The following is a 72089-nucleotide window of genomic DNA, read 5'->3' as shown; positions in this document are numbered from 1 at the left end:
AAAGGTTGAGCATCCCTGACCTAGTGGTAGCCAGAGAGAACATAAAAGCTCAATAGCACAAGATTGTCACTGCCCCCATAACTACTGCCCTGAAAGTAATGCCCGTAGCGAAAAAAGGAAAGGAAAATTAGCGCAGGGCAGGCATGACTAGGCCTTGAGTGGGAAGGAGAATAGGAAAGGGTTAATGATGTGCCAGGGGGGTGTGGAAAAGGATAGATGGGTGTGCTGGTTGGTGGAGAGAGAGCGTGGGTGGGCTCTGCCGCACCTTAGGGTGGGGTGTCCCGGGGGGGGAGGCATCATTTCGGACCTGGACGTTGGTGAGTGAGATTCCCTCCCGCCCTCCCCTGTTATAGGGAGTTTTGTGTTCCTCTCGGGGGACAGGGGGTTGTTTCGGTCTTGGGCGGTTGTTGGTCTTGGAGGCGGTTCTTATCTTGGAGGTACAGATAATGGTGTGGGACCCATCGGTGGTATGGTGTGCCCGGGGACATTCCAGTTAACCAAGGTTTAACTGGAAGGTGGTGGTGCTGCACTGCGGACGGTATGGTTGTCTCCGAGCTGGTTGGTTGCGGCTGGAGGCCTTTGTGTAATATGGTTGTCCGCAGGTGCATTTCATATCATTTTGGTGGGGTGCCTTCGAAGACCAACAACAACAACTCTGTATGTTTCTGTTATAAGGAATGGTTGGTGTTAAAAAATGTTTGTTAATAAAAGGCCATGTTGGCCATTTACTCCAAAATTGGTGTCATGGTTTTTATTTAAGTATAGTAAGGGGGGAATTTGGATGACCTATCTCTGGTGCTCTAGTCATGCCAGTGACAGCCAGTGGTAGCAGTAGAGAAGTGCAACAATTCTATACATAGGGGAGAGACGAAGTGATGAAACCCACATGTTCTATATTCTATGTCTATATACTAAACTTTAATTAAAATGTAATGACAAAAATAAATAAGAAAACCACAAATTGGCCTGAGCAGATTACTGCCCAGGAGAGTTAAATTTATTAGACACCACTGATGACAGGGTGGCTAGACATCCAAATGACCTTATATGCTCTATATAAAGAAAACATAAAACAGACCTTTTTAAGCATAATTTGTCTAAGCAGTGCAAATTAACAAAATTCAGAGTTTTTATTTTGTTGGAATTTACTGAGCTAAATTAATTTCACCAAAATCCCTCCACTCATCTTTAATCCTGAATACACATAAACTTGTTACAGCTCCATCGTGGACAGCTTGTAGAATGATTTATGTTTATTTAACTTCCAAAATAAGTTTGATCCAGGCATCTAAGGCCCCAGCGTATCCAAAAAGATTGTTCCTGTTCTTATCCTACAGACACAATTCACTACACTGCCCTTCATTTGCAACTGACCGTTCTCTGCTTGTGACCGATCTGCATGTTCTACTTACCTCCTGTACGCACTGCTCCCTTTTCCCCAGTACACACTTCCCACCTTCTATTTATTGCTCCCCTCCCTGTACACATGCCCCCCTTTAAGATTCCTAATAGCTACCCATATGGAAGAGAAATATATTTCCAATATATTTAGAAACAAAATTATATATGTGACATATATTTACAATATATTGACCTTCACTAATATATTTTAACATGTATTCTAAAAAAATGTAAATTTAAATATATTTTCTAAAGGCATATATTTAAATATATATTTTTTAAAATATATTCTTCAGATTTTTTTTAACAAATTTTAACATATATTTTTACATACAGTGGGGCAAAAAAGTATTTAGTCAGCCACCAATTGTGCAAGTTCTCCCACTTAAAAAGATGAGAGAGCCCTGTAATTGGCATCATAGGTAGACCTCAACTATGAGAGACAAAATGAGAAAACAAATCCAGACAATCACATTGGCTGATTTGGAAATAATTTATTTGCAAATTATGGTGGAAAATATCAAAAGTTCATCTCAATACTTTGTTATATATCCTTTGTTGGCAATGACAGAGGTCAAATGTTTCCTGTAAGTCTTCACAAGGTTGGCACACACTGTTGCTGGTATGTTGGCCCATTTCTCCATGCAGATCTCCTCTAGAGCAATGATGTTTTGGGGCTGTCGCTGGGCAACATGGACTTTCAACTCACTCCAAAGGTTTTCTATGAGGTTGAGATCTGGAGACTGGCTAGGCCACTCCAGGACCTTGAAATGCTTCTTACGAAGCCACTCCTTTGTTGCCCGGGCGGTATGTTTGGGATCATTGTCATGTTGGAAGACCCAGCCTCGTTTCATCTTCAATGCCATTGCTGATGGAAGGAGGTTTGCACTCAAAATCTCACGATACATGGCCCCATTCATTCTGTCCTGTACATGGATCAGTTGTCCTGATCCCTTTGCGGAGAAACAGCCCCAAAGCAAGATGTTGCCACCCCCATGCTTCACAGTAGGTATGGTGTTCTTTGGATGCAACTCAGCATTCTCTCTCCTCCAAACACGATGAGTTGTGTTTCTACCAAACAGTTCTATTTTCGTTTCATCTGACCATATGACATTCTTCCAATCATCTTCTGGATCATCCAATTGCTCTCTAGCAAACTTCAGACGGGCCCAGACATGTACTGGCTTAAGCAGGGGGACACGTCTGGCACTGCAGGATCTGAGTCCCTGGCGGCGTAGCGTGTTACTGATGGTAGCCTTTGTTACGTTCGTCCCAGCTCTCTGCAGGTCATTCACTAGGTCCCCCCATGTGGTCCTGGGATTTTTGCTCACTGTTCATGTGATCATTTTGACCCCACGGGGTGAGATCTTGCCTGGAACCCCAGATCGAGGGAGATTATCAGTGGTCTTGTATGTCTTCCATTTTCTAATTATTGCTCCCACAGTTGATTTGTTCACACCAAGCTGCTTGCCTATTGCAGATTCAGTCTTCCCAGCCCGGTGCAGGTCTACAATTTTGTTTCTGGTGTCCTTCGACAGCTCTTTGGTCTTCACCATAGTGGAGTTTGGAGTGTGACTGTTTGAGGTTGTGGACAGGTGTCTTTTATACTAATAACAAGTTCAAACAGGTGCCATTGATACAGGTAATGAGTGCAGGACAGAGGAGCCTCTTAAAGAAGAAGGTACAGGTCTGTGAGAGCCAGACATCTTGCTTGTTTGTAGGTGACCAAATACTTATTTTCCACCATAATTTGCAAATAAATTATTTCCAAATCAGCCAATGTGATTGTCTGGATTTTTTTTCTCATTTTGTCTCTCATAATTGAGGTCTACCTATGATGCTAATTACAGGCCTCTCTCATCTTTTTAAGTGGGAGAACTTGCATAATTGGTGGCTGACTAAATACTTTTTTGCCCCAATGTATATATATATATATATATATATATATATATATATATATATATATATATATATATATTATATTTTTGAAATATATTGAATATGGCCAAAATTGTAGTATTTCAAATATATGTCAATATATTTGGGAAGAATATTTTTAAAATTTATTTTTCTTCCATGTGGGTAGGACATTGCAGTGATTACTGTTCAGCCAGACAAGAGTTAAAGGATCACTTTGCACTGGGCATTCACCTGTTGCAGATTGGGGTCTCTCCTGGGCTGTGCATAGGGCTCCCTACATTCCTGTACAGCTCATGCACTGACCTGGCTGTTGCTTGCCTGCCCTCACTGTCACAAGGTTTACATTCTGCCAATGGCCACATTCCCGTCACCTTAGCACTGCCGGCTGAGAGCAGGACAGCAGCCAGGCAGGGACAATCTTCTTCAGCACCGGGGTTTTGCTTGGATTGTAATAAAGCTGAGGCACATTTGGGCACACCAGGGAGAGTATGATGTGTGGTCTGCAGCAGCAAACAGTGCGTGTGGTCAAACTATTATCAGTGGGAGGGGATTAAGGGACATGGTTAAACAAAACCCAATCCCTTTGTACCTATCCAATGCGATTTGATAGCTGTGCCACAAGTAGTAGTCACACAGACACATATAAACCTCAGTACCATCATATAAAAACAGAACGCAGACAGCAGGGGTCAGGAGTATATAATACACAAAAGGGGTCAGTAGTACAAAACAAAAGGGGTGTAGGAATCAGGGGTGTGTAATACACAGTGTAGGTGTGAGGAGAGTGCAAAATTACCTCCACAAGCAAAGCTGTCCCCACTTTACAAAAACTCCCACTCCCCTCCTCCAAATAATCCAGCACTAATCTGCATGTTCACTCCTAACAGCACAAATCTTTGCCCCCCCCCCGAAATCCCTCCTCCCAGCCCAAATTCCCCTCCTTTCTAGCACAAATCCTCCTCCACCCCACAAATCCCACACACCCCAACCCAGCACTAATCTGAACACTCAACCCAAGCACAAATCTTTGAACCCCCAAATCCCCCTACCATCTCTCAGCCTAAATTCTCTCCCTTCTAACACAAATCATCCCCCCATTCTTGCTTTTAACACAGCCCCCCCAAAATCCAATATTCAGCACAATTCCTCTCCCTCATCTACCACAATCCTCCGCCCAAATCCCCCCACCACTTTCCAGAACAAATCGTCTCCCCCACAATCCACTCCCAGCACAAATCCCCCCACCCCCCAATTCCTCCATCCTTCCTTTTCATACAACCTCTCTTTAAATATCCCTCCCAGATCAAATCCTCTTCCCCTTTTTGCACAGTTGTTCTACCAAATTCCCTCTCCCAGCATAAATCCTCTACCCTTTTAGCACGATTCCCTACTTCTTGTACAAATCCCCTACCACCTTCCAGCACAAATTGTCCCCCACAATCCACTCCCAGCACAAATCCTCCTCCCCCAATTCATCATCGCAACACAAGTTCTCTCCCCTCTTCTTGCACAAATCATCCCCTCAATCCTTCCTTTTAGCACAACCTCTCTTTAAATATCCCTCCCAGCACAAATCCTCTTCCCCTTCTTGCACAATCATTCTAGCAAATTCCCCCTCCCAGCATAAATCCTCTCCCCTTTTTAGCATAATTCCCTACTTCTTGTACAATTCCACCCACCCTCAGCATAAATCCTCTCTCCCAGCAAAAATCCTTCCCCCAAACCCCCTGTCTAGAATATAATCATCTGACCCCCAAATCGCCACACCCAGCATAAATCCTCTCATTACACCCCCCACCCAAATCACTTATGTCAGCATATAACCTACAGTCCCAGCCCAATTCTCTGTTACCACTGTCATTGTGTCCCTCTAGAGCAAACCCTTCCTCCTGGCCTTCTCCTCCTGTCATAAGAAAGATGTGGAACGTGAGGCCAACTTTTTTCATTGCTGCTGCAGCTTCTCACTTTGTGACTTAGTAAGTACAAAGTTAAAATATTGTAGTCTGATCACTGGGGTAGAGGAGACTGAGAAAATGCTTTTTCCTGCCTGAAGCAGACTAATGACATCATCTCAACCTGGGCAAAGCAACTGAGTAAAACTCAAGGACGGCTTTTCATGATAACAGGTGGAGCTTTTCTGAAATACAGTGCTAAACAAATTTAAAGGAACACTTTTTAATCAGAGTATAGCATCAAGTCAATTAAAATCCTGGGATATTGATCTGGTCAGTTAAGTAGCAGAGGGGGTTGTTAATCAGTTTCAGCTGCTTTGATGTTAATGACATTAACAACAGGTGCACTAGATGAGCAACAATGAGACTACCCCCAAAACAGGAATGGTTTTACAGGTGGAGGCCACTGACAATTTTTTCCATACTCATCTTTTCTGACTGTTTTTCGCTAGTTTTGCATTTGGCCAGGGTCAGTGTCACTACTGGTAGCATGAGGCAATACCTGGACCCTACAAAGATTGCACAGGCAGTCCAACTCCTCCAGGATGGCACATCAATAATGTGTCATTGTCAGAAGGTTAGCTGTGTCTCCCAGCACAGTCTCAAGAGCAAGGAGGAGATTTCAGGAGACAGACAGTTACTTTAAGAGAGCTGGACAGGACAGTAGAAGGTCCTTAACCCATCAACAGGGAAAGTATCTGCTTCCTTGTCCAAGGAGGAACAGGATGAGCAGTGCATTCGCCTGACAAAATGACCTCCAGCAGGCCACTGTTGTGAATTTCTTTGACCAAACAATCAGAAACAGACTTCATGAGGGTGGCCTGAGAGCCCGACGTCCCCTAGTGGCCCTGTGCTCACGGCCCGGCACCACAGAGCTCAATTGGCATTTGCCATTGAACACCAGAACTGGCAGGTCCGCCAGTGGCGCCTTATGCTTTCACAGATGAGAGCAGGTTCACCCCAAGCACATGTGAGAGACGTGAAAGGGTCTGGAGAAGCCGTAGAGAGCGTTATGCTGCCTGTAACATCGTTCGGCTTGACCGTTTTGGTGATGGGTCAGTGATGGTCTGGGGAAGCATGTCCACGGAGGGACGCAGAGACCTCTTCAGGCTAGACAATGGCACCCTGACTGCCATTAGGTATCGGGATGAAATCCTTGGACCCATTTTCAGACCCTACGCTGGTGCAGTGGGTCCTGGGTTCCTTCTGGTGCACAATAATGCCCGGCCTTATGTGGCAAAAGTATGCAGGCAGTTCCTGGAGGATGAAGGAATTGATACCATTGAATGGCCCCCACGCTCGCCTGACCTAAATCCAATAGAACACCTCTGGGATATCATGTCTGAGTCCATCCGACGACGCCAGGTTGCACCTCAGACTGTCCAGGAGCTCAGTAATGCCCTGGTCCAGATCTGGGAGGAAATACCCCAGGACACCATCCATCGTCTCATTAGCATGCCCCAAAGTTGTCAGGCATGCATACAAGCATGTGGGGGCCATACAAACTACTGAGTACCATTTAGAGTTGCTGCAATGAAATTTCAGCCAAATGGACTAGCCTGCTGCATCATTTTTTCACTTTGATTTTTGGGGTGTCTTTGAATTCAGTCCTCTGTAGGTTGATAACTTTATTTTCATCAAACGATGGGACATCTTTATGTTCCTAACACATTAGTCACTCCATATCAGTATAGATATCCAGCATGATATTTTTCCCCATTGAGATCTGATGTGTTTTCAAAATGTATGTTACTGTTGGAGTACATTTTAACATGTCAGAAATGCAGGTTTATAAAGTTAGTGACAGAACCACTTTATTATCTCATTTCTGGTGCATGAGAAACCGTAGCATTGGGGCAGAATATTCTAGAGTTTGAATTTTGGGATGAAGTACTAGTGTGGACTGAAGAAAAATAACTCATCATTTAGAAAATGAGATTGTAGAGTTATTGTCTGGCTGTGGAGCCCTGGGGCGAAGGATTGATTCAGATTCACAAATGATTCAGCCTGCGCAACGCGACAACAACCTACTGTCCGGCGACCCAATCATTATATGTATAATTAAACAGCTTCTCTCTTCACCGCATTCATTGTGGGGGAATGTGAGAGAACACTAACTATTCTCTCTGTAATTACTGAGATGGCTTGTGTCTTCCAGATGTATCTCTTCTATCAGAGGCACACTCGCCTATAATAATTTACAGCACAGGCAGCGGAGACTAATGCACAGCCAATAATTATATCACCAACACTGATAATACCACAACAAAATAGTTGCATAAAAATCTCTTTCCACATACGATTTCCTGTATAATCTATCTATCTATCTATCTATCTATCTATCTATCTATCTATCTATCTATGACAGGGGCTTTGGAAGGGGACTAGGAGCTAGCCTTCTACCTGCCGATTATGGCCCATGGAGGTGTCCGGGGATTTTGTCTGCTTCTCCCGGTCAAAGCATGGAAAAGAGCTCAGTTTAGCTTCTGATCACATGGAGAGAGCGGATCAGTCTGTGATGATGGATAATAACATGATGAATGCTGAGAGCAAGGCTTGGATTAATTCTCTTAGTAAAGACAATAAAGCTTCCCTTCTGGGGCGGATGGAAAGGTGTAATATTAATCTTATACAGGTTATTATTTAGTATTATTATTATTATACAGGATTTATATAGCGCCAACAGTTTGCTCAGCGCTTTACAATTAATGAACAGAAATATGGGGCCTTCCTGCAGATTGAGTTGGAGAACCTCCTCCACTTGGTACAGAATCATTTATCAACAATCTCCCTCAACAAATCTATGAAGATAGATGAATTCCATTTTTTCCAGACTGTTGGAATATTGTATGAGTTTTGTCTTTTCATTAACAGATTATACAAATGAAAGCAAACACCCAAAATACAGCATGTGTAATGTAGTTTGTATATTCAGGGTTGGAGGTTCCAGACTGTCTGGGGTGGGCTTCCTGACTTGACTGGATGCTTGGTTGTTGATTGGCTTCCTGTCAATTAGATCACTATTACATGTCAGTTTCTAGCTGTTGATCAGCTTACTGTTAGGCTCCATTCACACTTTGACATGACTTTGGATGTGTCACTTAGGTGCAACTTTGGCTTTGACCAAGGATGATTGTTTGTGCTCTACAAAGTCGCACACAAAGTGTATGCATATCATCCAGGAGCGAATTTCATGCAACTTTGGAGGGTTTACATTGAAGTCTATGGCCCTCAAGGCGCATGAAAATTGGACCAAAGTAGTGCAGGAACTACTTTCATGTTGCAGATATGAATGATAAACATGGGGGAAACATGGTGTACGACATGTCATGCGACTTTGGACCCAAAAGTGACATGGCAAGTCGCACAAGTGTGAATGGGCTCTAAATTAGATCATTGTTAGCTGTTGGCTATACATTTTACCGTTTGCACTGTTTAGGATAATATGGTCAAGCTCTAACCTAATCAGTGTGAGATGTTTATCCCCATGTGTAATATTTGTTTTATTCTTCACGTGGGGACTGCCCATTTTTCTGAAGTGTATAAAACCATGTATTTCTGTTGAATAAAGGGTTCCAGTTTTTGCACCTAAGCTAGTTTCACCTAGTCTTGGGCGCAATGCCCAGCTATAATACCTTGGTCCTGTGTGCCAGCGGTGAGGAAGCAGTTCTCTGATGAAATCACCCAATCGGGGTGACAGGCGGTCCATCACTCATCATCTATCTATCTATCTATCTATCTATCTATCTATCTATCTATCTATCTATCTATCTCTGATGACACTAAAGGTAGAAGTAGGAGCTAGGGTATAAGGATACAAGGTGGCCACTCTGTGGGGGAGGGGTCAGTGTGGGGTACTCAGTGCCCGGGAATGCATGATCTGGGCAACCTTTGCCTGAAAATAACTATTAAAGGACATCTGCACCTTAACGAGTCCTGTAATACCATCCTCATGTGCAGCATTTTCTTCCAGGCTGGTTCGCAGAGATGTTGCAGGACTGGCAGAGATTAGATCCTGTCTCAGCAAAAAGAGCCTTTCAGTGAGCTCTTTAATCTGTTCATCTGTCCCCTGACCTCCCCTCTCATTGTCTGACCCCTGGAGTTCCCCTCTTTATCTGCCCCCTGCCCTCCACCTCATCTGTCACCTGGGTTGCCTGCTAATTTTCTTCCCCATGGGACTCCTCTATAATCCTCTTCCCTCTGGAGTTCCCTTTTATTGTCTACCCCCCCATTATCTTCCACACAATAGGATCTCTCCTCTTAATCTTCTCTCTTGTCTCTGCCCTTATCATCTGTCCCCATAGAGTTCCCCTTAATTTTCTACCCTCTTGGGATCCCATATATTATCAACCCCCTTTTCCTACCTCCCTGAGCACCCCCTCATCATCTGTCCTCCTCAACTCCTCTCTCACCATCTATCCCACATGGGATTCTCCTCATTGCTTGCCACCTGAGATCACCCTTAGCATCTCACCCCCTGGGCTACCCCTCATTATCTGCCCCTCATGTGATCTCTCCCCTGATCTGCCCCTGGGATACTCTCTATCATCTGCCATCCTAAAATACGCACTCATCATTTGTCCTCCTGGGATCCTGCCCATATTTTGCCACCCAGGGCACTCCGTTATCATCTGCCCCCCATTTGGCATTCTTCCTCTGGACTGACGTCTGGGATCCCACTCATCCTCTGCCTTCCAGTTTCCCTCTTCATCATCTGTCCCCCTTGGCCTCATCTTCATCTGCTTCCCTAGAATCCCTCATCATTGTCTGCCCAACTGGGCTTCCCCTCATTATCTGTCCCCTTTGGCTCCCCCTTCTTCTATCCACCTGGGTCCCACCCCCATCATCTGCCTGCCTTTGTCCCAACTCATCACATGTCCCTGCTTGGCGTCCCCTTATGATCTACTTACATTGGCTTCCCCTCATCATTTGCCCCCCTGTGCTCCTCTCCTGTCATCTGCCCCCCTGAGCTCTTTGTCTACCCTCTTTGATACCCCCTCCTCACCTGCCTCCTGGGATTCCCCCTCCTCATCTGCCCCCTGAAATCCCTCCTCATTATTTTCCCCCTGGGCTCCCCATCAGTACAACCAACCCCCTCCCCCGACCCTCCTGCACCTTCAGAAGTGGTGACAGTTGTGTAGGAAGAATTCTTCTCTATCCATCTCATATTATGAGGATTTGCCATTCAGAGCCTCTTCCAACGCCTGCAGTACAGAGCTCTGGCTGCTTTACATACCCCTGCTGGCTCCAAGCGATTAGCATTCACCCCACAGCTGACGTTCATTTTCCATCGCTCTCTCTGAGCTGAGTCAATTTCTACTTTGCTGAATGAGTAAGTGCGGACATTATCTGGGGAATATAAAACACCAGAACCTGCCGGAGAAATGCATGTTTATGATGTTACGTACTACTGACCTTCTCCACTCAGTACCTAAGTGGATGTATATAGATGACCTGATCTGCACATACATCTGCCCTCTCTCCCCACTTCCTATCATCTTTTTTCCCATTTATTCGTTCTCCAGATTTTCTCTTTTTAACTCTTAAATTCAAACATATTCATATGACATGATCAGAGTACGGGTAATATAAAGAATATAGGAGGTACCTCCTGGGACATTATCAGGGGTAAGGGATAATATAATGTAGATAGGAGGTGTGTCCAGGACAATATCAGGGTAAGGCATAATATAAAGGGGATAAGAGGGGAGTTAAAGGACATTATCAGCATAAGGGATAATATGAGGGTTCTTCAAAAGCTTTCCGCACTTTTTTAAGCTCTATTTAGTGAGAAAAAGTGTGGAAACGTTTTGAAGACTGCTTGTATAAAACAGATAAGTGAGTCCAGGACAGTGCTAGTGTAAGGGATAATATTGTAGTGCACACCCTAAGGAAATGCTGGTTTGATGAGCCCTCTGAAACTTATGCAGGCCATAGATGGGTCGAAAATCGGCCGATTTTTTGGCCGAAAATAAAATCGGCCGATTTTCGGATCGTTAGTGGGCTATTTGTTCGGCCGTTTTTCGGGATTTTGGCCGTTTTTTTTTTTTGGTAAAGTTGGAAAAAAATCGGCCGATCGTCCGATTTTCGCGGCAATAATGGGCTAATCGGCCGATTTTTTACCGATAAAAAAATCTGCGCATGAGCAGTGACCTGCAAGAGGAAGACAAAAAGAAGAAAAAGAAGAAGAGGAAGAGGATGAAGAAGAGGATGAAGAAGAAGAAGAAGAAGAGGAGGATGAGGAAGGAGAAGAAGATGAGGATGAGGATGAAGAAGAGGATGATGATGAGGATGAGGAAGAAGAAGAAGAAGAAGAAGAGGATGAAGAAGAAGAAGAAGAGGATGAGGATGAATAATAAGAAGAAGAGGATGAAGAAGAAGAAGAGGATGAAGAAGAAGAGGATGAGGATGAAGAAGAAGAAGAGGATGAGTATGAAGATGAAGAAGAAGAGGATGAGGATGAAGAAGAAGAAGAAGAGGATGAGGATGAAGAAGAAGAAGAAGAAGAAGAAGAGGATGAGGATGAAGAAGAGGATGAGGATGATGAAGAAGAAGAGGATGAGGATGAAGAAGAAGAAGAGGATGAGGAAGAAGAAGAAGAAGAAGCAGAAGAAGAAGAAGAAGAAGAAGAAGAAGAAGAAGAAGAGGATGAGGATGAAGAAGAGGATGAGGATGAAGAAGAAGAAGAAGAGGATGAGGATGAAGAAGAGGATGAGGATGATGATGAAGAAGAAGAGGATGAGGATGATGAAGAAGAGGATGAGGATGAAGAAGAAGAAGAAGAGGAGGATGAGGAAGAAGAAGAGGATGAGGATGAAGAAGAAGAAGAAGAAGAAGAAGAAGAAGAAGAGGATGAGGATGAAGAAGAAGAAGAGGATGAGGATGAAGAAGAAGAAGAAGAGGATGAGGATGATGAAGAAGAAGAGGATGAGGATGAAGAAGAAGAAGAAGAAGAGGATGAGGATGAAAAAGAAGAAGAAGAAGAAGAAGTAGGATGAAAATAAGAGGAATTCCAGTCCAGCAAAAAGTGTCTCTGCAGAGAGCTCCCCTATTTCTTTGACAGTTCTCTGACAGTTCCTTGACATTTACAGCGGTTGCAACATTGTATCTATTTGTTTCCGAATAAAAACATCTGTATCCTAAATGGAAACAAATAGATAAAATGTTGCAACCACTGTAAATGTCAAGGAACTGTCAGAGAACTGTCAGAAATAGCAGAGCTCTCTGCAGGGACACTTTTTGCCGGCTGTAGACGGGATGAAAATCGGCCGATTTTTTTTACCATTGGTGGTAACGTCGGCCACTTGAACGACCGATTGTTCGTTTTTTTAAAAGAAAAATCGGCCGATTTTCGACCCATCTATGGCCTGCATAAGTCTCTTTCTTCAGATAGCATGCCCCTGCCCTTACCACTCTGGCACACCCCTTTCTATTGAAAGAACAACACCAGATTAAGTAAATGCTATTTGTATTGATAATAAATTGGTTAAAAGAAGCAGAGTAATACAAACTGTAACCAAAATAAGATAACATAAAATCCTACACAAAGCACTTTTATAGCAAAATTTTTGTGCAAGAAACAACGCCACAGTTAACTTGGCCCATGCTCTTTTTTTTACCAACCAAGTTGAACTGCAACAGAGTCACCCAGAGCAATGTAAGGTGAGCCTGAAACCGATAGTAGAAACCCCAGGAGGCTATGCTGCCTTTAGGGCCTGGGATGCGTAGTCCAAGTCTGCCTGCAGGACATTAGTATTCAGCAAGCTGGAGAATTGCTAAAGTCTATGTAAGCACTATGAGGCAGCAAGTTATAACTAAAAAAAAAAACAGAAAAAAAACCCAGTTATTTCTGCCAGCATGGTTGGGGCCCTTTTGGTGGTGCACTCATGATGATGCTAAGTGGTTTGCTGAGGCCCCCAGTTTAGATGGGAGGAAGCTTGAAGAAGAGTTCTGGTAGGAGGAACTTGAACAGGGCTTAATAGTAATGAGTGCCAGTAACAAATGCAGAGAGGTGTTAAGTGGTTCTGAGTTATTAGGGTAATTGAAATCAAGTGGTATGGCACTATTTGGTGATATGCAACATAAGCTCTGTAGTGACTAAGAGACTGGATGGCAAACCATGCTAACTAGAGTCTTGCTCTGTTCTGTGATGCAGCGTGTGAGGTGGGTTGGTGACCCTCTCACCAATCCTGAGCTTGAGCTGTGGGTACCAACGGTAGAGGGGCCCCTCAAGGATCGGTGGCTTGAGGTTCGGCGATCCTGCTTTGTATGGCTCTTGATGCAGATGATGATTGGTGAACATGCTCTGTAGGGTTTTGAATGCAGACGATGACCAGTGAACCTGCTCCGTATGGCTATGGATGCAGATGATGATCAGCAAACCCCCCCTTCACTTTATATTATCTCTAACCACTATTAATGTCCCTGGACTGACCTTATATTCTCATTAATATTGTAGCCAGGGGCTGGCACAAGAATTCCTCTCTGGCAAAAACAAGGGCAAACTTTTTTAGTTATTACTGTGGGACAACAAGTCAAAATATTGTTTGACTGGTGAAAGGGTGGACATCCAGAGAGAGTGCTGAGTCCTCAGGTTTCTACCCACCAGTGCGGCCTACTCAGGTCTGTGGATGCAGATGAGTAGGCCGCACTGGTGGGTAGAAACCTGAGGACTCAGCACTCTCTCTGGATGTCCACCCTTTCACCAGTCAAACAATATTTTGATTTGTTGTCCCACAGTAATAACTAAAAAAGTTTGCCCATGTTTTTGCCAGAGAGGTATTCTTGTGCCAGACCCTGGTTACAATATTAAGGAGAATATAAGGTCAGTCCAGGGACATTAATAGTGGTTAGAGATAATATAAAGTGAAGGGGGGGGGGTGGTAGGGGGGTCCAGGGACATTATTTGGATAATATAAAGTGGATAGGAGGTGAGTCTAGGGACATTACCCAGGGTAAAGTATAACATAAAGGGGATAGGAGGTGAACCCAGGGACATTACCAGAATAAGGGATAATATAAATTCACTCCACTTCTGACTCTTTTTTTCCTCTCTCTCTCCCTGAGCCAAGTCAATTTCTACTTTACTGAATGAGTAAGTGCAGACATCATCTAGGGAATATGAAACACCAGAACCTGCTGGAGGAATACTGCGAGTTTGTGATGTTTTGTACTACTGACTTTCTGACACTGCCTAAGTGGATGTATATAGATGGCCTGGCCTTTACAGACATCCCCTCTCTCCATCATCTCTCTACAAAGATATCATGGAAATACAGCATAAACATAGCATCTCACGTTTTCACATGAAATAAGGGATTCTACAGTACATCCATCCAAAGGAGATAGTGGTAAAATTATTAGAACACATCTTGTACAGCTTGAATGAAACAGAAAAATATCTTTCTAGGTCAGTCCACCCTTCTGTGCCTGTGAATTAGGTTCCAGTTCAGCTCATAAATAAAGAATGTGTAGCACCCCCCTAGCATAGAATGCTAGGTAAATTTAGTTTTGGGCTCCTGTAATCAAGGAAGCAGTGATTGTATGACCTCGTCTGTTCAGGGTTTCACAGGCTGGGAGTTTGATTGCTACCCCCTGCATCTGGTAGACGCTTCTAGCCAGCCTGAATATTTATCAGGTTCCACTCAATCCTTGGAGATGTGTGCCCAGAAGGGGGCTGGAATAGTGATAAATAGTCTAAAACATTGGAGAGCGGGGTTCCTTCTTCCCAGGATGGTTCCAGAGCTGAAGAGGCTGCTGTCCTCAGACAGCCCATGGGTAGTACACCTGCTCTAGAGGCCTCAGCGGTGTCAGCGGTGTTGGTCTGGATGGTCTTTGCTACAACCTGATTTCAGAACCTCACCCCAAGGGTTCTGGTCTGAAGAGGGACAGTGTCACTCACTAGACTGTGTCTGGAGGAAGTTGAAAAGTGACAGTTGTCATGGGACTTGTGAGTAAAGACCCTAAACTGATCTCTGTGACTGTGTACTGTTTTGGAGATTGCACTGGGTACCAGCAGTTGTGCATCAGCGAAGGTAGCAAGAGACTTGCCTCATGGTCTATAACTGTGAGGCCTTAGACTGATCAGAGACGTGCCTCATGGTCCCCAGCTGTTAGCATTAGACTGTCCAACACCCACAATTACTCAGGGGGACAATTGTCCTCTAATCACTAAGTGCAAAGTGTTTTGGAGTATCCCATGCCCTACCCCCACTCCTGGTAAAGTTCTTCAAGCAATAAATTACAAAAAGACATCCCCTAGACTGATTAATTGGAGCCGGAGAGAATGGACTGGTGCTTGCATGACTGGCAGCCTCTGTACTAATGGGGGAGATCCAGCTGTTACCAGCGGAACCTATGGGGGTAGCGCTACAAATGCATAAGAAGATGAATGAATGCACTATGATTATTTATTATAATACATCCATATAGACAATACAGGGATATATTACACGAAAGAAGTCAGTTTTATTAGAGTGCAGTCATTCAGTTATCTTCTTATGCATCTTTGTACTGATTCATGAACTCCAAGCTCTGGTTCACATATATGCGGCCGTGCGGACCACGTTTTGCACGGGCACGAGAGCCCATTCATTTGAATGGACTCCCGTGTCCAGTGACCTGGGAAGAAGTCACTGCACTTCCCAGGTTCCCAGTACGGTTGCATTTTCCAGTGCAGGCCACGTGCCATTAGAACTAATGGCACCTGCCCACCGGTCCGCATTCCAATGTGCAGTGGCTACATGGATTTTCATGCGGATCCGCAGCGGCAACACCCGCACATATGTGAACCAAGCCTTAACCCCCCCTGGCGTTATTCCCCAGTCTAGCTCAGGGTTAAGTTTCAGCACCAGAAGTGGTAACCCCGAGCTACACTCGGGATTACATTGTATCATTGTTCTGGGATCCGTGGATCACTTACCTTGTCCCGCGGGCCCGCGCTGTTCTCCCGCTGCGTCCCCGGCCATGTCCACTGGCAGATGCCGGCATCCGTCTTCTGAGTTCCGTTCCATGCGAGCGTCGGGATGTATGGGGGGCGGAACTGGCGGGAGATTCAAAAATGTCAAAATTTTACATACACATAATATACTAAAATCTGATAGTATAACATTACTGTATCAAACCATTTCACATACATTTTGTCCCGAGTGCTTTGTCCTGTCCCCTGCCTGCATTTTTACTGTTCTTTCTGCCTGGAAACTGAGAAACGTCCATGGCATCCAAAAAGCGTCCGTTTAGGTCAAAAGTGGCTTTAGACCAGCTAGAGAACAGCGATAGTAAATCAGAACCACTTGCAGAATTGAGTGATAATAATTAGTGGGGAAATTCGTCATCAGACACTGAAAACGATTCTGCGACTGAGCTCAGTGATGTGCGAACTTGGTGCTTTATTTCAAATTTCAGTGTTTTTGGTTTGATTACATTATTGAATAAAATGTATTATTATTATTATATTATTATTTTTTATGATTATTTATTATATTATAATTTATGATTTCGTGTTTCAAATGTTATCGTACCCGGGATGTTTACTAGACTCTTGTTCGGACAGATTTCAGTGAGTTATTCCTAAGAATTACAGGCCTACAATAAAAAAACAACATATTTCCATTGAAAACAATATACTGCTTTGAGCACAGAAATACTGACATAATCATACCACTAGGGAGGTTAATGTATATTAGATGAGTGAGTCCAGGTACATTAGCAGGAGAAAGAAATAAAATAATGGGATTAGAAGATAGGTCCAGGGATATTATCAGGGGTAAGGGATATTTTAACCACCTCAATACAGGGCACTTTTACCCCCTTCCTTCCCAGACCAATTTTCAGCTTTTAGAGCACTCATACTTTCAATGATAATTACTCAGTCATGCAACACTGTACCCAAATTAAGTTTTTGTCCTTTTTTCACACGAATAGAGCTTTCTTTTGGTGGTATTTAATTAGCACTGGGTTTTTTATTTTTTGTGCTGTAAATTAAAAAAGACCGAAAAAATTGAAAAACAAATGCATTTTCTTTGTTTCTGTTATAAAATTTTGCAAATAAGTAATTTTTCTTCATAAATTTGGGCCAAAATGTATACTACTACATTGCTTTAGTAAAAATAATCCCAATCATTGTGTATTATTTGGTCTCTGTGGAAGTTATAGTCTACAAGCTATGGTGCCAATCATTGAAAAGTGAACACACCTGATCAAACCTGATGTACTGACAGCTCATTTCTTGAGACACTAACAAGCCAGGACAGGACAAATACCCCCCCGAATGACCCCTTTTTTAGAAAGTAGACATTCCAAAGTATTTAGTAACATGCATGGTGAGTTTTTTGAACCTGTATTTTTTTTCCCCACAATTCTTTGGAAAATGAAAAAAGTAAATAAAATTTGTTTTTGTTCCACACAACTGTTATATTAACAGGTTATTCCTCTCACACAGCATATGCATACTTGCAGCTTCACCCCAAAACACATTCTGCTGCTGCTCCTGAGTATGGGAATACCACATGTGTAAGACTTTTCCACAGCCTGTCCACATGCAGGGGCCCAACATCCAAGTAGGACCTACAGGCGTTCGGGAGGCATAAATTACACATCTCATTTCCTGACTACCTATCACATTTTTGAAGGCTCTGGAGCACCAAGACGATGGAATTACCCAGAAAATGACCCCATTTTGGAAAGCAAACACCCCAATGTATATTCTACGAGGCATAATGAGTCTTTTGAACATGTCATTTTTTTCCACAAGTTTTCAGAAAATGTGGAAAGAAAATGAAAATTTATTTTTTTTTACACAAAGTTGTCCATTTATTATTATTATTATTATACAGTATTTATATAGTGCTAAAAGGTTTGCTCAGCGCTGTACATTATAGTGGGGGACAGAACATGAGACAATACAGTAACAAAACAAAACACGAGGGGGTCAAGGGCCCTGCTCCTTTGAGCTTACAATCTATATTTATAAGATATTTCTAACACATAGCATGTACATACCAAAAATTACACCCCAAAATACATTCTGGTACTTCTGAGTATGGAGATACAACATGTGTAAGACTTTTCCACAGCCTGGCCACATACAGAGCACCAACATCCAATTAGCACCTTCAGGCTTCTAATACACAGCATGCACATACCAAAAATTACACCCCAAAAATACATTCTGCTGAGCAAATGGTAAACAAAAAATATTACCTGTGGTTTTAGTAGTGCAGTTATCCACAGAGGAGAGCATTGGTCCAGGCAGCAAGCAGGGACAAGGTCAGCGACAGCGAAAGGAATCGCCCAGGCAGCAGGAAGGAATACTGTCCATAGTCACTACAGGCAGCAGGCAGAGATATTGTCAGCACAGCCAAAGCATTGGTCCAGGAAGCAGGAAGACACATGTTCAGCACAGCCAAAATATCAGTCCTGGTAGTACGCAACACGGGCCATAGTACAGGTAGCAGGCAGAGGTGTGGTCAGTTAACGCGGCAGGCAAAGGCATGATGGCAGTAAGTCAGCAGCAGGCAGAAATATCAGGCTTAGGGCCTTGGTCAGGTAAGACCTGGGCAGAGGGGTAGAGGCTTCGTCCCACCCAATCTCTTCGAAGCCTCCGGACTAACAGACCTTTTTCTGGGAATTACAAAACCTGGAGAAAACCAAAAACTTTCTTTTCTCCACTCTGAAAATCTATTCTGGAGCCCCTCACATACATGGGACCCCTGTGTTGTCTTGAATCCAACTAATAGAGTCACAGGGCATAAGATCAGTTCAGGAGACAGGCAAAAAAGCATGGTCGATTAACAGGCAGAAGTCAATTCACGTTAAAGGCAGAAACGTGATTAATAGTTCAAGCACCAGGCAGAGGCATGTCCAAGGTCAGTCAAGGCAGCAAGCAGAGGCATTGTTGATAAACAGTCCAGGTCATACAGGAAAATAGGCGATAGTGGACACTGGAAAAATATCTTGGGGGTCACATTGGGGACAGTAGTATTGCGTATCACGGCAAATTTGGTTACTGGAACATGCACAACATTTTTTTGGCGGCTTGCGGCCTGTTTGGGTAAGAGGGAGAATATCCGGGAAATATCTCTCATGGAGTCTGGTCAATGAATCAGAGCGAGTTTATTCAGGGGCATGACCATGTGGATAGAGAAGGGTTGTAACAATGTCCTCTTGATACTTCAGGTAGGTTAGGGATCTTAGTGTGCACTTAGAAAAGATGACATACAAATTGTACAGGGTTAACTGAATCAAGTACTGTAGATGGCAACCTTTTTATACCAATAGAGTGATCTCCTGGTGGCTAAGTACGGCTGTAACATCTGGTCATTCATATCCACCCCCCATGAACTGGTTATAGTCATGTATGCATCTTGGATTCTGGAAGGGACAGTGTCTTGTTTGAAGTTCCACTGAGGTGTCATCATGAATTGAGGAAAGGATATAGACATCTCTTTTATCTTTCCACTTTAGAGCTAGGATCTCTTCATTCCACAAACTGGCTGTTTCACACCGTTTTAATTTTGTAGTGACCAATCGTTGTGGAAAGCCCTTGCAGTTGGACCGTACTGTCCCACAGGCCACAATTTTCTTCAAATAGAGATGGCGGAATAATGGGAGACTTGTGTAGAAATTATCTACATACAAATGGTAACCCTTCTTGAACAGCGGTTTTATAAGCTGCCAAACAATTTTGCCACATGTCCCCATATAGGTAGGGCATCCAGGGGGGTCTAGCTGGCTGTCCTTTCCCTCATAAATCTTGAAGTTGTAGGTATATCCCGTGGCGCTGTCATATGCCTTATAGAATTTTACTCCATATTTGGCCCGTTTATTGGGGATGTACTGTTTGATGCCAAACCTTCCAGTAAAGTAGACTAGGGATTCATCCACACAAATATTTTTGTCGGGGGTAAACATTTGATTGAAGGTACAGCAAAAAAAGTTGATTAGTGGCCGAATTTTGAATAGCTTATCATAATCAGGATGATTTCGAGGAGGGCACTGGGTATTATTATTGAAATGCAAAAACCTCATTATCATTTCATAGCGTGTTCTGGGTATTAAAGATGAATAGACTAGCATATGATGTATAGGTTGGGTAGACCAGTAGGCATGGACTTCATTTTTTTTTTTTGTCAGTCCCATGTTCAAAGTAAGCCCAAGAAAAAATTTTAATTCCTCCACGGTGAGGGGTTTCCACACAAATAGGCGGGCATATGATGAATTGGGATTGCTGGCTATATATTGGTTGGAATACAGGTTACACTGCTCTACAATGTAATTTTGAAGATCATTAGTAAAAAATAAATGAAAAAAACAAATTGGGGTATCATTTTCTGCTTGTATCTGAGGGCCTGGCTGTGCTGTAAAAGGGGGAATTGTAGGTCCTGCCGAATTAGCAGGCAGCCATGTGGGATATAAAAGTACATCTGGGAGGCTAATATGGACTCTACCTTGTTGTGGACAGAAAACCCTGCTACTAGTGCCTGGCCTATCATCTGGGAATGTGGCCCTGCTTGTACTCGCCATGGCACCAGGATTTGTAGTGCTACTGGTGGATGACTGCCTATCTTCTGGGAGTGCTGCGCTGCTTGTACTTGCCACTGCGCTACTGGTGGATGCCTGCTTCTCCTCAGATCTCCTGAACATTTTTGTTTGGACTCTCTCCTTCTCAGAGTCCGTTGCTGACCCACTGCTTTCAACTGGCTCATATTCAGAATCTGAGTCTGACAAAGAGAGTTCCCCGCTACTCTCGTCCATCATACTCAGTATTTGGAAAGTCTCCTCGCTGGTGTATCATTTTTAAGACATTTTGATGTTTACTGGTACAGATGTTTATCACTGGTATAGATGTTGATTTGACACTGGTACACTGTGACAGATATTGAGTACTGGTAAACTGAGACAGATGTGGATCACTGTTATAGATGTGGATCACTAGTACAGATGTGGATGACCACTGATACACTGTGATAGATTTAGATCACTGGTACTGTGACAGATGTAGATCACAGGTACTGTGACAGATGTGGATCACAGGTACTGTGACAGATGTGGATCACTGGCCCTGTGACAGATGTGGATCACTGGCCCTGTGACAGATGTGGATCACAGATGTGGATCACGGGTATTGTGACAGATGTGCATCACAGGTATGGTGACAGATGTGGACCACTGGCACTGTGACATGTGGATCACAGATGTGGACCACTGGTACTGTGACAGATGTGGATCACGGGTACTGTGAGAAATGTGGATCACGGGTACTGTGACAGATGTGGATCACAGGTATGGTGACAGATGTGGATCACGTGTACTGTGACAGATGTGGATCACTGGCACTGTGACAGATGTGGATCACAGATATGGATCACGGGTACAGTGACAGTTGTGGATCATGGGTACTATGACAGATGTGGATCATGGGTACGGTGACAGATGTGGATCACAGATGTGGATCACTGGTACTGTGACAGATGTGGATCACTGGTACGGTGACAAATTTAGATCACTGGTACTGTGACAGATGTAGATCACTGGCAGCCTGACAGATGTGGTTCATGGATACTGTGACAGATGTGGATCACTGGCACTGTAACAGATGTGGATCACGGGTACGGTGACAGATGTGGATCACGGGTACGGTGACAGATATGAATCACGGGTACTGTGACAGATGTAGATCACTGGCACTGTGACCGATGTGGATCAGGGGTACTGTGACAGATGTGGATTAATGGCACTGTAACAGATGTGGATCACAGATTAGGATCACGGGTACTGTGACAGATGTGCATCACGGGTTTGGTGACAGGTGTGGATCACTGGCACTGTGACATGTGGATCACAGATGTGGATCACTGGTACTGTGACAGATGTGGATCACGGGTACTGTGAGAGATGTGGATCACGGGTACTGTGACAGATGTGGATCACAGGTATGGTGACAGATGTGGATCACGCGTACTGTGACAGATGTGGATCACTGGCACTGTGACAGATGTGGATCACAGATGTGGATCACGGGTACAGTGACATTTGTGGATCACGGGTACTATGACAGATGTGGATCATGGGTACGGTGACAGATGTGGATCACAGATGTGGATCACTGGTACTGTGACAGATGTGGATCACGGGTACGATGACAGATTTAGATCACTGGTACTGTGACAGATGTAGATCACTGGCAGCCTGACAGATGTGGTTCATGGATACTGTGACAGATGTGGATCACTGGCACTGTAACAGATGTGGATCATGGGTACGGTGACAGATGTGGATCACGGGTACGGTGGCAGATATGGATCACGGGTACTGTGACAGATGTAGATCACTGGCACTGTGACAGATGTGGATCAGGGGTACTGTGACAGATGTGGATTAATGGCACTGTAACAGATGTGGATCACAGATTAGGATCACGGGTACTGTGACAGATGTGCATCACGGGTATGGTGACAGGTGTGGATCACTGGCACTGTGACATGTGGATCACAGATGTGGATCACTGGTACTGTGACAGATGTGGATCACGGGTACTGTGAGAGATGTGGATCGCGGGTACTGTGACAGATGTGGATCACAGGTATGGTGACAGATGTGGATCACGCGTACTGTGACAGATGTGGATCACTGGCACTGTGACAGATGTGGAACACAGATGTGGATCACGGGTACAGTGACATTTGTGGATCACGGGTACTATGACAGATGTGGATCATGGGTACGGTGACAGATGTGGATCACAGATGTGGATCACTGGTACTGTGACAGATGTGGATCACGGGTACGATGACAGATTTAGATCACTGGTACTGTGACAGATGTAGATCACTGGCAGCCTGACAGATGTGGTTCATGGATACTGTGACAGATGTGGATCACTGGCACTGTAACAGATGTGGATCACGGGTACGGTGACAGATGTGGATCACAGGTACGGTGACAGATATGAATCACGGGTACTGTGACAGATGTAGATCACTGGCACTGTGACAGATGTGGATCAAGGGTACTGTGACAGATGTGGATTAATGACACTGTAACACAGCGGTTCTCAACCTGGGGGTCGCGACCCCTTTGGGGGTCGAACGACCATTTCCCAGGGGTCGCCTAAGACCATCGGAAAACACATATTTCCGATGGTCTTAGGAACCGAGACACCGCTGCTGTCTCCGGCGATGTGTGGGCGGGATGATATGCTGCCCCTGTCACCGCCTCCTCGCCGCTGATTGGCCACCGGAACTGTAGCTCAGGAGAGGCACACAGGCGGCCAATCACTGGCGAGAAGGTGGAGCTTGGAGAGGAGGAGCCGAGCGGCAGCGCGCGGAGATCGAAGAAGATCGAGGGAGCTGCAGGAACGAGTGAAGAGAGAGGCCAGAGAAGGAAGACAGCTGACAGGTAAGTGCAAATTTTGCTGCTGCAGCCAGGTATGCAGGCTGTAGATGGGAGAGGGAGAGAGCGAGCCCAGGCTGGAGCAGGGGTCAGCAAGGTAAGTATCATTGGTGTCAGTGGAAGGGATAGTGCCCCATCATTTGTGTCACTAATACCAACGATGGGGCACTATTCCTCCCCCCACTGACACCAACGATGGGGCACTATTCCTCCCCTCACTGACACCAACGATGGGGCACTATTCCTCCCCCCACTGACACCAACGATGGGGCACTATTCCTCCCCCCACTGACACCAACGAAGGGGCACTATTCCTCCCCTCACTGACACCAACGATGGGGCACTATTCCTCCCCTCACTGACACCAACGATGGGGCACTATTCCTCCCCCCACTGACACCAACGATGAGACAGTATTCCTCCCCTCACTGACACCAACGATGGGGCACTATTCCTCCCCCCACTGACACCAACGATGGGGCACTATTCCTCCCCCCACTGACACCAACGATGGGGCACTATTCCTCCCCCCACTGACACCAACGATGGGGCACTATTCCTCCCCCCACTGACACCAACGATGGGGCACTATTCCTCCCCCCACTGACACCAACGATGGGGCACTATTCCTCCCCCCACTGACACCAACGATGGGGCACTATTCCTCCCCCCACTGACACCAACGATGGGGCACTATTCCTCCCCCCACTGACACCAACGATGGGGCACTATTCCTCCCCCCACTGACACCAACGATGGGGCACTATTCCTCCCACTAACGCCAATGATGGGGCACTATTCCTCCCACTGATACCAATGACGGGGCACTATTCCTCCCACTGATACCAATGATGGGGCACTATTCCTCCCACTGACACCAATGATGGGGCACTATTCCTCCCACTCATACCAATGATGGGGCACTATTCCTCCCACTCATACTAATGATGGTGCACTATTCCTCCCACTCATACCAATGACGGGGCACTATTCCTCCCACTCATACCAATGATGGGGCACTATTCCTTCCACTGACACCAATGATGGGGCACTATTCCTCCCACTCATACCAATGATGGGGCACTATTCCTTCCACTGACACCAATGATGGGGCACTATTCCTCCCACTGATACTAATGATGGGGCACTATTCCTCCCACTGACACCAATGATGGGGCATTCTTCCTCCCACTGACACCAATGATGGGGCACTATTCCTCCCACTGACACCAATGATGGGGCACTATTCCTCCCACTCATACCAATGATGGGGCACTATTCCTCCCACTGATACCAATGATGGGGCACTATTCCTCCCACTCATACCAATGATGGGGCACTATTCCTTCCACTGACACCAATGATGGGGCACTATTCCTCCCACTGATACTAATGATGGGGCACTATTCCTCCCACTGACACCAATGATGGGGCACTATTCCTCCCACTGATACCAATGATGGGGTACTATTCCTCCCACTCATACCAATGATGGGGCACTATTCCTCCCACTGATACCAATGATGGGGCACTATTCCCCCCACTGATACCAATGATGGGGCACTATTCCCCCCACTGACACCAATGATGGGACACTATTCCTCCCACTGACACCAATGATGGGACACTATTCCTCCCACTGACGCCAATGATGGGGCACTATTCCTCCCACTGACGCCAATGATGAGGCACTATTCCTCCCACTGACACCAATGATTGGGCACTATTCCTCCCACTGACGCCAATGATTGGGCACTATTCCTCCCACTGACACCAATGATGGAGCACTATTCCTCCCACTGACACCAATGATGGGGCACTATTCCTCCCACTGACACCAATGATGGGGCACTATTCCTCCCACTGACACCAATGATGGGACACTATTCCTCCCACTGACACCAATGATGGGACACTATTCCTCCCACTGACACCAATGATGGGGCACTATTCCTCCCACTGATACCAACGATGGGACACTATTCATCCCACTGACATCAGTGATGGGGCGCTAGTCCTCCCACTGCAAAATTACATTTATGAAGTAGCAACAAAAATAATTTTATGGTTGGGGGTCACCACAACATGAGGAACTGTATTAAGGGGTCGCGGCATTAGAAAGGTTGAGAACCACTGCTGTAACAGATGTGGATCACAGATTAGGATCACGGGTACTGTGACAGATGTGGATCATGGGTACTGTGACAGATGTGGATCACTGGTACTGTGACAGATGTGGATCACCAGCACTGTGACAGATGTGGATCGAGCTGAACCTGTGTTTTACTCGAACATCCAGCCCATCACTAATAAAGAGGATAGGAGGAGAGTCCAAGGACATTTTCAAAGGTAAGAGATAATATAAAGAGGATAGGAGATGAGTCTAGGGACGTTATCAGGGGTAAGGGAGAATAGGAAAGGAATTGGTGGGGAGTCCAGGGACAATTTCAAGGGTATGGTTCTGAGGATAAGACGTGAGTCCACAGATATTATAAGGAAAATGGAAAATATATTTGGTTTAGGAAGTGAGTCTAGGAACATTATCAAGGTAAGGAATAATTCAAAGGGGATAGGAGATAAGGGACATAACCAGTGGTAAGAGATATAATATAATATAAATGGAATAGGTTCTGAGTCCAGGGACATTACAAGGGGTAAGGTATAATATAAAAGGAACAGGAAGGCAGTAACAGCAGCACAGTGAGGGCAGCACAGTGGCTAAATGGTTAGCAGTTCCTCCTGGCAGTACTAGGGTCGTTGGTTAAAATCCCAACAACAGTACCACCTGCCTAGAGTTTGCATGTTCTCCCTGTGCCTGCGTGGCTTTCCTACGGGTACTCCAGTTTCCTCACACACTCCAAAGGCATGCTGGTAGGTTAATTGGCTCCTGTCTAAATTGGTCCTAGTATGTGTATGTATGAATGTGAGTTAGGGACCTTAGATTGTACACCTCTTGAGGGTTAGGGACTGATGTGAATATATATGTAAAGCACTGTGTAAATTGACAGCACTATATAAGTACCTGCAATAATAATAAAGGGGTCTTGTCAGGGAAAAAGGATAATATAAAGGGTATAGGAGGTTAGCCCAGGGGTAAGGGATAATAAAAAGGGAATAGCAGGTAAGTCCAGGTTAGGTAAGATATTATTAGGAGTAAGGGATAATATAACGTGGATAGTAGTTCAGTTCTGGGATATTATCAGGGGTAAAAGATAATATAACTAGAATAGAAGGTCAATGGGACATCACCAGTGTAAGGTATAATATAAAGGGCATAGAAGATCAGTTCTGTAATTTATCAGGGGTAAGAGATAATAAACAACTAGGAAATTATGTCAGTCCAGGGACATCATCAGGGGTAGGGATAATATGTGTCCAGGGACATTATCAGGGGTAAGGGATGTAGCACTACCCCCTCAGGGGTCACTGAGCAATTGTTGGGTTCCCTGTCTTGCCTGACCCCACTCTGGAAGCCCAACCCCTGCTGACACCACCTTAAAGCTCTAGTTAGAGGAACCCTCTGGCTTCAACGACAAAATAGACTCACAGACAGTTTTTGAACTGTCAGCAACTGCCCTGAAACCTGACAGATCTAGAGGAGATCTGTGTGGAGGAGTGGGCCAAAATCCCTGTTGCAGTGTGCGCAAACCTGGTCAAGAACTACAGGAAACGTTTGACCTCTGTAATTGCAAACAAAGGCTTCTGTACCAAATATTAACACTGATTTTCTCAGGTGTTCAAATACTTATGTTCAGCAGTGCAAGACAAATACATTCTTTAATAATCATACAATGTGATTTCCTGACTTTTTTTTAATTCTGTCTCTCAGAGCGGGAATGCACCTACAATGTGAATTTCAGACCCCTCCATGATTTCTAAGTGGGAGAACTTGCAAATTCACAGGGTGTTCAAATACTTCTGCTCCTCACTGTATGCCTCTGCCTTAATTCTGAACACATTTTATATTATTATAACATGGAATGCTAAATCTACATTGTCATATTTTCTACAGGTCACATCTTATCTACTCAAATCTGTACATTTATGTCACAGAAGTAATGGATTATATAAAGAGGATGGGAGGAGAGTTCAGGGACATTATCAGGGTAAGAGATATACTGTATAAAGGGGATAGGAGATCCGTCCAAAGACATTATTAAGGTAAGGTATTTCACTCCTAATCTTTTTCTTTGAAATATGAACTATGTTTGGCTCCCATGAGGTCTCAGACAATCGCAACTGTTGAAGAACTGTTTTGGCAGTTATTGGAAGGAAATTGAAGCTGCACATTAATATAACCATCACTCTGTTATTCCCTCTTCTCATTTTATTTCAGCAAAGTCACAAACCAGCCAAAAGAAATGGAATGCCTCATGTGGGGAGTTCTTCTAATGGGTCATATAAGAAGAGGGACAGGATCCCTGCTGCTCAGTAAACACTTTCTATCGCTCACTTGGTGTTAACAAATCCTGACATTTTTTTTTGCAGTGCGGTCTGTGGGACAAAGAACAACTCCAGAGAATCACACGGATTGCTGCAGTATCCTCCATCATGTTCTAAAGTCGCATTGCTGTCAAATAACCTGCCTGTGGTTCTGAAAAGAGATTTCAGGACCACAAATAAGCAGGAGGTTGCAAAAGATACAGCAGGCCCAGGCAGTCGATTCGGAGTGCCCACACAGATCTGCTCCGCTCTGTATTTTCCAGCGGCTTGCTCCTTTATGTATAAAAGAAAGCTGAAAAGAATGGATTACTTCCCTCAGATAATCCTGCACCTCCAGGGCCTGTGCCATGACCAGCATTCTTTAATCCTGGTTCAGTATGGTTACAGGCAGATCACATCTCGATCATTGAGTTATTGCAACAGAGACACCCCAGTGACATCACCAGCTAGCAATTATCATTTATCCCGACCTGTATTACCACTCTGCCTGTGCACCATCTGCCCTGATCTGCATTATGATTCTGCCTGAGTACTGTCTGCCCTGACCTGTGTTACAGCTCGGCCTGAGCGCCGTCTGCCCTGACCTGGGCTTTGGCTTTGCCTGAGCGCCGTCCGCCCTGACCTCTGTTATGTCTCTCCCTAAGTACCATCTACCCTGACCTGGGCTTTGGCTCTGTCTGAGCGCCGTCCGCCCTGACCTCTGTTATGGCTCTCCCTAAGTACCATCTACCCTGACCTTGGCTTTGGCTCTGCCTGAGTGCCTTCTGCCCTGAACTTTGTTACGGCTCTGCCTGAGCATCATCTGCCCTGACCTGCGTTATGCCTTTACCTGAGTACCACCTGCCCTGACCTGCGTTATGCATCTGCCTGAGCACCACCTGCCCTGACCTGCATTATGCCTCTGCCTGAGCACCACCTTCCATGACCTACGTTATGCCTCTGCCTGAGCACCACCTGCCCTGACCTGCCTTATACCTCTGCCTGAGCATCATCTGCCCTGACCTGCTTTATGCCTCTGCCTGAGCACACCTGCCTTGACCTGTGTTATGTCTCTGCCTGAGCACACCTGCCCTGACCTGCGTTATGTCTCTGCCTGAGCACCACCTGCCCTGACCTGCATTATGCCTCTGACTGAGCACCACCTGCCCTGACCTGCGTTATGTCTCTGCCTGAGCATCATCTGCCCTGACCTGCGTTATGTCTCTGCCTGAGCACCACCTGCCCTGACCTGCGTTATGTCTCTGCCTGGGCACCACCTGCCCTGACCTGCATTATGCCTCTGACTGAGCACCACCTGCCCTGACCTGCGTTATGTCTCTGCCTGAGCACCACCTGCCCTGACCTGCGTTATGTCTCTGCCTGGGCACCATCTGCCCTGACCTGAATTACAGCTTAGCGGTGGCACCATCACATCTGCTGGAGTGAGTGGTGGTTTGTTTGAAACCTGCATACCACACTTGTCTTCTGAGTAGTTCTACCCTTCTTATAAAATAAAGGCGACACTATGGAGTTTTTTTCATGTGTTTTCTTTACTGAGTGCTTCTAATTCTGTTGACACTGGAAACCATTGTCTGAGGGAGTGCTAAGCACATAGAAGATTGCATTAGTCCACCTGGAGTTGGCTGAGGAATGCTGAGCGTACTTAGGCCTCCATTGTAATGGCATCTGGGAGTCTGCTAAGCATCCTTATTGCTTCTTTTGTGGAGACACACTGGATTTGCTGTTACACACTGGAAGCACACAATGAAATAGATATTTTTGCAGCACTGTTACCAAAGAAACTGTTGTGTTATCCAGAGTCCCCCTTTATTACAATGTTCTGTAGTTAGTGGCACATCGCACGATGATCACTGGTGACACTGATTGTGCAGCACAGAGCGTTTTATCATCACTTTCTCCTTCAATTTGTATTATTCTTTTATTTAAACTGATTTTTCTGGTTACTATAGAAACAGCTTTTCCTGAAGTTTAATGTTCTCATTCTCTTCTCTATTATTCCAGCTGATGGATTCTGAATATCCGCTGCTCTGCAAGCCTTGAAAATGCAGATAGGAACATTGTTTTTACAGCCGCTTGTGCATCGTGGTTAGGTGTGCAGCGATAAAAGGATACAACTGTCACAGAGCTCACAATCTGCACTGTCTGCCAGATTCCATCTAATAGGACATTAGGATCACCTTCTCACTGTCACTGCAGAAAAAAGATCAATAAAATATAATTTGTGAATCCATAATGATGTATTACAAATTACCTATGTAACTATAGAATATGAGTATATCAGATCAATATATGCAAATGTATAAAAAATAATAATAATGTTTGACTGTGGTGGGATATTAGAGTGTAAGCTCCTTTGGTGCAGAAACTGATGTCATTGTCTCAATGTTTTATGTACAGCTCTGTGGAATATGTCAGAGCTATATAAATGGATACAAATAATATTACTACTATTAATAGCTTTTGACAGTAGTCGAACATTAGAGTGTAAGCTTCTCTGGTGCAGAGTCTGATGTGCATGGCTTATTGTTCTCTGCACAGTTCTACGGAATTATTTGGAGCTATACAAATGTATCATTTTGAAAATAGTGTGTGACTGTGGTGGGACATTACAGTGTAAACTCCTCTGGGGCAGAGACTAATGTGACTGGTTCAGTGTTCTCTGTACAGCACTGTGGAATATGTCAGAGCTATGTACTGTATAGTATATACAGTATAGGCATATTAGTGATAGTGAATTTCTTCGGTAGGGATGTTAGTGTATAAGCTTCTCTGATACATGAATGAACTGATACAGAATTATAAAGAAGGTTTTGTTCCAAGCTTACATTTGAAAAATCTTCATTCCCAATTTGAGGACTATCGCTGAGTGTAGTTTATACTCTAACATTCTCACGCGGTATATTGCGGTCAGGGGACATTGCTCTTGGTATATTTATAGTCATCCTCTGGGGTAATTCTCTCTGAAGCTCCATAAATTTTAATTTTAATGTCAGTCAGTGATGTTCTCTGAGCGTCGTCGCATCCATTGCTTGTAATCTCAGCGCCGCGCTGATAAATAATGAATGCAGGTGTGTGATCTTAACCAACAGTTTAACTAGCGGTGTGCTGGAGGCATGTTAGGGGGTTCTTATCTAAGGATAAGAACTTAATATCTACTATACTGTATGAATCTTGTAGGATTCACTCAGTAAACATTCCATCTGGGTAGGGGGAATGCTAACTGCTGAATTTTCTCTGTATAGTACCCTGGGTGCTGTCAGTTTTATACAGTATATATAACATATATATTTAGGAAATGAGTTCTAGTTCTCTTAAATCGTTGTCTGTTCTAGCAGAGAATTATCAGACTGAGCAACTATTGCAAATTTATGGAGCACAATGGCAGGAGTCCCAGAACCGACCAACCTCGGTTCATCCTGATCATCCAAATCCAAATTACTGATTTTGTTTCTTCTCAGGGGTTATCTGCTTTGCCTTCAGCCTGACTGTGATTTTTGGGATTATCTGTGTTCCATTTTTTAGTTTATAAAGTGGATTTGAATGGAAAAAAATGAAGATTTTTTAAATTATAGGGAATATCTAAGAATGTTAATTGTCGCTTTTTTCTGGACTTCCTGTGCCTGGACACTCCCGTTTTGTAGCCTCATGGCTGTATATCTGCAATGTAAGATCATCTAAGGCATTGCTACCTTTGACTTCTAGTTTCATCTGATTTGGAGTGAGATTCAGTGATGTCACTACTGTGCGGTTCACTGTTTTTCTTGCTGACAGAAAGCTGTACTTGATCCGCAGTGCGAGGATCTTCCTGCTTCTACTTCAACCATTATATAGATCTATGCTTCCTCCACCTCTTCTGCTTCTTTTCATCATTAGGAAACACAATGCTACATATTGCAAAGCTAAAGCTAGACATACACAGTTCATTTTTTTATTTTCCATTCAGCCAGTGGGTTGAGCAAAAAAAAAAAAAACCAACAAATTTCACCATCCACACAAATGAGGTGGAAGGAGGAATCCCCTCTGTCAGGACATTGTATTGCTGCTGTCAAAATACACTGATCCGCTGCAGCAGCTTGTTGACTGCAGTCACTGATGAAGGGAACTGTGACGGGAGTGACTTTTGGGGGTGGGGGGACCTCTGTATCATCTTCCCAAATTATTATGTTTAAGTGACCCTGTGCCTGTAAGGGTACAGGGTGTGTATGTGAATGTCTGTTGTGTATTGGTGTATTGTCCTTTGTTCTCGGCACCATTGGCTGTCTATTGTCCTTTTGCCATGTGCTGCTCCATTGTTCTGTGTCTTGGTTGGATGGGGAGGGATGATGATGTGTTTCCTGTAGCCCTCCCCACTGATGGGGTGGGCTGATGATGTGTTTCCTGTTCCTGGTTGTGTTTCCCCGCCCTTTGTATATAACTTGTTGTGTGTGTAAAATAAAGTAGTTGACTTCCTGTTTTAAGAAGAGTCGGGTGCTGTCTATTCCCTGAAGGATTTCAAGGGTGTGGTCCATGAATGGTGTTTGGACAGGGAAGCTGCGGTATAACGGAATATACCCAAGTGTGGTCTGGGGTCCGGTTCCGTTACAGGAACATTATCCAACATGTCCCTTTGATAGAAGCTGATTAAACAATTAAGCTTCTGTTGAGTGGGGAAACCCACACACACATTCGATCAGTGTATGCCCGGCTTAAACCTTGCTGCTGATCAGAAGAAGATTCCAGCAGGATGAATATGTTGTGCAACCTCCCTCTCATGGCCCACCATCTATAAGTGGGGCTGCACTAAGTTCTAAGATAGGTCATTGCTGGGACCAGAGAATACTCATGATGTATTTTGCAAGGCTTGGACATTTAGACAATCAGAGGATGAGAATGCTGCCAGGATTTAGGATAAGGATGAAGAAACTGGGGTATAACAGAGAATACAATATTGTAGATCATTGCCCACAGCAGTCATGCAGGAATCGGCTTCCATCTGTGGCCATGGTCTAGTGATGTAACGTAGGAGGTGATTGGTTTTTTTACCAGGTGCTTTGATGTGGGTTTTCGTGCACACAGTGGTGGTGCAGGTTGCAGCACGCAACGGCTCAGTGAATTCTCATCTCAACTGAACATTCAGTGCTCCTTCTGGTGGAAGGACTCCGGAACCCCCTGACATTTCCTAATTTTTCTCTCTTTCCTGGCGGAGAGACTCACAGAGCGAAGAACATTTCACAATTTAGCACCAATTAAACTTTTCGGGAAAGGTCTTGATTGCTCGGCATCCCATTGAATTGCAAATCTTCTGGCTGTTCCGCGGTGTTGAGACGTCCACAGCGGTGGGAAATGGAATCATTTGTCGTGTGATGAATGACAAATCTCCAGAGCAGCATCTCTCATTTCCGCAAGGAATAGACGAATCCCATTACCAGCATCATCTGTGCTGCTGCTCGTGTTCCGCAATGGATTTACATGAGATGTCAGCGACGTTCCGTGTGTACCCAATAAAAAGGACCTGTCTTCAGGAGTGATCCTTCCCACAGGAGCAGAAGGAATCTTCCAATAAACCCTGACACAATATATTACAGTATTCCAAGTAAAAACTCTAGTTTTCTCCAAGTAAATAGTAACACACCTAAAATATGACCAATTATAATGTACAGCTGACAGTTCCCATAGTTGATAATTCTATAAACTTTCTGTGTATGGGACAGCAGAAAATATATACATGTTTATCGCTGTTCTCTGTTGTCAGCCATACTTTCTGTAAGGGGGCTTGTGACTGGTCATGCCTTGGAGCCAAACTGTACAAGTCATCACTGAGCTTCTTGGATAGGACAGCTACCCAGAGGCTGTAGATGGAACCCTTTGCCATACTGAGTCACAATACTAGTCATAGGCCTGCTCACAACATTCCTGGCCATAGACCTTAATATTTGAGAATAAAGTAATGTCCACACAAATGCATTTTCCACACTCTATTGTTCTTTGCAAGATTTTCGTGACATCTAACATCACATTGACGTACTAACAGAATTCTTTGGCGCAGAACATCATACACTTGAGTAGGCATTCTATAGTTCTCATTTAGACATGGAATGCCAGCACATAATTTTGTAAGCCATCTTCCCTTATCACCTCTCCTTGGGAGCACCACAGAGTTTGGACTACTTCCCCCTTTTATAGATAAAAGAAGAGTGCTTGGATAGCGATGGCAGAGACCTAGAGAGGCAGGTCTTGCAGCATTGAAAGGGTTAATGTAGCCAGGCATATATCGCAATGTCTCCAGGCATATCCAAAGTTGCCGATATACATCCACCTGGTGAAATCGGCCCAGAGTGCTGCTTGTCCTGGCAGATGTCGCTGCCAACCTGTGTTTACATAATGAGCGTAATGAGGGCTGTGTGCACCGTATAATGGCAGGGCGCGGCGGGTCACGGCGAGGACACCAGACCGCCAAATTGTCCTCCTCGCTCTGATATATAAATCTTCCTACACTCATAATGGTTAACCCCTTGCTGGACTCTTACTGTACATTGTAGAGAATGCAGGAAGTCAGTTTATTTATGCCATCTCCATTTCAACTGTAATAAAATCTGGCAGATTATTACCTACAGAAATTTATTACCTGTGGATTTTCTCCGCACCTTTGTGCTCACTGCTCCCTGCACAGTGTGTCACAATGTGTTGTGGTGTGAATGGGCCCCAATAAGGTGACATAAAACACGTATTAAATATCTATAAGAGCAGCCAGTCCCATCATAGGGTTACACAGATATCATCATTCCTGTTCTGTGAATGGAGCCCCACAATCTGCAGCAGGAGCCACCAATATCATTAAAAGAACCCCAAGGGCAGTTCTTCCTTTAATTTATTCTCTGGAGGACGTTGGTAGCCCAGAGGAGCTTAAAAAAACTTTTCATCCAATTTTAAAATACCTTCCTACAGCAGAAAAGGGCATTATACCCCATCCTGGGGCAAATAAAACACACTGGAGGGATGGCAGGGAAGGATCATACCCCATCCTGGGGCAATGTTGATGGTGATCAGACTGATGCAGTAAATCTTCAATAAAGAGTATTGATAGTGTGGAAATTAAAGCTATGCTTTCCTGCCAGCAGAGACAGTGCTATTGTCTCAGTGTCCCCATGCACTCTACACAGAGAAATACTGTATACAATTTGCTCGCTACATCCAGATCACTGTGCAGGGACACAATTACTTTTCAGGGATATGTTCCTTTAATAGCAGAGTATGAAGCTTTGGAATATTTGAGGATGTGGGAAGATGCTGCCATATGGGGAATTGTGGGAATTTCATCTCATCAAAAGCAAAAATATCCTTTGAAAATTCTGACTGGTGACCCCACCCGGACTTAATTACATCTTCCTTCTTTTATTCATAGAACAAGTCACACAAGGACATCGGCAGCCCACAGTCATATTCCATTGACTTCCTCTTTGTGTGACATCAGATGGAATTAATATTTTATACCCCAAAACAGCTGGATGATACATCTGCTGTGTATGGTAATCATTAAATAGACACAGTGTCCCATGTGTCTTCACTTCCCCTAGCAATACCTGAAGCATATCCCCGGGTATAATGGATACAGTAAGAGCTGGACAGGTATTAAAGATCAAGATGAATAGTAAGCGTTACTGCTCTACGTCTTTGTCTTTTATTAAACACTTGTTTTTTAAAGGACCTCATAGGGTGGTTCTGTCTGTGAAATATGTTGGTGCTATATAAAATGCAGGAAATGAATAATAAACTGATTCAATATCTCATAAGCTCTGTAAAAGCATCTTCTGCATCGTATAGAGAGTTAATAATGGAAGATGAATGAATACACACTCAGGCATGTACAGAAAATAAGAGAGGCTGATCCCAAGAGCTTACAGTCTAAAAAAAGAGGCATCAATTAATTTTCCATATTAATAATTATTTTATGTAGCAGTAAATGGAAAGAATATTTCTTTTTGATCCCCCTCAGGTCCTCTCTGTTTTGTGTTGGATCTCTCTGGAGTCCTGTAAAAACATAAAATTCTGTAGAAAAAGAGCCAGAGCACAGCGATTAATCAGGGGAGGGGGTGTACAGATTACCTGGGGGCAGGGGCTTTAAAGGAGCACTCAGCCGTATAGTGCTTATTATTTTATTATTACTATTATTAATAATTGATCATTATATTATTATCATCATCATCACTATTTTAATTCCTGCTCCTCCCACATTCCTGGGTTGGATTCTGGTGTTGCTGGTTCTTCCAGTCCCAAATCATTATTATTACTGAAGATAAGTGGGATCAGGGGTGGACTGACAACTCATGGGGCCCCCAGGCAATAGGGGATCATGGGGCCCCTGTGGCCTTGCCCAAACTCAAAAAAGCCTATGAAAAAGGTACCAGGGGCATCTCATGGGGCCCCCTACTGACCCCGGGCCCTCGGGCAGTGCCCAAGTTTCCAAATGGTCAGTCCGCCCCTGAGTGGGATATTTTTCAACCAGAATACATTAGAAAATGAACTGAACCTCAGAGTTGGCCACTATATCCAAATACAACATCCAATGTGACATACCCAATCTATTAATTGTTCTGAATCCCGATTGGCTGGCAGTAAATTTTTCTTATGCTCTGTGCTCAGCCTTTGTGGATAGAGCAGATGTGCTTATGCCCGGGAAACGATTATAACCTGAGAGCCACAGAAAGTACAATAAAAATGAAATAAGAACTGTCTGTACTGCCACCAGCCAAACATTAACACTTTACTGCACCAGTTAAAGAATCTAATTGGTAGTTGTGGAGCAATACAGGCAGTTCTTTTTTAAGACTCATTTGTGAATACGGCTTAATGCATTTATGAAAAAATGTTGCAGGAGTGCATGTATGATTTAGGTCATAGGAAGGTGGGGAAAACCTTTAATTGCATTGCTAGTGTGGCTGGAATGTTGCACCAGTTCTTTTCATATGGTAGTTGCAGGGTGTTCACAACTCCGCCCCCGGGAGTGGCCACAGCTCTGCTATGCACAGCTTCTCCTCCAGAAGCACACACTGCCACACCTCAGCAGTGCACATAGCTCTGCCTCAGTGGCACACACGGTTCCTTCACCAGAAGCACGCACATCCACACCCCAGCAGTGCACATAGCTCTGCCTCAGCGGCACACATGGTTCCTCCACCAGAAGCACACACGGCCACACCCCAGCAGTACACATAGCTCTGCCTCAGCAGCACACATGGCTCCTCCACCAGAAGCACACACAGCCACACCCCAGAATAGCACATAGCTCTGCCTCAGCGGCACACATGGCTCCTCCCCCAGAAGCACACACAGCCACACCCCAGCAGTGCACATAGCTCTGCCTCAGCGGCACACATGGCTCCTCCACCAGAAGCACACACAGCCACACCCCAGCAGAGCATGTGACCTGTGGGTGACGGAGGGTTAATTCCTTCTTTCATGCATATTCACTATATATAGAATAGTGAAAATAATGAAACACAGCACAAATACCAGATATGCTGTCACCCTAGATCAGAGAATGGTCCAGGCCTGAGTATGTGTACTTAGTAGGCAGAAAAATAGAAATCATGCCCTTGCAGCAGAAATGGGCCTGTCCTCCCATGGTGGACCAATGCTGGTGGTGGTGGTTCAAACCATGACACCACATCACCAGCACACTGTACAATTGTCACCAATATCTCAATGCCCAGTGTTGCACTCTTAGCTGTATAACCCGTAACATGTGCCATTGCAGAATATTGGGGAGCATGAGAACTGGGTCGAGATGGTTGGAAATATTTTATCTCGCCATTTTAATCCTGATTTGACTGTCAGTATGATGGCTAGTTCAGGGTGAAGTGTATGGGATGAATTGAGGTACATATAATGGGGCCATCTGAGGTTCAGATTTTTCCCTGGGACTCCAGGCCCTTATGTAGTCACTATGTATGGCATTTCATATGATATTGAGCATGATACAAAACCAACTGTTATTTTTGTCCAGTATTGTGCTGGCCTGGAGAATGGTCATCTGTTATGATGACATCATCAGGGAGAGTCCTCAGTGTGAGAGAGTGACTGAGGCAGTTGGCAGACACAGAGACAGTACAGGACCGACGTGCGACACCATGGATGACAAATATCCTTCATCATAAGAGGGTGCGATGGGTGTTCAGGTACATACATATTTATACACACGCACATAAAGACAAACACGCATTGATCAGATGGCAGTTTATTGGTACTAACAGCCACCATAAGCCAGAAAATTACATCCCAATAATGTTGGCCATATATGCTGTCTTTTGATTGATCTCTCCCGATAGGAATAATCAATCTATAATCCATAACCCATTTGATTAATATGCCACCCACAGGGAAGTGGATTTTGACTGGTAGTTAGAAGATAGAATCGATCGCATTGCTGTTTTTACCATGCAGTGTCCTAATCTGTTCCATCAAAATACAAAGAAAATCATGACCTCTCATCTCTGTGCTGCCGATCAACACAAAACGATCAATAATGGTCTGCGCTAGCAGATTGAATCAGTTTGATCAAATCCAATTTTAATCAAGTCTAAATAATGGGAAGGGAAGTTATGGATGTTCGATTGTTTACAGATTTAATTGTTTTGATCGAATTGCATATTGATCAGATAATATAATTGAACTGTGTATGCTCCCTATAAAGTGGACCTGTGCTCCTTGTTAAAGCTTTGTGGTTTTTAGTCTAAGACTACACATCACAGGACGTCCTTCTCATTTGGTTTCACTTAGATAACGGACCGGACATCCTCTGACTGCAGGCCTGAGCCCTGCCAAATGCCACCACAACATCTAATGACACAGCCTAGGTGTAGAGGCCTTCAAATGGGTGGGTAGCTCAACCATCAAGTTGGGGAAAAACAATAACAATGTGAAACTGAATCAGAGAGGGACACAAAAGAGGCTTTTCTGAATAAAATCAGTCATGTCATCATTTGGTGTCAGTTTTTAGGCTGACTAGGCCGAGTTAGGGTTGGGTTTAAATCCATGGAGCACAGCATCAATAAGTACTATGAGGCTGATCTGACCTGTTGATATGCCCAGCCCTGAAACAAACACGGACGCAGAGTCAGCGCAGATCTTGCACTCCTCTGCAACACAAAAATCAAATTATTAAGTTCACAAAAGTGCTGAAGCTGCACTCAACCGGGTGGAGAGTGAAGTGCAGTGGTAACCCCTAGCAACCAATCAGAATTCATACTTTCTTGTTCTAAACGTTTGCAGGCCTGAGTATGTGTACTTAGTAGGCAGAAAAATAGAAATCATGCCCTTGCAGCAGAAATGGGCCTGTCCTCCCATGGTGGACCAATGCTGGTGGTGGTGGTTCAAACCATGACACCACATCGCCAGCTCACTGTACAATTGTCACCAATATCTGAATGCCCAGTGTTGCACTCTTAGCTGTATAACCCGTAACCTGTACCATTTCAGAATATTGGGGAGCATGAGAACTGGGTCGAGATGGTTGGAAAAATTTTATCTCGCCATTTTAATCCTGATTTGACTGTCACTATGATGGCTAGTTCAGGGTGAAGTGTATGGGATTAATTGAGGTACATATAATGGGGCAATCTGAGGTTCAGATTTTTCCCTGGGACACCAGGCCCTTATGTAGTCACTATGTATGGCATTTCATATGATATTGAGCATGATACAAAACCAACTGTTATTTTTGTCCAGTATTGTGCTGGCCTGGAGAATGGTCATCTGTTATGATGACATCATCAGGGAGAGTCCTCAGTGTGAGAGAGTGACTGAGGCAGTTGGCAGACACAGAGACAGTACAGGACCGACGTGCGACGCCATGGATGACAAATATCCTTCATCATAAGAGGGTGCGATGGGTGTTCAGGTACATACATATTTATACACACGCACATAAAGACAAACACGCATTGATCAGATGGCAGTTTATTGGTACTAACAGCCACCATAAGCCAGAAAATTACATCCCAATAATGTTGGCCATATATGCTGTCTTTTGATTGCTCTTTCTGAATAAAATCAGTCATGTCATCATTTGGTGTCAGTTCTTAGGCTGACTAGGCCGAGTTAGGGTTGGGTTTAAATCCATGGAGCACAGCATCAATAAGTACAATGAGGCTGATCTGACCTGTTGATATGCCCAGCCCTGAAACAAACACGGACGCAGAGTCAGCGCTGATCTTGCACTCCTCTGCAACACAAAAATCAAATTATTAAGTTCACAAAAGTGCTGATGGCTAGCAGAATGCGGTTGCTATGGGTTACTGGCCTACTTTAGTAAACACTCTACTAGAATCTGCACTGTGTGAAGTAAATATGTCTTCAGTTATCTTCTCTTAACCTTCTGCGCACGCACCTTGAGGATGTTTTTCAGTCTATGGCACCTGAAGGAAAGATGACCTATTTCCAAATGATGGAGGCGTTCCAGCAAATAGCCATTACTGTGGACTCCATTCATGCTACTGCACTTTTCAAGGTGGGAGTTAAGTGGGGGCTGCTGTCTCTTATTTCCTCTGTGTCCCCTTATAGCACTATGAACCTATTATTTTATCTGTATTTATTTATAATAAGATATTTATTTATCTGTGTTTGTGTGTCTGCCATTATCCTCTGCTGATTCATCTAGCCTGACCATTGTGATTAACTGTAGAAGCCATATTGTATTCACTAAAGTGGATCTGTCAGTAAATGTACAAGTCTGCAACATTCGCTCGTGACACAGGGGCAACCACTGACACGAATCAACAGATTTGTGACGGCGGTTCTAAATGCTGCCTGCACACTCTGTGAGCGACCAGCAGCAGCTGTCAGTGGCGGCTGTCAGATATGTACTCTGTAAAAAATCAAGGGCCAGCACCACCGCTGTTCACATGTAACCCCTTTTCTGAGCCTTTGCATGTGAATAGAGCGTCTGACCCTGGATGCAGACAATGTGCATCTAGGGTTGGGGTTTCTGTGTAGTTCTGGCTCTACACAAACTGGCTTTAGCTCTTTGGCCAGTTTGTTTACTGTCATAGCACAGAGTGTTTATGCATCCACAGGCAAACTATCCACACCCATGCAGCCATGTGAATGTAGCCCAACAGGATACATTTTTAGAAAAGCTCCAACTTTTATCTTTAAAAATTTGTCCTTGTGCTCTGGTCAGTGACTTTGCCTAGATCGAGATGATGTCATTAGTCTGCTGCAGGCTCCTCTGGCCCAGTGACCAGACTGCAACAATGTCACTTTATAGCACGTTACAAGGTGAGAGGCTGCAGCAAAGACTGGTCTTTGTCAGACATTTCTGTGGATGGACAAGAACCATACAGGCACCAGGAGCTATCCCTGAGCTGGCATCTCAGTCCAGAAAGTAGATACTGATCCCAGTTGATGCCTGAACATAGATGGTGCTGTCCTTCTGGAGAGATAAGCAGATGAGGACATGTCAGTGTGATCTCTGTGAAAGGTAATAGTTACATACCTGGAAGGGTTGCAAAAACACATTATTTAGCATGCTGTACTGAACTAGAAAAAAATATATGTGATGACAGGTCCACCTTCAAGACTTAAGTCCACTCTTTCCAGCTAATAGCCAAGGCAATCATGGGGTCCCAGAAGATATTAGTTTTGTAAAATGTTAAACTTTATTTTCATACTCCCAGTTAGCAACCCTACCGACCGCATGTCGCAATGTGTGGGTGAATGACGGCTGTGGGCAAAGTGGTGTACTCTTACGTCGCTTTCTATTTTGGGCTGTGAACGCACCTCTGCCCCCCGCTGCCCCTCGTCGGTCCAGGGAGAGAAGAGAAAACACCGCACTGTGAGTAAAAGCACTACATTTTACACGCACACATTATATTAGCACATTTAACTCTTTGATCGCCCCTATTAACTCTTTGATCACCCGGTCACCCAGCCAATACCATTAGTACAGTGGCAGTATATAGAACTTTTCATTGATTACTGTATTACTGCCACTAGCGACATCAGTTAACATCAGGGTCTGTAAGCCCCCCTCCCAGCCAGGGTCAGCTAGCATTCGATTGCACACTATCGCACTCACGCTTTTGGCCGCTGATCACCACTGCTACTAGTATAGGGTTTGTACAGATCAATATACTGATTATGAACAGGACTATGCTTGTGCCTCCTTAGTACAGTGTCCCCAAAAACACAGTGTTAGCAGGATCAGCCCTGTTCACTGCCAGCACTAGCGTTTAGCCCCTCTGCCGTTTTTCACAGAAGATTTGTACCAACTGATTGTGGACCAAAGCAATTTATACGCACAATACATTGCCGCCCACCCACATTCAGCTCTTGCCAGAAAATTTGCATGGAAACCTATTATGGTTTCTGAATTTAAAACTTTTTGGGGCCTAACCCTCAACATGGGCATGACAAAAAAGAATGAATTGCAGTCATATTGGTCCACAGACCCGATTCATCATATGCCCATGCTCTCTGCTGTTACATATATGCCCAACAAGGAACAGCAACGTACTGGTACATCGCTGGACTTTCAGTGGTTATACAAGCATCATCCTGGTATAATAACGACGTCCCCTCCCCCTCCAGTCACCTTCCAGTTTTCTTGGGCTTTATCGTCCCACGGGGGAATCCGAGAATGCAGCTGGCAGTTCCGCTGGCTGACCATAGAGCTGATCAGAGACCAGAATGACTCCAATCATCTCTATGGTCTAAGAAACTGGAAGCTAGGAGCATTTCATCATTTCCTTTTAACCGGATAATAACAGCGCCATTTTTATTTGGGAAAGCATCTGATCACACTGATCTTGGTGTGATCAAATGCTTCAAGGGTAGAAGAGAGATCTACAGACTAATAGACCCCAGATTTCTCAGAAAAGAGTACTTGTCATTGCCTATTGCTATCATGGGGGATATTTATATTCCCTGTGATAACAATATAAGTGATAAAAAAAAAAGAAAGGGTGTAAAAATAAAAACAATTAACATTTTTTTAAAAATCACCCTTGTCCCCCCTCCTTCCCGTGCTCATGTGCAAAAGCAAATGCAAGCGTCGGTCCCGTGTCGGTATGTAAACAGAGATTGCACCATTCATGTGAGATATCACCGCAAATGTCAGATCGAAGGCAACAATTCTAGCACTAGACCTCATGTGCAAATATAAAGTGGTGACCTGTAAAGGCTTTTAAAGCGTCGCTTATTGATATTAAAAATTTGCTTAGTTTGTTGCCGCTGCACGGATGTGCGCAATTTGAAAGCATGTCATGCTTGGTATCTATTTACTTGGTGTAACATCATCTTTTATATTCTATCAAACAACTGGGCAATAGATTGTGTTTTTGTGCTTTAAGATTCAAAAAAGTTTATTTTTTCCAAAAATTAGCATTTGAAAAATTGCCACGCAAATACTTTGTGGCATGAAAAAACACCCACCATTGTATTATCTAGGGCCACTGCTTTAAAAAATAGAGAGGGAGTTCAAAGTAATTTTCTAGCAAAAAAATATTTTTTCATGTAAACAAAAAATGTCAGAAACGGCTTGTTCTTCAAGTGGTTAGAAAAACTGGTAATGTGTGGCAGAAGCTTCTAATGTTGGCCCTGAAATACCAGGATAGTAGAAGCAACCCCCCAATATTCCTTTTTGGAAAGTAGACATTCCAAGATATTTGCTAAGGGGCATGGTATTTTGCAGATCTCATTTGTTGCCACAGGTTTTTGGAAAATGAAGAAAGAAAACAAAAATGTATTTTTTTCTTCTCTTTTTTTCTCACCATGCCTCTTATCAAATTCCTTGGGCTGTCTACTTTCCAAAAAGGGGTAATTTTGGGTGGGTGGGGGGATGTACTGCCATTTTAGGGCCTCCGAAACTGTGATAGGTAGTGAGGAAGTGATAAGAGAAAATATGCCCTTTGAATGCTTGAAGGTGGTCATTGGATTTTGGGGGCCTGTATGTGGCTAGGCTGCCAAAAAGTCTCTCACGTGGTATCCTCATACTCAGAAGAAGTAGCCAAATGTGTTTTGGGGTGTTATTCCACATATAGCCATGGCATACGTGAGCAATATATAATTTAAGTGACAACTTTGTGTAAAACAAAAAGAAAAAATTTTATTTTCCAAAAATTTGTGGCAAAAAAATAAAATCTTCCATGGACTCAACATGCCTCTCAGCAAATTCCTTGGGGTGTCTACTTTCCAAAAAGGGGTCATTTGGGAGGATTTTTAACCGCCCTGGCATTTTAACACCTGAAGAAATGTGATAGGCAATCAAAAAGTAAAAGCTACGTAAATTCCAATATATATACCAAAGTTTGTAGATGCTATAACTTTCACACAAACCAATTAGTTTACACGTATTGGGATTTCTTTTCACCAAAGACATGTAGCAGAATACATTTTGGCCTACATTTATGACTAACTTTGAGTATATCCCAATATATCCCAATTTTTTTTAACAGAAAGTAATTTTTTTTTCAATATTTTCGGTCTTTTTTCAATTATATCACAAAAAATAACCCAGTGGTGATAAAATACCACCAAAAGAAAGCTCTATTTGTGTGAAAAAAAGGACATACATTTTGTTTGGGTACAGCATTGCATGACTGCGCAATTATTAGTTGAAATAACGAAGTGTTGAATAGGAAAAAATGGCCTGGTCAAGAAGGGGGGTAAATCTTCTAGATTGAAAGTTGTTAAACGGTGAATATCTGCTGTAAGCTCCAAAAAGCTTAAAAACGTGAGTTTTCAGCATTTTTTAGCATTATTGCATTACCATTTAGTGGCGTTTTTTCACGTTTGCATTTTTTAGCGTTTTTTACCAAAAAAATTTTTTTGGGGTTAAAAAAAGTCCATAAGCGGTGTTTTTTTTTCCAGTCAAAAAATGCCCCTGCCAAAAAATGTTGATTACAGTCTATATGTGCATGGACACATAGGATAACATGCTGGGGGGGTTTACTGGCTGTAGAAAAAAATGTCAAAAGCCAAAACAGCAGCTGTAAAAATGTCCAGTGTGCATGAGGACTTAAAGAAGACCTCCAGGATAGGCAAAAACATAACCCATAAGTACATCCCCCACACACACAAAATACTAAACAGTTAATACAATTTTGAAAATCATTAATATTTAGGAGAAAAGTCTAATTGAATTTTCATGAGCTCACCTCTGTAATTTAAAAGATAACAGCATCTGCTCTGCCAAGGAGGAGGTGTAATAGCAGGGATTGCATCATATCCTCTCCTCATTCTGTGCAGTAAAAGTAAACTACAGTTCCCATCAACCACAGGGAATTGTAGTGAATGTGGGCGGGTACACTAGGCCTGTACATGTTGAATGTGGCTTGACTGCAAGTGAGGTAGAATTACATCACTGCTTCCTGGAGAAAGTACTACAGAAGGGAATTGCCAAAATCAGTGGCTGGAGGAATAGGAGGCAACACAGCCACTGGTCTTACAAACAGGAAACCAAAGAGAAATAACGGTTTGATTTGATAATGAATAGGCTATTTCAGAGCAACTACTGAGTGAATCAGAAGATGGATGATATATTCAGTAAAGGTAGGAAATCAGCAACAAGGACATGTACTGTAAATAAGTTTTTGCTTGGAATCCTGCTTTACGTTTTTTTCTAAAAAACAGTGAACTTAGCCTTTAAACATTTGCCTAATTTGACGCTTTGCTTTGATTGGCTCTTTGATATTTAGGAAAGAGTCAAGCACAGGAGGGACCATATCAACATGGACACCTTCAAGTCCATTTACAAGACCTTTATCTACAGGACAGAGTTTGTAGATTTATTTGAAAAATATTCCACCTCAGCCAGACTTCTCCCCTCCAATAAACTTCTAGAATTCCTTCAGACAGAGCTGCATGAGAGCTGTGTCAGCCAGCAGAGCGTGTCCATGCTGATACACAAATACGAGAAGAACCAGGAAGGTGAGGACCATTTAAAGACACTTTCTGGTATAAAATACAGAAAAATATATATATATATATATATATAGGGGGCACCATTGCTAACTGACTTGGTTAGTGAAGGTGCAGGCTCTGGGCTGTCATTCTTGCCCTTCAGGAGTCACCAACCTAGAACAAACATGCTAAGTGGCTGCACACTTGTTTTGAGGCTGTGAAACTAGCATAGGGGCGGTATCCCTGGAGCATGTACCTCTGAAAAGAAGTCAGTAATATCAACTATTGTATTTCTCTCCTGGCAGGGTCCTGTTAAACTGATTATGTTTTACAATTAGGTACACACCTATGCAAAGACTTTCTTGGGCCCTAAAAAGAAACTTATTTAGGACCCAAGAACCCAGCTCCTTTCTGAGTTATCTCCCACTCACCTCTGGATTCGGAAGCCCCAGGATGTAGAGTCAGGTCTGTGCTCTAAATCCCTGCCAACCTAACCTACAGTTTTGTCCAAAGGGTACACAGGGCATTTGCCTGGTGGGTCGGGGCCACTGTGCCACATGTCCTAACAAGAGCTGGCTGTCTAGGAAGGGCAGAGGGGGCTGCATATAGAGGAACCGACCTGTCCATTTCCCTCCTGCCACAACTGAATGCCCGCTACTCCTCCTGTCCCACTTGCAGGCATTCAGCAGCTGCAGGAGATAAATGAATTGGTTCCTCTATATGCCCCTCCTATCCATCTTCTTTCTGCTGCCTCCTGGCCCCTGTCTTCCCTCCTGATCCCCCTGTGCTCTCTCTGGGCCCCTGTGTGCTCTTTGTCAGGATGGAGAGCGAGGAAGGGCTGGTAAATATGTAATTTACCAGCCCCTTTCTTGTCTGAATGGACAGTCACTGATTGGTACCAATCACTGACTTTGTTCATTCATAACTGAGGCATAATAAACAATGTTCACTATACTTCAGTTTTTGCTTCAGTGTCCTCAATCTCCTTTCTCTGTCCCAAAGGTGAGATGTCAGGGGTCTTTTTAGACCCCTGATCTATCACCAAAGCCACCCAATGGGGCTCCTAAAAAAAGGGTAAAAAAAATAAAAATAAAATAAAATTATAAAAAATGCTAAAAAAAATAAAATAGAAAAATACTGACACCAGTGGCAGAACTACCTGGGTTTGAAAGGTCGCTCTTGCGATCGAGCTCTGGTGTTCCGCCATCTGGCTTCAAGAGAGTGGCCCCCGGGCTCAGGGCTACTCAGTCTGAAATTTGTGTCCCAGTCTGAGCCTGGAAGGTAGGCTTTACTTCAAGTTGTTCGTTAGTTCACCTATGCTTTGGGACAGCTCTGCACCATGTATGATATCCTGCAACATTTTGAAGATGTAGGGAAGGGACATCATGTGATCTCTCTGTAACACTTACCTCTAAGTGAGAACACCTCTTCTAGTTGGTTCGTGTTTAGTCCATAATTGGATTTTCACGTTCACAAACTTTTTCCATTACATTCATGTTATTTCATTTCAGAGGATTTGCTCTCTGTGACATCCAATAATATTACAAAACCAGAGACACTCTGAGGTTTCAGGAAAATAAGATCTGTACAATGTGACAATTTTTGGGATGAGCTGCCATTTACTGATAAATTCATCAATGTAGAGAAAAGATCTCTTGTTTGTGTCTGTTCACTTCCAGCACTGTTTCGATCACACCAAATTATTAGGCAGAAAACAAGATCACTTTGTATCAACATAAATCAATATTTTCTCTTAACACTGCAGCGACGGCGGTTATTGTGACAATTGTATTGTACAAGACATGAATAATGTATAATGCTCTATGCAGAGAAAACACCCCGAGAGAGAACTTCGCCGAGAACTTGTGAAATGATAAATTCAGCAGAAAACCAACTTTGGCCCCCTGTGAATCAGCTTCTTCAGGAGCCGTTTTATCCAATCCTGTATTTGCTTTAATGACCTAATCAAGTTTAGAGGATTCTGAAATAGAAGGGTTTCCTCTGAGCAGAACTGGGTGATTTAAATAGGATTGTAATGTATTTCCAGTAAGTTATTAGTATAGCATTTGCATGAAAGAAACTGACAAGACTTCCACATATTTACATTTTTGCTGTTACATATTTCCTTTATTATAGTTCATACACAGACTTGCAAAATACTGCCTCTAATGATCATCTGTATATTAGGGAATGTTATCACTGCTGAGATAAGCTCAGCTAGCTGTAGGGTGATTATAAACAGGTTAATATTTAGAAATTATACAAATGGTCACGGAGTGGGGCTCTGACTCTCCAGCTCGGTTTTTCCTTATTGTCGTTAGCCTAGTGTCATAGGTTTTAGAAAAAATATCTTTTTATGCCAAATGCACATTAAAAATAATAAGAACAAATTGTCACATAGAAGATTTATCAGGAAATATTCATATACTCAGTCATTGCGGAACTCTAGAAATATGGCTTTGTATTAATAAATCAGACTCTGATTACATCTCTTCCATTAATCTTGGATCTGTTCTGACTTCCAGCTCAAAGAAAGGAATGCATGACCTTTGATGGATTTGCCAGATTCATGAACTCAGAGGAGACTCACATCTTTCGCCGGGACTGTACTCAGACCTACCAGGACATGAACCAACCTCTAACCAACTACTTTATTTCAACCTCCCATAACACATATCTGCTCAGCGATCAGGTGGTAGGACAAAGCCATCTTTGGGCTTTTACCAAGTAAGTGGTTCCAGGTTCATGCTAGGTTCTTGTGCTAATGTATATAGAAAACCTAAACCCAGATACCATAGCCTAATGCCTGAGTGCAACTTAACCCCTAATCCAAACACCAAAATCCAACACTAGACGTCAACCTAACCCCTAACCCTAACATCAAAGTCTATCCCTAGAGTTCAACCTAAACCGTAACCCAAGCACCAAATCTGACCCTAGAATTCAACCTTACTCCTAACCCTAAAACCAAAGTCTAATCCTAAAATTCAACCTAGTCTCTAAGCTAAACACCAAGGTCTAACCCTTGAATTTACCTAACCACTAGCCTCAACTTTATAGGCTAACCCTTAAATTCAACCTACCCCATAACCCTAAAAAAGTCTAACCCTAGAACTCAAACTAAACCTGAACCTAAACAACAAAATCTAACACTAGAATTCAACCTAAACCCTAACCCTAACATCAAAGTCTAACCCTGGAATTCAACCCAAATACTAAAGTCTAACCCAAACACCATAACCTAACACTAAAATTCAACCTAACCCCTAAAATCAAAATCTAACCCTAGAATTCAATTTCACCCTACCACCAAAGTCTAATCCTTGAATTTAACCAAACCCCTAACTCTAACACAAAAGTCTAACACTAGAATCCAACCTAACCCTAACACCAAAGTCAAACCCTAGGATTCTACCTAAACCTTAACTCAAGTACCATATTCTAATCCTAGAGTGCAACCTAACCCCTAATCCAAATACCAAAATCTAACACTAGAATTCGACCTAACACTTAACCCAAATACCAAAGTCTCACCCTAGAACCCAGCCTAATCCTAACATCAAAGTATAATCCTTGAATTTAACCTAACCCTGTAATCCTAACACCACAGTCTAATCCTGGAGCCCAACCTAATTCTGAACCTAAATATCAAAGTCTAACTCCAGAGTTTAACCCAACTCCTAACCCAGAGACCAAAATTTAGAGTTGAATCCTGGAATTTAACCTAACCCTAAAGCCAATGCCAAAACCTAGAATTTAACCTAAACCTGAACCAAGATACCAAATTGTAATTCTAGAGTGCAACCTAACCCCTAATCCAAACACCAATATCTAACACTAGAATTCAACCTAACACTAGCAACAAACTCTAACCCTAGCATTCAACCTAACCCCTGATGAAAATACCAAAGTCTCACTGTAGAATTCAACCTAACCCTACCACCAAAGTCTAATCCTTAAATTTAACCAAACCTCTAACCCTAGCATAAAAGTATCAAACTAGAATCCATAACCCAAATTCCAAAGTCTAACCCTAAAATTCAAAATAACTCCTAAACCTAACACCAAACTCTAACCCTTGAATTTACCCTAACATCAAAGTTTAACTCTTGAATTCACCCTAACTCCATAACCCTCAATAATACTTCATAAGTCTAAGCCTAGATCTAAGCCTCTTCCTGAACCCTGAATACCAAAGTTTAACTTCCAAGTTTAACCTAACTCCCAACCCAAACACCAAAATTTAAAACAGGAAATCACCTTAACCCAAACACCAAAGTCAAACCCTGGAATTCAACCTAACCCTAACACCAAAGTCAAAACCTAGAGTTCAACCTAAACCTAAATCCAGATACCAAATTCTACCCCTAGAGTGCAACCTAACTCCTGATCTAAACACCGAAATCCAACACTAGAATTGAACCTAACCCCTAACCCAAATACCAAAGTTTCACCCTAGAATTCAACTTTACACTAACGCCAAAGTCTAATCCTTGAATTTAACCAATCCCCTAATTGAAACATAGAAGTCTAACACAAGAATCTAACCAAACCCTTAACTTAAACTCTAAAGTGTAGTATTATAATTCAAATTAATACCTAAGCCTAATATCAAACTCTAAAACTTGAATTTACCGTAACATCAAAGTCTTACCCTTTAAATCAACCTAATCCTATAACCCTAACACCAAATTCTAACCCTAAAACTCAGCCTAGTTTTGAACCTAAATGTCAAAGTCTAACTTCAGAGCTTAAACTAATGACGGGTACAGTGCGGTCGTCCAGTTCTGGGAGGGCATCATATGACGTCCTCTAAGAATGTGCCCCCTATGTGCCCCCAGCGGCGCGAACCCAGCACTCTCTGTGATTGCTGTGTCCTTTGGACACCGCTGTTCACATGACATGGTAAAAGGCCAATCATAGTGGCCTTTTACCATGTGATCAGCTGTGTCCAATCACAGCTGATCACCATGTAAATACACTTTCCAGTTATTGGTAGTACTCTCCTTACGCTGTCACAGCGTGAGGAAAGTACTGCTGATAACCGACAAGTCTGAAAGGAAATGTCTACGCTGATAATCAGTGCCCTGATTATTAGAGCAGCCCCAAAATTGCTCATCAGTGCCCTTTAGTGGGGTTTATTAGTTCCCACCAGTGCCACCTATCAGTACCCATCATTGCCACCTATCAGTGCCGCATATCAGTGCGGCCTCATCAGTGCCTCCTCATCAATGCCCACCAGAGCTGCCTCATCAGTGCTGCCTATTAGTGCCCATCAGTGCAGTCTATCAGTGCCCATTAGTGCAACCTCATTAACGCACTTTAGTAAAGGAGAAAAATTGCCTGTTTACAAAATTTTATAATAGAAACAAGAAAAACGTTTTTTTTTTTCAAAATTTCCAGTCTTTTTTCGTTTGTTTAGCAAAAAATAAAACACCCAGTGGTGATTAAATATTACCAAAAGAAAACTCTATTTGTGTGAAAACAATGATAAAACTTTCATATAGGTACAGTGTTACATGACCGTGCAATTGTCATTCAAAGTGTGATAAAACTGAAAAGTGGGGCAGCACAGTGGCTAAATGGTTAGCACTTCTGCCTGGCAGTACTAGGGTCATTGGTTCAAATCCTAGCCATGGCACCACCTGCCTGGAGTTTGCATGTTCTCCTTGTGACTGCGTGGGTTTCCTCCGGGTACTCCGGTTTTCCCCCAAGTGGGCAAGTGGTTAATCCCTACCTAGCGCCAACACAAATTCTAACCCTACAATTCAACTTAACTCCTAAACTTCAACCTAACTCCATATTTTAGCTCTTGTATTCACCCTTACCATAAACTCCAACTCCTATAATACACCAAAATCACTTACAGTTCAAGTCATATCTATTTTCTAATACTGTATATCGGCAACAAAAATTAATACAAAAAAATAAATTAAACAATACTGCAAGCCATCAACACTGAAACAAACAGTCTTATTTTTGGAACTGGAGGAGGGTGACATCCATGAAAATAAAATTACCAGCAACCAGATATTGTCATCATGGCTAATGGCTCCCACTGCCTTTCTCTTCCAGTGCTCTGTTGCGTGGTAGTCGCTGTGTGGAGCTTGATTGCTTTGATGGAGCCAATGATGAACCAGTAGTCTATCACGGACGAACATTTACCAGCAAAATTCTCTTTAAATCCGTCGTCTATGTCATTGACAAGCATGCCTTTACAGTAAGTCTGTTGAAGGGGAAAACACAATAAAAAAATGTATTATTATTGCTAAAGCTGAAGTGTAATTTAGTTTGAACTTTGCTGTTGTCTCTGGACAGTTCCTCTCCTCTGAAATCTCACCTGAAGTTAAAACTGTGTTAACAATGCAGAACCTCCTTAGCCCAAGCTTTCCCTGGAGTCACAGAAATGCAGTCAGAAAGACAATGTCTTTCCAATGTCCTCCATCTTCATATTCTCTCTGGTCAGGTATAACCCCCTTCTGGTCAGAATTCCCCCCTCCCCCGATCTAATATGCCCCCTCTCTGGTCAGTCATGGCTTTTTAGAAGAACATGCCTACCTGGGTAAGGCACACTCCTTCTTTGTTCTGACACAACCTCTCCCTTCCTTTACAGTACATGATTGAGGTATTGCAGGATATTACTGCTGCCATTACTTTAAAAAGCCCTACCAAAATTACTTGTAACCCATACTTAAACTAACTACAGTCTTTCTTTTTGGAGTTGAAAAAGGTTGTAGCAGCCATTTTTAAAAAATACAACTTTATCACAAAAAATACATCTTTAAAATGTCCAAACATCAATGACCACAGTAACTAACTTTCTTAAAGTCTTGGGTCTTTGAAGGCAACTTGTACTTGACCATCTGTGTCTACCACAAAACATCAGTCTTACATCATAACATGTGGGGTACAGGACTATAAAGTGAACAAATGGGCTTTAATTGTACTTAATCATGGTAAGGATTTTTGTGATTCATACTTGTTGTAGATCTCTCTTATAACAGAAGCAATTCCATTGTTGCTGTATCCAAAGTGTTTCTTTAGACATGTCTGACACAGATCGGTACTGGTGATGTTCCCCAGCTCAAAATTCTGCTGACAGGCGGCTCATTAATCATGAAAATAAATGTTTCTTGTCTCTCACATCCCAATTCAACTTACCATCTTTTTTCATCAGACATCGCAGTATCCACTGGTGTTGTCCCTGGAGGACCATTGTTCCTGCCGGCAGCAGGAAGTCCTTGCCAATCACTTAATCACTATCCTTGGAGACAAACTGCTCAGAGCCGACATTACTGATCTATCAACTGAAGTCCTGCCGTCCCCCGAGGTGAGTGACGTACAGAAGACGTCATACATGTAAGAGGCACAAAGTTGTAATACCACCGCCCACTGTAATTGTTTGGCAGGTGATGGTCATTAGCTGGCACCACGAACTGCAAACATTTTTGCAAAAAATATGAAATATCTTTATATAAAACAGAGGTTCAGCCCTCACTTCCCACAATTAGGTCACTTTACTGTAAGGATCATTTTTTAATGTCAAGTGACTGCCCCCGTCAGCTCTCATTGGCTTTCACTGGTGAAAAAAATATTTGGTATAGGTAAGTGTCTGAATGGGAAATATGATGGTTTTTGGTCAGTTTTAAAATAAGAAATTAGAATTTTTAGGTTTATAAACCGATTTATGTCTTCTTTTATCAACATTGGGGGAGATTTACTAAAACTGGTGCACTCAGAATATGGTACAGCTGTGCATGATAGCCAATCAGCTTCTAACTTCAACTTGTTCAATTAAACTTTGACAATAAAACCTGGAAGTTGATTGGTTTCTACTCAGAGCTGCACCAGATTTTGCACCATGCAGTTTTAGTAAATAACCCATTCTGTGTTTTTTACACACAAACATACATTTCATAATGTTGCATAATGTTTCTTGCACGATTCTGATATTAAATAAGGTTCCTGAAAGCCTAAGGAGAGACCACAGCACCATTTGCTGCTGTTCTGTGAAATTTGGAGGCTAGGACTTCTGGTAACTCAGATAACATCAGCTGTGTGTGTAGTTTAAGCTCTCCTCACAGCAGAGGCTATTCACAGTAAAGTAGTAAAAGCAACTTAAAAAAGGAGCAGAGCAGTCCGGAGATCTGCCTACTGGAAGTTAATGATAATGTCTCATCCTGACCCTGCTAAAAAGATTTATTTAGTGTCAGGCAGAGATCTCCTTCAGAGCTGATTCACACATGTGTGGTGCGGATTGAAATCGGGTTTCACAGCTAATTGATACAATAGTTGTTCAGTGGTTCATGTCAGGTTTACATTAGGGAAAATAGAAACAACACCTCCTGTGCTCAGGGACCCAGATCAAGGGTGGGTGGGTGGGTGGATGGACCACTTATGGACGTTCGTCCACCAATGGATCAAAAGTTGTGCAGCTCTTAACAAGGCTAGGGAAGCCCGACCAGTACTACAAAAAAACAAAAAAGAAAGCGCACCAACCTTGCGCATTACCTCACTACAAAACTTGATTTTAATGAAATGAGATATATACTCACAAACGAAGCAGCAAAACAAATGTGCAAGATCCCCAAAGGGAGACTCTCAAAAGCTCAGAGCTCTGAAGAAGAAGGGACCCCCTTCGAAATGCGTCAGTGGAACTTTTGAGAGTCTCCCTCCTTGATGTGACTCACACAGGTCTTGCACATTAATGCTCCTTTGAGGATCTTGCACACTTGTTTTACTGCTTCGTTTGTGAGTATATATCTCATTTCAATAAAATCAAGTTTTGTATTGAGGTAATGCACAAGGTTGGTGCGCTTTCTTTTTGTTTTACTTTGCAGGTTTACATCAGGTTCAGGACAGGATTAGGTCAGGATTTTATCCTGTTCCCACAAATGCGGATTCCCATAGACGTCAATGGCATGTAATCCGCACCTGAACCTGAAGGCACTACTCAGGAATTGTACATGACTATTTTTCAAATCACGCTGAATCCACACCGGCCGTGCACCGGACATATGTGAACAGGCACCATAGGAACCAATGTTATTTCTCATGTCATGCGGATTGGTTCAAACCTCATCCAAACCACATATGCGAACAACACTCAAAGAAAGCAACTTCATTTACAACACATTGTTACATTTTCTTTCCTATCAGAGAAGAATCTGATGTTAACTGGAGACTAAAAACTTTCACCACAGTTAAAATAAAAAATGACGCTTAAAAATATCATATAGTAAAAGTAAAGTATATATTCACCTCAGTGTCCTACTCCTATACCAGCGCCACCTACGGTAATATTACATAACACAGTGACATGTGGCTGCAAGAGATTATAAAAAACTCTGAATAAGGTGAATCTACAGCTAACCGATTCGTTTTCTGGAGTTGTCCCTTAACACTAAACAGCATTTTGGGGAGGAAATCTGCAGTCGTTTTTGGCCAAAGATGCCGGACAAGCTGTAAATTGGATTCCTGAGAGGTGATATCACAGTGAGAGAGGCTGTCATGTCTGCCTGCAGTACTGACATGCCTGTCCTTGCTGCAAAGAGTCCTCAATCAGAGATCATCTACATTGTTATTTCTTTCACCAGTAGAGTAGGGATAGAAGAGACTGTAATGTGGTCTTAGTCTCCAGCATCCACCCAACAACAAAATGTCCGTTCTGGGTGGAGATAACTATGTTTGTTGACCAATGCTGAAGTTAATGTTGGAGTGTAGGTGTCACACACAATTCTTGCCATCTATTATGGGGGAAGCAATGCTGGAAGTGTTCATCTCCCAGCACTGACGGACTCTCTGCTTCCATCCTGATGACTTCTTGGCCCTCTCCGAGTAATTAGTTGCTCCACCTGCAGCTGACAGATATCCGCTGTCTGGAGAGCGATAATCTCCCTCCACACTTATCTTTGCCACTTCACTCCTGAGTGCGCTCATTGTATGTGGAGGGCCAGTAATTTACATTCAGCACACTGACAGGAGCCTGCATACAATATTCCCAGCAATTCACTTCACTGACTGAGCGAAAGGCTTGCTAAAACAATAAGCCAATTCAGTTTTGGGAGGAACAATCTGCTCAGTTCCTAAATCAGAACACCACCAAGTACTAACTGCACCTAAAATAGTTGCAAAACAGAACCCTGACCATCAAAATTCTAGAAGAAAATAGAATCCATCTGATGATACCCATAGGCCAGGCACACCTATAATATATATTAATTTTCCCTTCAATGTGGCCAATAAGGCCTGCTTAAGGAAGGAAATGTTTGGCTCTCATGATGCAATAGCACCCTTCCTATCCAGCTGTATGTATGACGAGCTGCCAGGTGGCAGGTTATAGTGGAGGGCAGTCACATGCATACATAATTTGTGAGGGTGTTGGGTTCTGGAATGCATAATAGTTGTTACACTGCACAGAGAGGGAGGCAGAGTGGAAAATGGTTGTATTTAGTATTCAACATAATATAATCTTTTACTATTGGAGTATAGTTTCTCTTTAACTTCTGAGGAGTCAATAAGCCTCTCCCCTGCGGAACTCTGAGTTCCACCCATCAGCATCTCTGATTATTACCAACTTTTCTTTTGCTTTAGGATCTTAAAGGTAAAATATTAATAAAACACAAAAAGAATGAGCCAGCGCAGATTCCCAGCCCTGTACTCAGTGTACAGGCGACTGGAGAAAAGGATGAGGAAGAATCCACTGATGAGGAGTCTGAGGATGAAGAACCAACTGGAAGTCATTTCAGATTCAGGCTGAATCAGCAGAAGAGACGTCTGAGATCCAGACAGCAGGTATAACAGCAGCCATTGGCAAACTGCATCTCATACACAAGGCGTCATTATGTTGCCCACCAGCTGGCCCAACCTTTTTATTATTCGCCATACACAAAGCATGCAATTGCACACATGAAGCAGTGTGAATCGACCTTTACACAATGGAATGGGGGAGATTTACCAAAACTAGTGCACTCAGAATTTGGTGCAGCTGTGCATGGGAGCTTCCAACTTCAGCTTGTTCAATTAGGATTTGGCAATAAAACCTGGAAGCTGATTGGTTTCTATGCACCAGATTTTACTCTCTCTAGTTTTAGTAAATAACCCCAGTGTGTCATATACTGTAGGTTGCACTGGAGATATTTAGGTGGTTTCCGTGATGTATTGGGTTCTGAATGTTGTCCAGTAATTTTCATTTTCTTTTATTACAAATATTGGGAAAATACCTTCTTACACTTGCCCTATATAGATGCACCACATGGGCAAAAAAAAATGGCTGGTTTGAATGGAAGCTATGACGTTTTAAAAGTGAAATTTTATATATTTTATATATATATATACATACAGTGGGGCAAAAAAGTATTTAGTCAGCCACCAATTGTGCAAGTTCTCCCATTTAAAAAGATGAGAGAGGCCTGTAATTGGCATCATAGGTAGACCTCAACTATGAGAGACAAAATGAGAAAAAAAATCCAGACAATCACATTGGCTGATTTGGAAAGAATTTATTTGCAAATTATGGTGGAAAATAAGTATTTGGTCAATATCAAAAGTTCATCTCAATACTTTGTAATATATCCTTTGTTGGCAATGACAGAGATCAAACGTTTCCTGTAAGTCTTCACAAGGTTGGCACACACTGTTGCTGGTATGTTGGCCCATTCCTCCATGCAGATCTCCTCTAGAGCAGTGATGTTTTGGGGCTGTCGCTGGGCAACACGGACTTTCAACTCCCTCCAAAGGTTTTCTATGGGGTTGAGATCTGGAGACTGGCTAGGCCACTCCAGGACCTTGAAATGCTTCTTACGAAGCCACTCCTTTGTTGCCCGGGCAGTATGTTTGGGATCATTGTCATGTTGGAAGACCCAGCCACGTTTCACCTTCAATGCCCTTGCTGATGGAAGGAGGTTTGCACTCAAAATCTCATGATACATGGCCCCATTCATTCTGCCCTGTACATGGATCAGTCGTCCTGGTCCCTTTGTGGAGAAACAGCCCCAAAGCATGATGTTGCCACCCCCATGCTTCACAGTAGGTATGGTGTTGTTTGGATGCAACTCAGCATTCTCTCTCCTCCAAACACGATGAGTTGTGTCTCTACCAAACCGTTCTATTTTGGTTTCATCTGACCATATGACATTCTCCCAATCCTCTTCTGGATCATCCAAATGCTCTCTAGCAAACTTCAGACGGGCCCGGACATGTACTGGCTTAAGCAGGGGGACACGTCTGGCACTGCAGGATCTGAGTCCCTGGCGGCGTAGTGTGTTACTGATGGTAGCCTTTGTTACATTGGTCCCAGCTCTCTGCAGGTCATTCACTAGGTCCCCCCGTGTGGTCCTGGGATTTTTGCTCACCGTTCTTGTGATCATTTTGACCCCACGGGGTGAGATCTTGCGTGGAGCCCCAGATCGAGGGAGATTACACTGTTCAACAAATTTTTATTTTTTGCCAGTTTTGGAAACAAAAGGATCCATTTCTTAATGAATTTCACATTCTGAGTTCAAATATAACAATGAAATTTGTCAATTGGCTCTAGTTTTTCTGTAAACGGAAAGTTTTCTACTATAGGTGTAATGACTACATAATGCACAATAATTATATAGAGAGATGTCTTTCCACAAATATAAAGCAAGTGATATTGACTACATAACAAAGCCTAAATGGCATAATATATTGCATAGGATTACCAAGAAAAATTATAGCCATAAGCTAAGTTGAATCATTTTAATACTTAGGATTCTCACTAGTTTTGTCTTCAGTTTGTGTCGGTTTTGCTTCTCTTGGCTTTTCTCTTGTATTCGAGGAAAGGGCTCTCTCTTACAACTGCACGTGACTACACGCTTCAGGTTCTTCCTCACTTGACTCAACCACGAAGGATTCTGGTGCTTTAGGAATTGGTAGCCCCTCTCCATGAGGAACTGGACGTATTGCCGATGGAATATTTGGATAGTGCACAGATAACTTTTTCTTCTTATTTAGCCCTTTTACAATTGGAGGCACCATACAAAAGTAACAATTACTAACATGATCTGTTGGCTCTCTCCAAATCATTGGCACAGCGAAAGGCATAGATGCCTTTTTTCCATTCAACCATTGCTCCAGTGCCGTCCCACAAGAATTGCAGCATATATGTGGTGCCCAGCTCTTGTCCTGGTCTCCTATCTTGCAGCCAAAATACAAGTTGTAGGCTTTCTTAATCATTCCTGTTATCCTCCTTTTTTGTGAGATAAAAGTTATTTCACCGCAGATATAGCAGAAATTATCTGCTTTACTCACACAAGTTCGAGGCATTACTGAGTAGCCTATATAAGCATAAAACGAAATGTAAAGACGCTGTCGAACTACAATCAGCTACAGATACTGCAGCTTTTATGCAGTGAAGTGATGCAATTAAAGGCTAATATTGCATCATCTCAGTATACATGCAATTTTCTATTGGTCACCAGTATCAATTGCGCAATATGCAGCTGAAGTTGCATCATAATTTTGAATGGCTTACGTCATTAGATGGGTGAATATATCATGGAAACTAGAGCCAATCAACATTTTTTAGGGTCATTTTCGTTTTCAGCACCCCAAAATTATGTAAGATTAGCTAATTTTATGCCCAAAACTTTTTACCTGTTGAACAGTGTTATCAGTGGTCTTGTATGTCTTCCATTTTCTAATTATTGCTCCCACAGTTGATTTGTTCACACCAAGCTGCTTGCCTATTGCAGATTCAGTCTTCCCAGCATGGTGCAGGTCTACAATTTTGTTTCTGGTGTCCTTTGACAGCTCTTTGGTCTTCACCATAGTGGAGTTTGGAGTGTGACTGTTTGAGGTTGTGGACAGGTGTCTTTTATACTGATAACAAGTTCAAACAGGTGCCATTGATACAGGTAATCAGTGCAGGACAGAGGAGCCTCTTAAAGAAGAAGGTACAGGTCTGTGAGAGCCAGAAATCTTGCTTGTTTGTAGGTGACCAAATACTTATTTTCCACCATAATTTGCAAATAAATTCTTTCCAAATCAGCCAATGTGATTGTCTGGATTTGTTTTCTCATTTTGTCTCTCATAGTTGAGGTCTACCTATGATGCCAATTACAGGCCTCTCTCATCTTTTTAAGTGGGAGAACTTGCACAATTGGTGGCTGACTAAATAATTTTTTGCCCCACTGTATATACAGTACACATGTAGGGGTTTATTTACTAAAGTTGGAGAATGCACAATCAGGTGACACTTCTGCATAGAAACCAATCAGCTTCCAGGTTTTGTTGCCATATAAGCTTAATTGAGCAAGCTGAAGTTAGAAGGTGATTTACTACCATGCACAGCTGCACCAGATTTAGTAAATCCCCCCCACAGTGTGTGTGTATGTATATGTGTGGTATATGTGTGTTTATGATCTTTGTTTTATGAAAATATACAGAACAATGATCATACAGGATACCCACAGTGTATTGGGTCTCAGTATAGCAGATTCTGCTCCCTTTCTGACAGTCTGTCTCTGATTGAAGCTTTGAACTGAGTCATCGGTAGTAGGAATAGTCACTTCTTTGGAAGGGAAGGAGTCACTGATGTGGAGGGGAAAGGGGTCTCTGTGCTGGAGGGGACTCACCCCTCTGGTGGGGAATAGGGTTACTACTCTGGAGGGGCCACTCCTCTGAACAGGAAGAAGTCACTGCTTAGTGTTGGGAAGAGTCACTGCTCAAGGGGGTGTTACTGCTCCAGAACTGGAGGAGTCACTGTTCTGGAGGGGGTCATTACACTGGAGGAAGAGGGGTGACTTCTATAGAGGGGGATTGGGGTTACTGCTCTGGGTTACACTCTTAACCTTCCTGAAGGAAAGATTCTGGGATTGTTCCTTCCATCATCTGCAATATACAGTCACAGCAAGATTGCACAGTAACCATGAGATGGAATATCTCTGTGAATTCTAATCAAATCTCTATTTCTATCCCTCCTCTGTCTCTCGCTCCTCGTCCAGATAATCCGGTAATTGAATATAATTTCTGGGCTGCTGTCATATTAATGTGTTTGCATTTAAAAATAAACAACTCAGGGCCACCAGGAGTCCTGCGGAGCCTCTTTATCATCCTGGCAGTTTAATTCTGTCTACAAAAAGCACAGAAAAGGCAGATTGGGGTGTTAAAAATGTCACTTTCTTCCCAAATGTAATTATGTGCAGAAGCCCTAATGTCAGGGCATAATACTAATTACACTTGTGACACATAATAAATATATATTCATATGTAGGAAGTCCCCTGATAGGTTTGTAGGACAGGTGGGATTCGGGAATGGCGGTGGGGCACTCTCATGGCTTGGCTTTGCCTATTGCTCACCTTGCTTACATACTCATCTGCAGCGGCACAATAACACAGCTGGGATGTGGTTTCTCTCCCTCCCCATCAGTGCTGCCCGCTGAGTCTCTGTTGGCCTGTCAGTGCCTGCTTAGTCTGTGACTACACACTTAGCAGACTTCAATGATTGACACTTCACTTACAACTGATTTGTTGGATATTGCTAAACCTTTTGAGGAGGTGGAAGGCATACAGACAAGTTCATTGAATAATCTTAAAGTGTTGGTAGTAGACGGTGAACACTCTGCTCTTATATAAACCTAGATCCTACATCCCATATTGCACGTCATGGAGTTAATGCACCTCCACTGGTTACATATAATGTTAGCTATTCCAAGTCCTCACTAGTCTTAATAGCCACACTGACAAATGGAAATCTTGTAGTGAATGATGTGTCCCAGGGGGACAATGTTCTTTAAGAAGATCCTGAAAAAGAAGTATGGAAATGCTCAGAAGGGATGTGTAGAGGTTTTATACAGGTTCTCTTTATTATAGTCAGAAAATGTGTTTTAAAATATTTGTCTTCTTTTTTTTTAGTTAGGTAAATATTAAATAATACATAGGAATATTTTGTACTCTTACATTCACCCAGCAGGTGTAGCTTTCAGCTCCCTTTCATATGTTTTCCAAGCTCTCCTTAGATCCTGTTGTGTACAGAGCTCAGTAGCTGTACACACTGGTGAATAAATCAAGCAGTGACACCTTTTCCACAGCAGTGTTCCCTTGCCCTCCCGTCTCCCTCCCATCATATGGCTCTGTCTGAAGTTTCAATCAAAAACAGAGTGGCAGCAAGCAGGGCCGGTGCTAGACTATTTTGCACCCTAGGCAAGACCAGCTACTTGCTCCCCCCCCCCCAAAAAAAATAAACCTAAAAACAGTAGAAAATATTAAATCAACAAAACTAAAAACTGCTACATTTCTTTTAATTGTAAAAATACGTGCCATAAGACGCCATCAGCATCAATATTAGAGTCAAAATCATTGTCACAGATGGACTGTGTCTGTGGGGCTGGCAGTGGCAGGGTGACAGTTGCAGTGAGTGGAAGATGATGGATCCACACTCTGACAGATCCCAGGCTGGAATTCTCCACGCAATGGGGGGGGGGGGGGGGACATTGGGACAGCATGCAGCCCAGCCCTCACACACACACAGAGAACACCTGAACTGAGCGATCCCACACAGATATGACACAACACACCACCAACACTGACACAGATCAGCAGGCACTAGAAGAGCAGGCTTTGGAATTGTAATGATGTCATCACTCATTGCCACATTGCACATGTGATGGCCGGCAGTCCGGGTCATGCGTACACAGACACGAGACATCAGAGGCAGACATTACCTTCCTCCGCAGGTGCAGTTCTACCTCCACTGATGAATGGGAAGAGAAGGGCTGGAACTCCACAGTGATCAGCAGCCGCTAGCCAGCTTGCAGTAAGGGACTGAATCTGAGAGGAACACTGGAAAAAGCAGCAGCTCAGCTGCTACACTGGCCCCAGACACCCGGCATCTTCCTCTGTCCTTTCTTCCTCCTCTCTGTTACCCCTCCCTCATCTGATGGATCATTCATGCTGTAGCGGCATCCTACACAGAGAAAGTGCTGGCCTGTGCTGTGCCTAGGCACCCCTAGGTGGCAGTGCGCCCTAGGCGGCTGCCTAGTTTGCCTAGTGGAAGCACCGACCCTGGCTGCAATGACATTTCTACTGCTGTGCTATCTCTGTAGATATCCGTTGGTGCTCAGGGAATCCTATGTCATGCGATAGATGTGTATTTATAGATACATTATATATACTCTATATAGTACAAAATATTATTTTAATTAAAAATTAAAACATTCAAAAATTAAGAGCAAAAGTGATAACAAGCTTAACCCCAAATTATAATAACCATTTAAATATGAGTGTATTGTTAGGGGCCCTTACAGAGGCCTCATATACAGTTAGATGGAGATGCAAAAAAACATAAAAATGCCAAGAGATGCCTCAGAGGTCAACTGATCTACAATGGACACATCTCCTACATAAGCGGGTGCAACACTCACTGTGAGGAACCCGAGTCTGCTGACACAGGATAACAGTATCTAGGAACAATCTTCAGTTTCTGACACCATGTCAAAGCCCAACTCCAGCCAAATGTTTTTTGGGTTTTTTTAGCCTCAGATAGACTGAGGAAGGGTAAAAAAAAACTTTTAGCAGATTTTTTAAATGATGTCCATGACCACATTGGGGAGAGTCTACCTCACTTTCTGTTCCTGTGGCAACATGACAAGAAATTAATGGAGATGTCGTTACTGGGATAGGAAGCAACAGGCAGTAGGAATAATTTGACAAGCTCCAACACCATTTTTCTGAGAATGAACAGTTTTGTTGCAGTCTGTGTTGCCAATTAAAGAGATTTCCAATCACTTCAAGACTTGAATCTTCTCAGGGAAAACACCGACAGCAAGTGTCCCTTCCACACTATATACCATACATTTTTGGTGGAATTGGACCTTAATATTTCTCTCAAAATGATTGTCCACTTCTCTCCACAGAATACAGAACCTTCTAATCAGCATGTATGGGCCAGGGTGAGAGGTTACAGCTGGTGAGGATGTATCCTATCGCCTCTGGTTGTTCTTGGAGATACATCTGTCTGTGTGTATCTGGATTTAGACTCATTTTGGCTACAAAGTGTCATGACTTTGACTGATCCCTCACTAAGCCCCTCCCCACACCCTATCAATGTACCCAAAATGCTATTCTGTGACCCGTTATAGGTCTGAAGTGTCCCAGATATCCTTGCCTCATATCCTGATATCTGATCAGGTTTTTTCATAGACAATGAAGTGTAGATATCTGCTGAGCTCAGTTTACATAATGCCGTGTGTACACTGACTAGTGATGGCCCTTTTTAATGCATCAGGGTTATCTATAGAAGTGTACCTTATGGTAATTTATAATCACGAGTCATTATCAGTTATTGATCAATTTGTTTTTTTCCTGTACCAGCAGATCATACCAGAGCTGTCAGATCTAATCATTTACACCATATCGAAGAACTTTGTCAGTTTCCAGCATTCCCAAGCCACACAGAAATTCTATGAAAATAATTCATTGTCCGAGAGAGAAGCGCAGCGGCTGGTCCGGCACTCAGGTACTCTGGGGAGATGACAAAGGGACTATGGCATATGAAGAGTCAGCTATGTGAGGTCCCTGACAACCAAGCTGGTTTATTCATTAATATTTTGCTGTGGGCAGCAGTGAAAGTCTTCTGTCGATCGATTCTTTTAGTTTTCAAGGTTTTTTGTAGTTTCAAAAAAGGATGAATATTTTACACATGATTTCGGGTCATGGCAGACTCCATGCATAAAATAAATAGAATTAAATTTTCATGGCAGCTCAGAGGATGAGATTCTGGCAAGTCGCCAGTCCAATCTGGATTTGACTCTCTGCTGTTTCATCTCTTGTGCTATAAAATGAAAACGTAAATGATAATAGACTATGTTGCTAACAGGGGTACTGAGGGTACAGGGATGAGAGATGCCGGTTGACATACAAGGTGTCGCCGTCTGATGCTCATGCTCGGAAATCAACCAGCACACTGGCAGATTGTTGAGAAAATCCCAAGACCCCCCGCTGTACAACAGCACATGCAGTGTAATATCCTATGGCTACCACCAGATGTCAAGGATGCAAGCCTATGGCCACTAGCTAACCGAGGCCAGGGCCTTGCTTGGTATAAAAGGAAATGGCAGGGAAGGCATGCTTTGGACAGGTAAATCCAGCTGTGAAACTATTGTCACAGCCTGCAATACCACTGGTTTTCACTAGTGGGAGCCACCACTTTACTCAGATCTAGCTGGCTGGCCACAAATCGTACATGCAATCTGGTGTACTGTAAGGGTTGAGGAGAAGTCTAGAAATTAGCCCACACCTCTGGTATTCAACAAGCTACCCTGCAAATTAGAATCCTTGTGTTATTCACATTTCCCACACACACACAGAATGCGATAGCTTACCACCACCTAGCAGTTTGTCAGCTGACTGTTCTGCTAGGCAACCATACACAGGCACAGATCTCTGTCTGGCAGATCTGGTAATTTAGACACACTAGCACTTAATCTGCATGCCATCTGAAAACACAGTGCAATTGCATACAGATTAACAAGGAGTTTAGACCAAGCATACAGACATTGGTAACACAATGCAACAATCTCTCTAGGAATATGAGTCTAAAGCTGGTCATACACTGCTCAAAAATCTGACAGCAGCATCCACCTCTATCAGAATACACTGATCAGTAGCCTCAACTGATTAGCTGTAGCTGCTGATCAAGGAAAATTCCCCAACACCTCCCTTCAACAGAAATCTGTCAAGCAACTACATTCTGTCAAGCAGAGATGACCGTACCACACAATGATCAAAATTCAAAACTTTTCATTGATCAGCAGCTGCAGCCAATCAGCTGATCAGTGTATTCTGACAGAGATGGGTGCTGCTCTCAGAATACAGTGTCTCAGTGGAAAGGGGGGATTCCCCCCCCAGTACAGTAAAGTAAATATTAATCCCCATAACATAGACTCCTGAGTACTAACACCCACCCCCCAGTACAAACCCCTCAGTGTAGACTACCCTCCTAACATTCTTATATCCCCCTCCCAGCCCTCCCTCCCCAGTACAGACTATCTCCATACCCCCCATACCCCTCCTCAGTGCAGAGACCCTCCCATCCACCCCAAGTACAGACCCTCCCCCATAACTCTCCCCCCAAGTACAGACCCTTAGTACAGACATCCCTATCCCTCCAAGTTCAGACCCTCAGTACAGACACCCCCCCCCATACCCACTCCCCCCCCCAAGTATAGACCCTAAGTAGAGACACCGCTTCCTCCCCAAGTATAGACCCTCACTAGAGAAACCTCCATCCTCCCCCAAGTACAGACCCTCATTAGAGAAGTCCCTATACCCCCTAAGTACAGACCCTCAGCACAGACACCCCCTGTACCCTCCTTGTGTACAGACCCTTATTAGAGACATCACTATACCCCCTAAGTACAGACCCTCAGCACAGACACCCCCTATACCCTCCTTCTGTACAGACCCTTATTACAGATTTTCCTCTCACTCACTAGACAGGGCACGACAGGGGACATCCCCTCACTCTGTGTGTAGTAAATGGGGCTCATATATACACTGCTCAAAAAAATTAAAGGAACTCTATACTGATATGGACTAGGTAATGTGTTATGAACGTAAGGATGCCCCATCGTTTGATGGAAATTAAAATTATCAGCCTACAGAGGACTGAATTCAAAGACACCCCAAAAATTAAAGTGAAAAAATGATGCAGCAGGCTAGTCCATTTTGCTGAAATCTCATTACAGAAACTCAAAATAGTACTCAGTAGTTTGTTTGGCCCCTGCGTGCTTGTATGCATGCCTGACAATGTCGGGGCATGCTCCTAATGAGACGACAAATGGTGTCCTGGGGTATTTCCTCCCAGATCTGGACCAGGACATCACTGAGCTCCTGGACAGTCTGAGGTGCAACCTGGCAGCATTGGATGGACCGAAACATGACATCCCAGAGGTGTTCTATAGGATTTAGGTCAGGCGAGCGTGGGGGGTCTTTCAATGGTATCAATTCCTGCATCCTCCAGGAACTGCCTGCATACTGTCGCCACATGAGACCGTGCATTGTCGTGCACCAGGAGGAACCCAGTGTGACATAAATGTAAGAGTAGGGTAGTTGAGATGTGATGTGATCTTTGTGATGTAGAAATATGTAATTGTAGATGTAGCCTAAAGTGTGTCCAATCACAATGAATTATTTTCATCTCTCTGCAACCAATATTTTAGCTTTTATGGGAAATGAAACAGATTCCTCAAATCTGTGGATATAACTCAAAGCCAGCAGACCTTTTGGAGCCTTCTCCTGGTCTCCTGCTGACTCTTGTAGCCGAAATGACTAGGATTCTTCTTTTAGGTTCAAGAAGGTGGCAAAACCTGACTACATAGTTGAGAACATTTTATTGGCATCTAGGTGACACCTCTAGCCTAGAAGCTGATTACATCACATCTCAACTACCCTACTCTGACATTTATGTTACACCCAGGACCCACTGCACCAGCGTAGGGTTTGACAATGGGTCCAAGGATTTCATCCTGATACCTAATGGCAGTCAGGGTGCCATTGTCTAGCCTGTAGAGGTCTGCACATCCCTCCATGGATATGCCTCCCCAGACCATCCCTGACCCACCACCAAAACAGTCATGCTGAATGATGTTACAGGCAGCATAACGTTCTCCTCAGCTTCTCCAGACCCTTTCACTTCTGCCACATGTGCTCAGGGTGAACCTGCTCTCATCTGTGAAAAGCACAGGTCGCAAGTGGCGAATCTGCCAATTCTGGTGTTTAATGACAATTCCCTTGTTTCCTCCTCCCATGCCACCTCCAGGACTTCTCCAGAGCCTCCCCATCCTCTGGAACTCTCTACCCCAATCTATCCGACTACTGCCTACTCTGCTTACGTTTAGGCAAGCTCTAAAAACCTATCTCTTCAGGGAAGCCTATCCTGCCTTCAGCTAATAGCCAAATCTTCTATTTCCCCCATCAGTTCGTCCCACATAGTTATTACCTTTTGTACCACTACCCCTTCCCTCTTATATTGTAAGCTTCATGGAGCAGGGCCCTCCTAACCCTCTTGTATTGAACTGTATCGTTGCTGTATTGTCTCCCTTTATATTGTAGCAAACCAGTGGCGCTATATAAATCATGTATAATAATAATAATATTTACAAATGACAATCAAGTTTTATGGTGCTGGGTAGTGAGCACAAGGCCCACTAGAAGCCCTCAGGCAATCCTCATGAAGTCTGTTTCTGATTGTTTGGTCAAAGACATTCACACCAGTGGCCTGCTGGAGGTCATTTTGTAGGGCTCTGGCAGTGCTCATCCTGTTCCTCCTTGCACAAAGGAGCAGATACCGGTTCTTCTGTTCGGTTAAGGACCTTCTATGGCCATGTTCAGCTCTCCCAGAGCAACTGCCTGTCTCCTGGAATCTCCTCCATGCTCTTGAGACTGTGCTGGGAGACACAGCAAACCTTCTGGCAGTGGCACGTATTGATGTGCCATCCTGGAGGAGTTGGACTGCCTGTGCAGCCTCTGTAGGGTCCAGGTATCGCCTCATGCTGCCAGTAGTGACACTGACCCTAGCCGAATGCAAAACTAGTGAAAAACAGTCAGAAAAGATGAGTACGGAAAAAAAAGTCAGTGGCCTCCACCTGTAAAACCATTCCTGTTTTGGGGGTCGTCTCATTGTTGCCCATCCAGTGCACTTGTTGTTAATTTCATTAATACCAAAGCAGCTGAAACTGATTACCAACCCCCTCTGTTACTTAACTGATCAGATCAATATCCCAGGAGTGTGATTGACTTGATGCTATACTCTGATTAAAAAGTGTTCTTTTGAGCAGTGTATATTACTTGCAGTGTGTATACAAAAAACAGTCCCCTTTTCTCACCCCAGCGTAGGGCAAATGGAAATTGAGCAGTTGGTTAGTAAATAATACAAACATTTCACACTTTTACTAAAGCTAGTCATACAATAGTAGAATTTGCTCAAACATGTTCATTTTATGAATGTTCATTCAATTGTATAATCATTAGTGGGGTCAAATCGATGTTTTTTTTTTAATATTATTTGTAACAGTGAACTTGATTTTCATTTGGGAAATTCCATTTATTGCAAAATTGAATGTTAAAATCAAATGAAATTTAGAAGTACTTTTGAATAATATTGGTCAAGTCATCAAATATTCGGAGAATGTTTGTACGAAAATCTGTTGGCGTATGGCCAGTTTAGGTAGACTCGGTGTACCCCCTGTTTGACATGTAGAGTTCGTTTCCAATGTCTTTCACTCATAATAACACAAACCTCTTTTTTTCCCAGCTCAGGACTTTGTCTGCCATAACAAGAATTTTATTACCAGAATCTATCCCAAGGGATCCCGATTTGGCTCCTCCAACCTCCAGCCTCAGGAATTTTGGAATGTTGGCTGTCAAATGGGTGCGTGTCAGATATACTAGTATTGCTTTAATGGGGCTGAAAGTTATGTGTTTGTGGGGGGATTAGGGGGGGGATCAGGGGGAATAGTGCAATGGATAATGTACAGATTTTCCTATTGTCCAGCTGAATATGCAGAAGTCAGATTTTGGGGACACCCTCAGTGTCTTTAGAATATCCAAGTGTCACCATCTCCTCCTCTAGGAAACGTACTATAATGATTTTTCATACACTAGGATGATATCAAAACTTACATTTTCTCTCTCCCCCCTCCCCCTGATTTTCTCCCTTTCCTTGCTTTTCTCTTCCCCTTTTTTTTCTCTTGTTCTCCTCAGTTGCATTGAACTTGCAAACTCCAGGAATCCCAATGGATCTGCAGGATGGAAGGTTCCAGGATAATGGCGGATGTGGATATGTTCTAAAGCCAGATTTCCTGTGTGATTCAGGTTACACATTTAATCCAAACAATCTGATACCTCGGAGTCAGAAATTTTGCCTTTATATTAAGGTGATCCTCCCTTCTTTCCCAGCATTATAATTGTTTAGGTCAGCAATATGATTTGGTCACCAATGGGCTTTAATCATTAGAGGTTCTGGTCACAACAGGTCAGCAGTGCTTCTTGGCTACCTGTGATTTCTTGTGATCTACAGTCTTTCATCAATAGCACTTTCTGGTTATCTGTAGTGTCTGGTCACCAGTGGTCTTCAGTTAGCAGAACTTTCTGCAGAGGTCTTTGGTCATCAGTGCCTTTGGTCTCTTGTTAGCAATGGTTGTGGTCATCTAGTCATTTCATTTTTTCCAGGTGATCAGTGGTTTTCTTCTTCCTCCAAGTCAATTATCTAAAACCAACACAGCCAACCCCATTGTGACTTTGGAGATCTATGGAGTTCCAGATGACCAATGCAGCATAAAGACCCAGGTCGCAAAAAATAACGGTTAGTTGTTCATATTATTACTAATTTATTACAGATTCTATATGGTGAGATATTAGAGGGTAAGAGTCACCTATGCAGAGACTAATGTAACTGACTCAGTGTTCTCTGTACAGTGCTGTGCAAAATGCCAGAGCTTTATAAATGTATCATTATAATAGTGTATGACTACATGGGGACAATAGCTGTAAGCTCTTCTGGTGCAGAGCTTGGTATGAATGGCTTAGTGTTTTCTGTACAGCACTGCGTTATATGGCAAGGCTATATAAATAGATAATAATAACAGTGTATGACTGGAGTGACATTAGAAAGTAAGCTCCTTTGGTGCAGAGACTGATGTCACTGGCTCAGTGTTCTCTGTACAGCACTGCAGAACATTTCAGAGCTATATAAATGTTTGATAATATTGGTAATACACTGTATGTGTACTAACATGCTGTTTTCACCTCTGCAGCCTTTAACCCTCAGTGGAACAAGTCTTTCAGCTTCAGCATCCAGGTTCCAGAGTTGGCAATGATTCGATTCTGCGTGGAGGATCACATTCCTGTGATTGGGAATGCATTTGTAGGCCAGTACACTCTGCCTGTGAACTGCATTAGCAAAGGTAGCACTCAACTAACACACATCAAACTTATTATTCTTTTGTACAGAGTCGGCTTATGGCACATTCAGCAGTAATGACCCTCTTGAAGGAGCACTGAGGATTAAATCCATCTAATGAGTTGAATATGCAGAGCTGGTTGTTTATGCTGATGTAAAACTAATCTTATAAACAGAAATATGATCTGATTTTGGAATTACACTGGTCTGGATATGGAGAACTGTCCACAGTAATTAACAGTGACTGAAAACTTTTCCTAACTCCTCATTACTGTAACATCTCTCAGGACTGTGTCATTACATATCTTTGTTTGCAGGATTTGGTATTCTTAACTTTATGATGAGACTGATGGTGACAATTTTCATTTCAGGATATCGTCACATCCCGCTGCTGAACAGATATGGTCAGAGTCTCCTGCCCGCTTCACTCTTTGTCCACATCTGGTATCAGTGATCTTCATATCCAAAAATACAATAGATGATTGCGACATCCTTGCCGCATCGAAAACCTTGCTCCAATAAATAATAAACTGAATCCAATGTTTCTTCAGTTGTATTCCAATGAATTGCGAACTGGTAAAGAGTCCATTTTAGAGGTAAGTCTCCTTGGCCTTTTACAGCAGCCCCCAATGATCTTATTGAGTAATAGGGTGCAAGAATCACAGCGCAAAAAATGAGGCATGGCCTATTCTTTTGTTGTGGTGCATTACAGCCTATGCCTTTAGAATAGAATAGAAGCACATGCGCTGTGCCTCACTGCATTCTCGTGGGAATAGGTCTTACTGACTGTGAATGTGCTGTACAGCCATTCCTATGCTTTACATACTATTGCTGGCCTTACACCTGTAGAATTGTGTCTGAACATTTGGACGAGAAAGTATAAAAATCACATGTCCCACCATTTGATGGTGCCTTTATGGATTCGACTAATTTTGAATGACTTTGCGTACCATGTCAGTGTTTTGCTTTTCATAAAAAGTTTTTGGTGTGAATAGAAGTTATGTAATGTTGCATGTGCATGAGACTAGTTATGATTTTTCCTAACTGGGAGCAAATCCCACGATTAGAAATTTTATTTGTTCCCATTAGGTTCGACAAAAAGTCCTTGCCTTTGATTTTTTTCTCGCACTCTATTTGAAACCGATTGTTGCATCATCCCCTTTAAGTCTTAGATAATCAAA

At 43.2% G+C, this 72089-nt stretch overlaps 1 protein-coding gene across 1 annotated transcript; it reads left to right on the top strand.

The window, feature by feature from the left end:
- Positions 1-41884: 41884 nt before the first annotated feature.
- On the top strand, positions 41885-71452 carry PLCZ1 (phospholipase C zeta 1). The gene is made up of 11 exons (XM_089689076.1): positions 41885-41916; positions 48509-48710; positions 52059-52203; positions 53161-53313; positions 56577-56777; positions 64320-64464; positions 69262-69378; positions 69711-69883; positions 70179-70311; positions 70763-70912; positions 71280-71452. The coding sequence occupies exons 2-11, from the start codon at positions 48526-48528 to the stop codon at positions 71360-71362; spliced, it is 1485 nt and encodes a 494-aa protein (XP_089545202.1). The 5' UTR covers positions 41885-41916; positions 48509-48525; the 3' UTR covers positions 71363-71452.
- Positions 71453-72089: the final 637 nt, after the last annotated feature.

This window comes from Staurois parvus, unplaced genomic scaffold (assembly GCF_062004578.1).
Source record: "Staurois parvus isolate SC_StPar_1 unplaced genomic scaffold, SC_StPar_1.0 ptg000469l, whole genome shotgun sequence".
NCBI lineage: Eukaryota > Metazoa > Chordata > Amphibia > Anura > Ranidae > Staurois > Staurois parvus.
Note: the sequence above shows the minus strand (reverse complement) of the source record. Positions and strands in the feature narration are given on the sequence as shown.

Bases quoted from the DNA above. Each gene is read 5' to 3' on its own strand.
- PLCZ1 (XM_089689076.1), top strand. From the start codon at position 48,526: ATGACCTTTGATGGATTTGCCAGATTCATGAACTCAGAGGAGACTCAC. The intron at 53,314-56,576 runs GTGAGTGACGTA...CTTTTGCTTTAG, and splicing joins AAGTCCTGCCGTCCCCCGAG to GATCTTAAAGGTAAAATATT. The intron at 70,913-71,279 runs GTAGCACTCAAC...TTTTCATTTCAG, and splicing joins TGTGAACTGCATTAGCAAAG to GATATCGTCACATCCCGCTG.